Below are 68,171 nucleotides of genomic sequence, written 5' to 3' on the forward strand. Positions count from 1 at the left end.
TTCCCCCCACTCAGCATATTACTAAGGTTCATGCGTTCCATAGTTTATTCGCTTTTTATGGCTGTATTTTTGTGTAAATACACCACAGATTATTTATTCATCCCAAGGACGGCCATTTGAGTTTCTAGTTTTTTGCTTTTGTAAGCAGTGTGATGAATGTCTCCTGTTGTTACACATATACAGGAATTTTCTTGGGTATATACCTAAAAGTGATTTATTAGGGTATAGAATTTCCTTTTATGTGTTTTCAGAATAATGCCTTGGTTCTCTAGCATCCTCCAAAATTGATTTATATGCATTTAAAAAAATATATCTCAATGAATGCATGGGTTTCAACATATTTGATATGCTTTAATCTATTGAAGTTCAAATTGTTTCATCTTTGGCCAGTGGGAACCTTTTCAAGTTGGTTCTTTGGCCTTTTTTTTTTTTTTTAATATATCTTTATTGATTTCAGAGAGAGGAAGGGAGAGGGAGAGAGATAGAAACATCAATGATGAGAGAGTCATTGATCAGCTGCCTCCTGCCGGCCCCTGACTGGGGATCGAGCCCACAACCCCCACATGTGCCCTGACTGGGAATTGAACCGCAATCTCCTGGATCCCATGTCGGTGCTCAACCGCTGAGCCACGCCCGGCCAGGCAAGTTCTTTGGTCCTTTTGACATAATTCCAGTAGTGTCCAAGATCTGCAATCGGACTTTTCAACTGGTTCCTGTCAGTGGAAAATGATATTTAGAGACCACAGTATGAGTGCTCAAGATACTTATTGCAACTAGGTTAGTCACTGTAGACCTTTTCATGGAACAGTTAGGTAATATATACATATTTTTATGTGAAATGCCCTAGGAATTCATACTGACATCTCTCAAATTTAGGACTACAGGGTTTGTGGGGTTTTTGTTTTTTTAAAAGATTTTTAATTGATTTTTAGGGAGAAAGGAAGGGAGAGAAAGAGAGAAACATCTGATCAGCTGCCTCCTGCACGCCCCTTACTGGGGATTGAACCAGCAACCTTTTGTTACTCAGGACCACACTCAACCAACTGAGCCACACTAGCCAGAGCTAGGACTACAGGGTTTTAAATTAACCTCAATCATCTTACATATTACTCCCATGTCAAAAAAATCTCAATTCTCTTTTTACAGAAACAGAAAAAATCGATTCTTAAATTCATATGAAATCTGAGTAACCAAAACAATCTTGAAAAATAAGAACAAAGTTGGAGAAGTCACACTTCCTGATTTCAAAACTTACTACAAAGCTATCGTAATCAAAACAATACGGTAGTGGCATAAAGACACACATGTAGACCAATGAAACAGAATAGAATAGAAAGTACAGGCCAGCCAGGCTCAGCAGTTGAGCGTCGACCCAGGATCCAGGCGATCGGGGTTTGACTCCCGGTCAGGGCACATGCCTGGGTTGCGGGCTCGATCCCAGTCAGGGGCATGCAGGAGGCAGCCGATCAATGGATCATCATTGATGTTTCTCTCTCTCTCTCTCCCTTCCTCTCCCTGAAATCAATAAAGATATATATAAAAAAAATAGAAAGTCCAGAAAAATAAACTCTCACATATATGGTTGAATAATTTTCAGCAAGAGTGTGCCAAGACTGTTCAATGAAGAAAGGACAATCTTTTTTTAATCCTCACTCATGGATATGTTTTTATTGATTTTAGAGAGAGAGGGAGAGAGAGAGAAACACTGATGTGACAGGAAAACATCAATCTGTTGCTTCTCATATGTGCCCCAACTGGGGATTGAACCTGCGACCTGGGTATGTGCCCTGACCAGAAATTGAACCCAAGACTCTTCAGCACACAGCACGATGCTCCAACCAACTGAGCCACACTGGGCAGGGCTTTTTTTTTTTTTTTTTCCTGAGAGAGAGAGAGAGAAACATTGATTTGTTGTTCCACTTACGCATTTTTGCATTCATTGGTTGTTTCTTGTACGTGCCCTGGCTTGCATATCAGGACAATGCTCTAACCAACTGAGTTACCTGGCCAGGGCCGAAAGAACAATCTTTTCAACAAATGGTGCTAGGAAAGCTGGATATCCACATTCAAAAGAATGAAGTTGGACCCTTACCTAACAGGAATCGAATCATGATCTCCTGGATCATAGGTTGATGCTCAATCACTGAGCCACACTGGCTGGGCTGGGTGTTGCTTTTAAATTTTTTAATTTTTTTTTAACCTTCACCCAAGGATATTTTTTTCCATTGATTTTTCAGAGAGAGTGGAAGGGAGCGGGAGAAAGAGGCAGGGAGAGAGAGAGAGGGAGGAAGAGAGAAACATGGATGTGAGAGAGAGACACATTAATTGGTCATCTCCCGCACGCGCCCCAATAGGGCCGGGGCTCCAGCCTGCCATGGAGGTAACCCAGAGACCCTTCAATCCAAGGGCCGGCGCTCTAACCACTGAGCCAAAACAGTCAGGGCTGGGTGTTGATTTTTATCAAATGCTTTTCCTGCATCTGTAGAGGAGATCATAAGATTTTTCTTCTTTATCTGTTAATGCAGAGTATGACATAGATTTCCTAATAGTAAACCATCCTGTATTCCTGGGATAAACCTAACTTACTCATGGTGTGTTATCATATCGTTGAATTTGATTCACTGATATTTAGGAGAGGATTTTGCAACTATATTTGTAAATGAGATGGCTGTAGTTTTCCTTTATTTTTCCTGGCCTTGTCTAATTTTGGTATCACAGTTGTACCAGCCTCAGAGAATGATTTGAGGGAAAATACCCCCTTTCTGTTCTCTGGAAAAGTCCATGTAAGTTTGGAATGATTTGTTTGTTAAAGATTTGTAAAACTCGCCGGTAAAACTGCCTGCAGCTGTTTTTCTCGGCAGGAAGGTTTCGACTTTTTCATTATGAACGTTTTCAAACACGCTCAATGTTAAAGAAAGTGTTAACCTCACACACGCCTCCTTCAGCTTACAGAAATGGCCGGCTGTGCCGCGTTTGCCTCTTCCCTCACCTCCACTTCAGGTGCAAGCTGCCCTTGCTCACGGGCCCTGGGAAGCAGCCCCTCTGGTCCGTCTCCAGCACTGTGGTGACAGCCAATGCTTGCTGAGCACTGGCTGAGTGCCAGATGTTGAGCTAAATGCTGTACCTGGGTGGCCATCTGAATCTAAAGCTTACAGCCAGTCTTTGAGGTAGGTGTTATGCCATTATTATCTCCACATTACAGATGAGGTAACAGGTTCAGAGACACTGAGTAACATGCCCAAGGTCACACAGCTTAATGGAGGAGTCAGGATTTGATCCCAGTTATGTCTGATTTGAGAGCTGACATTTTGATGCAGTTACCTACCACAATGTGACCCAGGAGCCAAGTCCCAGATGCAGTGGCTGAAAGGGCCCTCAGGGGCCCTTCGGGTCCACCTGGAAGCAAGTCAGCTTCCTCAGTGTCCCTCCAGATCCATCTTTGGCCCCAACATGGTCAGTTCCGGCAGCAGGATACTCACAGCAGCTCTGGGGTTTCCAGGTCCTTTCTGATGTAGGGTCAAAATCTGTCTCCCTTTGGCTTCCATGAATGGTCAGCCTTCTGCCCTATGGGGCCTTAGAGAAGACATAAGGCTGCTCCCCATGCTCGGGAATCCCTTCAGATCCTGCCCCACTCATTCACCCGATATTGACCGTGTGCCCTCAGTGTGCGTGGCACAGAGCAGTAACCAAGACAAAGTCCTAGCCCTGGTGGAGCTGATGTTCTAAAAGCAGACAGACAATAAGTTTCATATTGACAGTGACACACTCATACCCTGTCGCATTCAAGCCTCTCAGGATCATTCCAGATTTCCAGATTTGATACCCTTTGGAAATGTGGCCCCAGATGAGGCAGTCACACAAAGAACAGGGCCATGGGGCTACCTGCAATGACCCCCCAAGATATACCCTGGCTTGTTCCCGGGGGGTTGGAGTAGCCACAGGTCCTGGACAATCCCAGAGCTTCACTCTGTCCAAAACCTGGGGGGCAAAAGAAAAGAAAATCCTGTTTCGCAACTGCCATACACCAAACCAGCAGGCAGTAAGACACGCCCATTCCATTGGCCTCCCTTTCCTGTCCCCAACTCCAGCCCCGCCCCGCCCCCCAGCTCTCCCCCGCACCGGCTCCGCGCTCCCCGAGCCAGGGCCCACGCACTGCTACCCAAGCTCGCCTTCCGCCTTCGCCAGCCCAGAGCTTGCTGGCCTGTTCTCACTGTGCTCCCCAGACACCCACGTCTCAGTCCCTCCTCTATCCTCTGCCTCTTCCACCTCCAAAATCTTTCTTCGGCCCTAGGTCAGGAGTCAGTGCTGTTTCCTCAGACTCGAACCCTTCCTCCTCAGCTCCCCAGCCTGACAGATCTTTGGAACAGAAGAACATTTGGAGACAGTGTCACAGGTCATGCACACACACTCTTCCTTTTACCCTGTGATACTCCCTCTCTAGTCACTGACTCAGGATATAGTGGAACAGAAGAAGTCACTGGTTTCAGGGTCATTAATAGATTTGGATGAATGAAAGCTCAGACATTGAAATGATCAACTTACCACCCCCCACCAAGGGGGATCATGAAAAGATGAGGAGAGAAAAAGAGAGAAATAGCAGAAGTTTCAGAAAGAAGTGGAGAGGTTGAGGTGTCCCCAGAGGAACCTGTGCCTCAGTCCCCACCAGCCCCCACCCTGGCTGAAGTGTAGAAAGGAAGAGAGAACCCAGAGAGATTGGGTTGCTGACAGCCCCGATGCCTGTGCCGTTTCTGGGCTGGAGCCAGGTCAAGGGTGCACTCAGGTACTCAAGTGGGAGCCTGGGATTCTGTCTGAGGGGCTTCACAGAGTCCCTGGGCATTGGGAGGGATCAGGACACAAAATAATGGCTTCCCTAGCCCAAAGAGTTGTGTGATTTAATATCAAGAGCTGATAGAAGAAAGCAAAAACACTAATTTGGAAAGATATATGCATCCCTGTGTTCATTGAAACATTACTTATAATAGCCAAGACATGGAAGCAAACTAGGTGTCGATCGATAGATGACTGGATAAAGAAGATATGGTGTGTGTGTGATGGAATATTACGGAGCAATAAAAAAGAACGAAATCTCGCCATTTGTGGCATGGATGGACCTAGAGGGTACTGTGCTAAGTGAGGTAAAAAAGACAAGTACCATGTGATTTCACTTAGAAGTGGAATCTAAAGAAACAAAAGAAGTGAATGAACAAAACAAAATTGAAACAGACCCACAGATACAGAGAACAAGCTGCCAAAGGAGGGTTAAGGGGATTGGGGGAAGAAATCCACAAGCACAAAGGCCTTGAAGAAGCATTTAAAACAAGAGCTGGTAGACCTGGAGTGGCCCTGCCCTCAGGGCAGGGAGGCATGGGACGTGATTGAAGGGACCAAGCCCACTTTGCACACGTGGCAGCAAGGACCAGATGCCCCTCCCCCAATAGTAATATCTAGCTTTTGTGGAGTGCTCACAACAGGAACCCTTATTGTGAATAAATCTCATTTCATTCTCAAAACAACCTTGTGAGACGCTATTCTTCCAATTTTTTGGAGGAGTGAATTGAAACGAAGACACTCACTCTAGGACTCAGCACAGAAGTGGCAGGGCAGGTATTTTCACTTGTTTTTAGAAATCAATTTTATTAAGATATATTTGCATACAACAGATGCATATGTTTTGAGTGTACAGTTCAGTGAGTTTAACAATATACACATCCATGTATCTATCACCACAATCAAGATGTACAACATTTCTTCCAGTCTGTGGTTCACCTTTTCATTCAACTGTTGATGTCTAAGAGTAGATTTTTATTTATTTCATAAATTTTTTCCCTGTATGGCTCATGCTTATGTCCTATCAAAGAAATCTTTGCTTACCCTAAGGTCACAAAAATTTTCTCCTGCATTTCCTTCCAGAATTTGTGTGTGTGTGCCTTGAGGGATCTGGAAAAAAGGGGATTACTCTGATACTTCAAAAGTATGTTATGTTAGATGCAAAAAGACAATAGACAAGCTCAGTTAATGTAAAGATTGACCTTTTTCAAGGAAGATACTGGCCTAGGTTATGACTACCCACGATGACTCACTTTTAGTTATAAAGTTTTCATTTCAGACCATCCTGTGTGGTTACTTTCGGTCTCTGAGTTTGTAAGGTCTTCACCATGCAGGCCTTCCGTGAGCTTGTCAGGTTTAGTATGTGGCCCTTTTATTTTTTGTCCAGTTTCCCCTTTTGGTCATAAATCAATCCAAAGTGTTACCCATGAGACGATGAAACCTCACTTCTTGTCTTCTTGAAGGAAAGATTTCAATCAAGAGATAAAGTGTACAAAAGCAAGCAAGAATTTATTGACTGCACCAAAAACACACTTAGCACAGTGAATCGAGGAAGGGCCTAGAACAGGAGAGCCCAGGCAGGGCTGCTCTAGCTCACTGGGAAGTCAGAGAAAAGGAGGCCTTGGAGACAGGTTCAGGGGGTTAGCCCGGGAGGAGCTGCCACTGCCTACTGCTCCCCTGGTGCAAGCCTCTTGGGGTCCCTTGGGGTTTAGGAGATACGTGCCTGTGGGGCAAGAACAGGGGGAAGAGAATGGCACTGGTGTGTTCCCAGGAGGGAGAGTGCCCTCTTCTACAAGTTTTATAGTTTTGTTGTTATGGTTTAATAGTTCTAGTTTTACATTTAGGTTTATAATCAAATTTTAATTATTTTTGTATAGGGTATGAAGAATCAAGGCTCATTTTTTTCCAAATGGATGTCCAGTTATCCCAGCTTTATTTGTTAAAAAGCCAAAGTGAATTCTCTTCACTTTGTCACAAATCAATTGACTGTATACGTGCGGATCTGTTTCTGGGCTCTCTTCTGTGCCGTAGATCTCTGTTTTCACTTGTTTCTATTATGCTAACGTTACACTACCTCTGGTCTTGTTCCTCTTTTTCCAAACTGCGGTGGCTATTCTAGGTCCTCTGAATTTCTCTATATACTCTAGCATCAGCTTGTCAATTTCTACCCATAAAGTCTGATGAGATTTTGATCAAGATTCTTTTTTGAACCCATAAAATTCAGTCTCATTCTTTTTTTTTTTTTTAATCCTCACCTCAGGATATTTTTTCCATTGCTTTTCGGAGAGAGTGGAAGGGAGAGAGAAACACTGATGTGAGAGACACCTCGATTAGTTGCCTTCCACACGCACCTGATAGGGGCAGGGATTGGGCCTGCAAGCGAGGTACGTGCCCTTGGCCGGAATCGAACCTGGGACCCTTCAGTCCGCGGGCTGACGCTCTAACCACTAAGCCAAACTGGCCAGGGCAAATCTCATTCTTAAAATAAGACTGCTTAGAAACAGTACATATTTTTAGTGATTGATTTTTTAGAGAGAGGAGGGAGAGAGAAAAAAATCGTTGATTTTTTCCACTTATTTATGCATCACTGGTTGATTCTTGCATGTGCCCTGACTGGGGATCGAACTCACAACCTTGGTGTATCAGGATGGTGCTCTAACCAACTGAGCTACCTGGCCAGGGCCAGAAACAGTACATATTTTAAGAAAGAGGAAAACAAACAAAGAAGGAAACTACATATTTAAATCAAGTTTCTAGAATATGTAGTTAATTAACTGTAGCCATGGAGCAACTAAACTTGATGTAATCTGAATAATTATTAAAATTAAATTCTTAATTAAAACATATGTGGGTGAGGATGTGGAGAAACTGGAACTCTTGTGCATTGCTGGTAGAATGTAAAATGGCACAGCCACTGTGGAAAGCAGTTTGGTGATTCCTCAAAAAGTTAGACATTGCACTACCAAGCTATTCCACTCCTAGGTATATATCCAGAAGAACTGAAAGCAGGGACTCCAACGGATGCGTACACAAATGTGCACAGTGGCATTGTTCCCGACACCCAAAAGGTGGAAACAAATCAAAGGCCCATCAACAGGTGAGTGAACAAACAAAATGTGCTCTATCCATATAATGGAATTTTATTCAATCATAAAAATGAATGAATTTTTGAAAGTTGGTACACTGCAGATGAACCTTGAAGACACTGCGAAAATAAAGAGAAACCTCATTAAAAAGGAGCCAGAAGGCCAGTAGGGGGAGCTCTCAAACAGTACCACTGATGCCAACTATAACACTTGTCAATTACAGACCCCAAGAGAACCGTCTCCAGGAAAGAATGATCAATTACAGGCACCACCAAGAAAAGATTTACATTGCCTTTCCTACAAGAAATTGACCACCCCAGCAACTCAGCTAATGAGAAACCTTCATCTCCCTGAGCTCTTGCCTTTCTCCAAAGGACTCCTGTTTAAAACAACTCCTCCCAACTTCCTTTTTTCCCCACAAAATAATGTTCTTCTCTTTTGTCAGTTTGCCTATGGCTTTTGCTATATAGCTTGCTTGCCCTGAATTACAATTCTTTGCACTTCCTGAGTAAACCCTTTTTTGCTGGTCTAATAACTGGCTGTTTAAGGTCAACATTATGCTAAGTGACATAAGCCAGACACAACAGGACAAATATTGTTTGATTCCACTTATATGAGGTACCTAGAATAGGCAAATTCAGAAGGACAGAAAGCAGAGTAGAGATTACAGGAATTAGGGAGGGGGGTGGGAAATAAGTGTTTAATGTGTAGAGTTTATGTTCAGAACGATGAAAAAATTCTGGAGCTGGGTTGTGGTTATAGTTACATAATGTTGTGAATGTCCTTAATGTCGCCGAGCTGTACATTCATAAATGGTTAAAAGGATAAATATTATGTTATGTATGTTTTAACAAAACAGAAGTTAAAGCATTATTAATACATCTACCTGCATTTAAAAATAGAACATATGAGAGTGGGTGAGGACTGCAATCTTCATTTTGATGTTTTTAAAATGTACCCCATTACCTTTGTCTATAGTTGGGCTCACAAGGGCAACAACGTGTCTCCTGAAATCAACAGGAGGTCCATCTCTCACTTAGTAATTCAACAAATATTTGTTGAACATCTAATATTGGTCAAGCACTGTTCTAGATGCTGGATGGTGGTGTGGAGAGGATACTTACACTCAGGAAACATATTCTACTTGGAAGATACAGGTAATAAACAAGCATGTGAATACTGAGCAGAGATAAGTGCAGTGAAGAAGAGGAGTTATTTCATAATCTTTTATTGAAGAATTTTGAATCTATGTTCACCTGGATATTGGCCTGTGAAGTCTTTCCTTGTGATAGCTGATTTTGGTATCAGGGTCATGCTGCCTTATAAAGTGAGTTGGGAAGTGTCCCCTCTTCTGTTTTCTAAAAGAAATTTGTGTAGTATCAGTATTATTTCTTCCCTAACTTTGATAGAATTCACCAGTGAACCATCTGGACCTGGAAGTTCCTTTGTGGGTAGGTTTTAACTTATGAATTCAATAGACATAGGACTATTCTATTTCTTCTTGAATTATTTTTGCAACAGCAGGCACAAGTGAGACATTGAAAACACTTAACCACACTGCTGTGGTAAGGAAGACCTATTGATATTTGGGTGCTCGCCATGTGCTGAGCATCGTGCCCAACCTGCACACGCATCACCTGTAGGTGTTCCTGTTTTTGTCCCCGTGATACAGCAACCAGAATCTCTCTTTTGCTTTGGCACAGAAGCTCTTCTGAAGGTGGTAGGATGGAGCTGAGGTCCCCTGTGCTGATGACGTAGAATGGAAGGCAGGTGACACCTTGAGGTAGATTGCTCAACCTGACAGAGGCCTATTTCCCTGAGCGAACACTTAACACCCTTCAAGCCAAAACCCTGCACTTTCTCTAAAAATCAACAGAAAAAATATCCTTGGATGAGGATTAACAATAAATAAGTAAATAAAGATATATTTAAAAATACACACACACACACACACACACACACACACACACACACACACACACACACACACACACACCCCCCCCCCCCATTCTTAGCTCACTGGCTGTAGGAAAACCAGCCAAAGGTTGGATATGGCCAGCTGGCCATAGATTATCCACAGGACTCTATAGGACACTCAAACCAAAATGTTCACTGGGGACATTTCCCCCCAAGATGATCTTAAGTTCGATTTTTCTCCCCCTCCCCCAAGTATTTGCAGGGCTCTTCCCTTCCCCCTCTAAACCTTTGCTCAAGTAATACTTCCAGCCAGGTGTGCCGTGAGTGCCCTACCGAAAATTGCAACCTACCTGCCCATCATCCCTACCTTGTGCATTTTTAGGTTTCCCCAAACACATATCTGTCTTTAATATACTAAATAATTTCGTTTTTAGTGTATTTACTGTTCGTTACATAAACCCTTCTTTTCCTCCCAACTCTCAGATGTAAGCTCTATGAGGGCACAGTTCTTCACTCACTGATGCGTTCCAGGCTCCTAGAATAGTCCCTCGCACATGATAGGAGACTATTAAGCATTTGTTGAATGTCTGAGTGAATAATGTTGCACTACTTTTATAACTATAAACCTAATATACAAAAAACCCTAGAAATATTCCGTGAGTCCCCATAAGGAATGAAGTGCACAAACTTGACCAGGCATTGCACTCCCTTCAGTCCCACCCAGTTCTCCAGCCTCCCAACCCTCCAGACCACCCCGCCCTCGCCCTCGCCCTCGCCCCACCCCGCCGAGCACGCGCAGTTCATTCCCTTAGACGCCTCTCACCGCCACTAGGAGACGCCGGAACCCGCCACCGCCTTAGCACAACTCAGGTACCAAGTGACCCGCGCTGCACCCACGTGACTGGCGTCGCACCCGGTGAGCGTCACGTGACGGACTCAGCTTTCCTCCAATCGTTGTGCACGTTGTGGGGATTTCACCCAGGACCTGGCCCGAGACTTAAAACACCTCATTCTCCTGCCAGCCAAACGGGCCGGCCTCCCCCTTCCAGCTGGGCGCTGGTGTCTTTCAAAGGTCCTTGTCCAGAGCGGCTTCGGGAAGCCCGGGCCTACAACGCGCTCAGTCCCGGAAGTGACGTCTCCCAGAGGGGCCGGAAGTGGCAGTGGAGGGAGGGAAGATGGCGGAGGTGGTGAGTCCGGTGCCCGGGGCGGGGCGGAGGGAGCCAGGGGAGGTGGGTAGAGCCCGAGGACCCCCAGTAGCCGACCCTGGCGCCGCGCTGTCTCCCCAGGGGGAGATAATCGAAGGCTGCCGCCTGCCGGTGCTGCGGCGGAACCAGGACAACGAAGATGAGTGGCGTGAGTGACGTCGGGGGGCGGGGCTAAGGAATAGAAGGGCGAGGGGCGGGAGGGAGTCAACTGAACCCAAGGGAGGGGGAGGGGCCTGGAGAATTCTGGGGCGGGCGGGGCGCAGATACACTGGAGGGGCGTGGCTTGTAGCGGCTCGGAGATGGATAGGGCGGGGCTTGGGCGAGAGCTTCCAAGTGCTGGGGTGTAGGGATCAGGCTTGGCGGTGGAGTTCATCAGGTAGCAGAAGGGTGGGGCCTCATGGCCCGACCCTTCTAATGTCCCTATGCTGTTCCCACAGCCCTGGCCGAGATCCTGAGCGTGAAGGACATCAGTGGCCGGAAGCTTTTCTATGTTCACTACATTGACTGTGAGTGCTGGGCGGGGGTGAGGAGGGGCTGCAAGGTGGGGTTGGAGGGTAGTCTCTGGCATTCCTTCCTGAGCCATCCCCACTGCTGCAGTCAACAAACGCCTGGATGAATGGGTGACCCACGAACGGCTGGACCTGAAGAAGATCCAGTTCCCCAAGAAAGAGGCCAAGACCCCCACCAAGAACGGACTTCCTGGGTCACGCCCTGGCTCTCCAGAGAGAGAGGTGGTGAGTAGGTCCCCAACTTCAACTCTTCTCTCCTGACTCCTACTTCTCTCCTCTTGGCCTCAGTGGTTCCTGGATGGGCTGGAGGCAGCACCCTCCCACCCTGGCTTCAGCTTGCAAAGGATGGGGACCATATTGCAGATGTAGCTTCCAGAGTCCAGCGGCTATTCCTGTGTCCTTGAGAGGGTGGGGTTTGGTCACTCCATGCTGAAGGGCCCCTACTCCCCTTCCCCATCCCACCACCATCCCCACCCCAGAGGAAGACCCTGGACCTATCTCTACAGCCGGCCTCCGCACAGGCCAGCGGGAAGACCTTGCCAATCCCGGTCCAGATCACACTCCGCTTCAACCTGCCTAAGGAGCGGGAGGCCATTCCCGGTGGTGAGCCCGACCAGCCGCTCTCCTCCAGCTCCTGCCTGCAGCCCAACCACCGCTCAACGGTACCCTCAGCAATTCCAGGGACCTTGCTTTCCTCTCAGGTCCCCCCTTCTCTACCTTCTGACCCACCTTTCTTGGTTTCTCTCTGCAGAAACGGAAGGTGGAGGTGGTTTCACCAGCAACTCCAGTGCCCTGTGAGACAGCTCCAGCTTCAGTTTTTCCTCAGGTGAGTCCTTCAAACCATCTCTTCTTCCTTTCCTTTCTTGTACCTTCTTGTAGCTCCTTTCAGACTCATCTTACAACCACTTCTATTCCTATCACTTCACCTACAGAATGGATCAGCCCGCAGGGCAGTGGCGGCTCAGCCAGGACGGAAGCGAAAATCAAATTGCTTGGGCACTGATGAGGTAGGTCTCTGGAAGAGGGAAGCTGAGTGAAAAGGAGGGGACATAGAAGAGGAGTGGAGAGTTGAGTGACTAGAAATAAACCATTGGTTGGTAGCCATGGTGGTCATGAGATTAGGAGCTAGGCAGAGCTGGTTGAGGTCAGTCACTGGGTGATCTTACCCAAGTTTTGAATTAAGACTTTCCAAGTCTTGGTTTATCTGGAGAGTGGGGAATTACATGGTATCTCCCCCCTAGGATTGCTGTTAGGCTTCAACAAGAGAACCTGGGGGTGGAGGGGGGTATGTGAGCTGTAGTCTCCTGTAACCTGGTGTCTTCCACTGGCCCTGGGCAGGACTCCCAGGACAGCTCAGATGGAATACCGTCAGCTCCGCGCATGACTGGGAGCCTGGTGTCTGACCGGAGCCACGACGACATCGTCACCCGGATGAAGAACATCGAGTGCATCGAGCTGGGCCGGCACCGCCTCAAGCCGTGGTACTTCTCCCCGTACCCACAGGAGCTCACCACATTGCCAGTCCTCTATCTCTGCGAGTTCTGCCTCAAGTATGGCCGTAGCCTCAAGTGTCTGCAGCGTCACTTGGTATGAGGGGTTCCAGGTGCTGCCCTACTAGCACCCCAACCCTTCTTCCCCCTCCCCTGATCCACCTCTCTCCCTCAGACCAAGTGTGACCTGCGACATCCTCCAGGCAACGAGATTTACCGCAAGGGCACTATCTCCTTCTTCGAGATTGATGGACGTAAGAATAAGGTCAGTGGCTGGGGGACAACGGGGAGTCTTTGGAACTTAAGAGTCTGGGGGAAGTCAAATGAGCAGCTTCTTCCTGCTAGGAAAACTGACCAGTCTGGCCACATGTCGGTTCACCTCAATTTTATTGAGTTCCTGCTGAAGGACAGATGCTGAGAGATGTAAATATGACCAGAAATTAGACATAATCTCTGTTCTCTGAGAGCTCAGTCCATGGGGAAAACAGACACATCAATGGCCACTTTAGATCCCAGAGTGTTAAGTGTCATGAAGCAGAAAATGAGTTATTAGGACCCAGAGGAGATAGTCAGCAAAGCTTCACAGAGGTGAATTTTGAGCCTTGACATGAAGGACAAGGTGGGCAAGGGACTCCCAAGCAGGGGGGTTCTGAAGGGCAGGCATGGATGTAGAGAGAAAGTGTGGTGAAAGTCAAAGACCCTTTTGGTTGAAGGGCAGAGAGGAGGGAAGACTGTTACAAGGGACAGCTCAAGAGGTGGGAATGAGGTCAGTTGGGGAGGAGTTGGGGACACCATAAGTTTGGGGCTTCATACTTGCTTTAGTCTGGCTGTAGGGAGGAGTAACCTGGAGGGACCGTTGAGAGATTCCCCCGTTCCGGGGGCTGAGAGGGTGGTGAGGGAAAGGCAGGTACCTTGACTGGCAGGGGAGAGCTCTGGCTTGGGTGCAGGGGGAGCTTGAGGGGAAGATACTTTTCTAACCACTGTTACGTATTATTCAGTGTGGACTTGGGCATCCAGATTGTGGTGCCTGGCATGTAGTTAAAAAGTCATGTCTGGCCCGGCCGGGCATGGCTCAGCGGTTGAGAGTCGACCTAGAATCCAGGCAATCAGGGTTTGTGCGATTCCCAGTCAGGGCACATGCCCGGTTGCGGGCTTGATCAATGACTCTCTCATCATTGATGTTTCTCTCTCTCTCTCTCTCCTTTCCTCTCTCTGAAATCAATAAAGATATATTTTTTAAAAAAGTTATGTCTGAAATGCAGGATAAATTATGTGCAGAGGTAAAATAGCAAGATTAATAAATTTTTTAGTGGGTGGGGCTCCTAAGGCTTTTATTTTGTTAAATTTCAGAATTCCTTACCTGAGTTGTAGACTACCAGGTCATTTCCTAAGAGATGTGACTGTAGGCAGAAGAATTGTGACAGCCAGACTCCTAGGACTGTCACATGGGCAGAGCTTCTCATAAGCCTTGGTCAGTCTTGGGTACATGTCAGTTTGTTGACTGTTGTTAACTACAGCAGAGGGCAGTGGAGGCCCCCAGGACCCACTTAGGTGGAGGCATGGGGAGCAGGGGTAAACCTGCCCAACTCACCAGGAGGCAGGTTATCCAATGGGCTGGTCCATGGACTCCTTTTCATTGCGAAGTGGCCCTGCCTGAGTGGCAGGAACAGCCTGACTGATGGAATGGGTCAGGCCTCAGGGAGGAATGCTCATCACCAATCAACCTGGGCTATAAACAAGCTCCTGGTTGACCCTGGCCCAATGGCCATGCTTGAAGCAGGGTACCCAGAGCGGTAACAGGCCTTTTCCTTTTCAGAGTTATTCCCAGAACCTGTGTCTTCTGGCCAAGTGTTTCCTTGACCACAAGACATTGTACTATGATACAGACCCTTTCCTCTTCTATGTCATGACGGAGTATGACTGCAAGGGCTTCCACATTGTGGGCTACTTCTCCAAGGTGAGTGCTTATCCAGCCTGTCGCTCAGCCCTACCCTGAGCAGGGTCCCCCTTCCCTCACACTCACCTGCACCTTTACAGGAAAAGGAATCAACGGAAGACTACAATGTGGCCTGCATCCTGACCCTGCCTCCCTACCAGCGTCGGGGCTATGGCAAGCTGCTGATTGAATTCAGTGAGTACTTATGCTCACGGCCAGGGGCTAGAGGTGGGTACTGGCAGGCCCAGGCCCAGCACCAGGACTCCCATCGGGGCCTCACATATAGATACGCCGGGTTGTTGTGATTCTCAGCTCTGGCCTTGCAGCCCACTCACTTTGGCCAAAAATCAAGGTGGGACTCTTCCAAGATTCTTTCATTCTCTTGTCTAGATTAGGTTCTCAGCCCCTCACTGTTCCTTGGCCAAGGATCCAAGCATCCCCCAAATTTGACTCGTCTGCTCCTGCCCAGGGTCATGAGCAGAAGCCAAGTGAGCCACTGTTGCTCATCCCTCTGGTACTGTTGTGTGAGTTCCTCGGTGAGGACCAGTTGTCTCCTGAGCTTGGTAGACAGGAGATGTTCAAAATGCTGTTAACTCAGCAGGGAGATGGAAGCACTGACTTGCATGGATATGGCATTTATTCCTTGTATCATGTCACGTCAGTCTCTTAAAGCCCAGAAGGGCCTCTGCCCCTCATCCTTCATGAGCTCTTCAGTGTCCCCCCAACCCCTTCTCCCTTCTGCTTCCCAGCCTCCCACTCCCATTCTATTCAACTCACCATTCAATTGGGATAACCAAGTTCTGCGCTAGAAGACGGGGAGAGAGCCTTAGCTGTTTGGGAAAGACACAAAGGCTTGACTTGATCAAGTCATGGTCCATTTGAGAAACTTTATTGGTAGAATGATGCTAAGATGGGAGTCATGTTTTTAGGAAGCCCTCAGCCTGGTAAAGCAGGCAGTTGCTTAATGCGGCTGTGGAGCTCAGACCTCAATGGAAAGGGGATGTAGGCAGGGCCACCAAGGAGGTGTGCTCAGTTTGGCACACAGGGTGGGTGGATGTTAGGAGGACACTGAGGAGGGGCTAGGCCTTCCCTACAGCTGAGGTGGCCGTTGATGTCCAGTTGATCTGTCAGGACTCTACATGCACCACAGACCCAGCAAGGTTAAGCAGGAACCCAGCGTGTGCCCATTCTTTTCTGTGCCTCCTCTCCCCAAAGCACCAGCCTCTCTGTCCCTCTCACCATTGGGTTTCTTGGTGGAAGTCATAAGATTGGGCAAGAGGGCCAGACTGGCTGATAAATAAAGATGCACCAAGGGGAAGAAAGCAGAACAGACTATGGTGCAACACGGAATGGTTATGACTGAGGGTGAGGAAGGGCTTCTACAAACTGTAGACATCCCAGGGCCCTGACTGGGCGAATGAAGACTGCCAAGAAATGTGAAGCATGTAGGGTTTTGCAGGGCCTGAGGTCTCACCAGGAACTGCCTGCCAGTGCCCAGGGGTCAGCAGGAGGGAGGGCGGTGCAGTCAGAGTGGGAGGGAAAGCTTCAAGAGGGAGAAATGTCTTCCCTCTGAGTTGGGAAGCGCTCTGGCACTCCGCAGCCTCACAACCATCTGGTCAGGCCAGCCTGGTCTTAGAGCTGTTGATGCTCCTGGGGTCACAGCTAGGGGGAGCATCTCAGGCCTGGAACAGGTTGGGCCTGCCCCCTTCCCTCCTCACATACCCAAGTTCAGAGAGAATGTGGGAAGACACAGGAAAATTGGAGGCACTTTCTTTCTAGAAGCCATTTTCTCTGCCTCTCCTGCCCCACTTCTAACCTCTCACTGACTCAACACCCCTCCCAGTTGATTGTAGCCACTTCTCTCAGTGCCCTCAGTACCTTCCACTGTGCTTGGCACACAGGTGAAGAGTGAGTGCTCCCTAGTCCTTTATGCGGAAACTGAGGCACAGAGCAGACAAGCCACACACCCCAGCTCACAGAACCGCGACACAACAAGGCCAGGATGGGGAGCAGGCAGTCTGCCTCTGCCACCTGTGCTCTTCAGCACTGATCATGTGAAGCTGCGACCCTTTACCCATTCCCTCCCTCTCCATTGCTTTAGGCTATGAACTCTCCAAAGTGGAAGGGAAAACGGGGACCCCTGAGAAGCCCCTCTCGGACCTTGGCCTCCTGTCCTACCGAAGCTACTGGTCCCAGACCATCCTGGAGATCCTGATGGGGCTGAAGTCTGAGAGTGGGGAGAGGCCACAGATCACCATAAAGTGAGCCTGGCCCCACCTACCTGGGGGTGCATGGCCTGGCCTGTGTTTCCAGGCTTCTTACCCTGGGGCTCCTGGAGGCCTGGGACAAAGATGAAGGGCCCTAGGGGACCTGATCTTTGTGCTCCCACAGTGAGATCAGTGAAATCACCAGCATCAAGAAAGAGGACGTCATCTCCACTCTACAGTACCTTAACCTCATCAACTACTACAAGGTAGGGAGGTGGACGGGGGAAACAGGTGTGTGGAGGTGCGGAGTGCAGGCCCCGTGGGTGACCTGCCTTGTCCCCCCTGCCCAGGGCCAGTATATTCTCACGTTGTCAGAGGACATCGTGGATGGGCACGAACGGGCTATGCTCAAGCGACTCCTCCGCATCGACTCCAAGTGTCTGCACTTCACTCCCAAGGACTGGAGCAAGAGGGGGAAGTGGTGACCAGGCACAGCCCATGGTAGCACTGACAAAGCCCGCAGAACTGGAGCTGACAGCCATTCCGCCCCCATCAGGACCCCCAAGGGGGCACTAAGGGAGACGGACCAGGCTGAGGACAGTTCCACAAGGAGAGGACCGGCCTGGTAGGGGCCAGTTGGTGCACAGCACCAAAGTGAGCTCAGGGCTCAGGTCAACTTTAAGGTCAGCTGGCTGCAGGCCCAGGCTTGCTGTGATCCAGGGACCAGAGGGAGCCAGGCAGATGTGTACAGTGAGATGGGGGTGGGGGCACTCTGTACAGAGGGCTGGTAGCTGTAAAAAATTTCTTTTGTAAAGTAGGAATTGGGGGTGAGGTGGGTACTGGCTGCAAAATCCTGGCCTCTTTTGCCCCCACTGCTCCCTGACAATAAAATTGTTTTTATAGACCAGAGCCGTGAAAGGTTCTTGTGGGGGAAGTAGCTGCTCCAAGGTGCGGGCAAACTCACAGGTGCTATGAAGAGCTCGTTTATCGGGGTGATGGAATCAGTAGGTCCAAAGTGAAGAGCTCGTTTATTGGTGTGAAGGGATTGGTGGCTTTCAATTTCAAGCTGTGGTTGGTCGTCAGTCCTCCCGCACCTGTGCATGGATCTGCAACAGGAGTCACCTTTACTACTGTTTCTGAGATGGAGTGGCTGCGTGGTCCACATACTTGGGGAGGGACTCAGCTGCTCAGAATAACAGCCTCTCTAGGCAGGCCCGAGAATGGTGGGGGAGCCACGCGGCTCTAACCCCATCTAACCTTCCAGTCAGAGCCAGGCTCCAGCAGCCCCATTGTGCTCCACAACCCCAATGCCCCAAATCCACTTAGGGCAAGATTCTGGACAACCCAGTAAATAACTTTGAAGCCAGAGAGGGGGGATGGATGAGCCTGGGAAGAAGAGGGCCCATCTATCTACTCACCGCTGCGGCGAGGCTGGGCCAGGTTAGGGCGGCACGTACTTTGGCATCCGGGCCAGGGATGGCCTCCAGGCCCCACAGGGTGAAGCGGCTGAAACTGGCGGAGGCGCGGATGAAGCGGTCCTGCGGAAGGCGCCCGGCTCAGCATCGGGGCCGCCGCTCCCGCCCGCACCCCCTGCCACCCCCGTGCCCCTATGCTCACGAAGTCCCGCTCCAGCTCGGCACTGCCCGAACCCTCTGAATAGTCCTGCTTCCCCACCGACGCGTCTCCCTTCTCTTCCATCACCATCACGTATCCCACGAGGCCGGGCGGCACGTCCACCTCCTCGCCCCGCAGGCTGCGGCCCCGAAACGACACTTCGAGTCCTGAAGGAGGCAGGCGCAGGGCCACAGTGAGGGCCTGACCCAGGCCCAGCGGGGCGAGCACGGGGCGGCCCTCCCGCCGCCTCCGGGGGACTGCGATTCCCAGGAGCCCTCGCGCGGGTCCTCGCCCACGACAGCGCGGCGCCGGCGCGGAGGCTGCCGGGAGCCGCAGTCCGGCCGCGAGCGCTCACCGTCGGGGCCCTGGCGGATGGCCGGGGTGAAGAAGCGCCCCACAGGGGCGGGCCGGCTCACCCGGACCTCACACGGCAGAAGGTGCAGCGTGACAGGGGCGGCGTTGCGCAGAGTAAGGGGGCGCAGGTGGATGCGGTGCTTCTTCCCGTCGTCGCCGTCGCCGCTCTCCATCCTCTGCCCAGCTGCGGTGTCTCGCTGACTGAGACCCGAGTAGCGCGAAAAGCGCGCGAAGCCTCCCGGGGCGCCCTGAACCGCCGGCGCAGAGCCTCCTGGGAAGCGTAGTCCGTCTCTGAGGCTCCTTTGCAAGCCCCACCTCCCTGTGTTTAAGTCCCAGTTTTTTATTTTCTTGAAATTTTAAAGTTTGATTTATTTACTTTAGGGGGGGAGAGAAAAAGCATCGACTTGTTGGCCCACCCATTTATGCATCCATTGGTTGGTTCTTGTATGTGCCCTGACCAGGGATCAAACACAACCGTGGCAACTTTAGTGCAGCAGGGCGACTTTCTAACCATCTGGCCTTGAAGCGTTTTTCAATGGCGTATTTTTTATTTTAACTAAAATCTTTTTCTACTGATACACAATATTATATTAGTTCCAGGTGTAGAATGGTACATTTTTACTTTAAAAAATTAAAACGATTCCAAAAAGTAAATCTTTTATGTTGATTGGTAGGGAGGTTCTTTTAAATTTTATGAGGGACATCAGCTCGTCCTCAAATGAGTTGAAGGTATTTCATACGAATTTGTGGTTTGTTTTCCAAATCTGTGTATATTCGATTTTTTATTACACAGGCGAATTTTATTTTGTGTAGTCAAATTTATCAACCTTTTTTAATGTCTTTTAGTTTTCACAATACTTTTTTGGTTTCTTAACTCTTCTCTAATGTTTATTTGTAAAGATACCCAACTTACGTATCAAGTTTTCTCATAAAACAAACACATATGAACTGGTGATTAAGATTAAAGTTGCATTTAATTCATAGATTTGAGAAAGAGAAAAACGTCCCCAGACATCTGGAGCTGGCCTTGGTGTTCTGTTGAACATGAACAATTCCAAAGATTATCAGACAAGGTCACTCTGTGACATGAGGGATCGAGAGAAAAACAAGGTCACTCTGTAATCATGTGAAAATGGACAAAGGCACAAGCATTGTCCAAGCCACAAAAATGATTAAACATCCCTCTATCTTGGATTATACATGACTTGTTTCTTTACCAATTACAGCTTTAGCCTCAGTCTAATTGAGATTTGTTAACATTTTTCCATCACAGAACTACTTCCACTTCCCGACAGCATACAATCCAGAGAGAAGCCCCACTTCCTTAAGCCCTCCCCCAAGTCACCTAACAAGCAGGGATCCCATAAATCCTTCCTAACACCCACTTATTGAGCTGTCCCAGGGGGCAAGAGTAATAAACCCATTCGTTCAACTACAAATGTGTTCCTGGTGGTCTTTGGCTGGAGGGTATTGACAAATGAGAGAGTCCTGCTTTAGTTTTCTATCAAGAATAAGATACCAATTTCATCTTCTTTTATGTCTATCTGTACAGTTGAGAGATTTTCTTCATATACAATAGATGTCATATTTTCAAATTTATTCCTAGATGTTTGTAACAGAAACAGCATGTTTTGAGAAAGAGAAACTGTGTTTCTGTTACAAATTAGATCTTTTTTTCCATTTTACTTTCTGGTTATTACATAGCGGAGGTTGGCAAACCTCACATAGGCTCTGTCACAATAGCTCAATTTTGTCGTAGCATAAAAACAGTCATAGACAACATGTAAATGAATGAGCATGGCTGTGTTCCAATAAAACTTTTTTTGTAAAAGCCGGTAGTGAGAAACCAAAACATTTGTGTGACTCACTTTATTATAATACTCGTTTTATTGTGGTGGTCTGGAACCAAACCCTAAATATGTTCGAGCTATGCCTTACTTTGTGTCATTCAAAGAATTTGTCCATTTCATTTATCAGACTATGGTCATAGAGTTCATAATATTTCATTATCCTTTTTAAAAAAGATTTTTAAAAATATATATGTTTCTATTGATTTCAGAGAGAGGAAGGGAGAGGGAGACAGAGATAGAAACATCAATGAGAGTCATCCATCGGCTGCCTCCTGCACAGCCCCTACTGGGAATTGAGCCCAGTGTGCTCAATGTGCCCTGCCTGGGAATTGAACCGTGACCTCCTGGTTCATAGGTTGACGTTCAACCACTGAGCGATGGCAGCCCGGCCACTATCCTTTAAATGTCCGTGGGATCAGTAGTGATGACCCCTCTTTCATTTCTGGTATTAGTAGGCTTCTAGGAATGGGTCCAGAGTGTAATATTAACTGTTCTGTGAACGTTCACCAAAGAGCACTTTCTGCAGGTAGAAGGCAGCACCTTCCTTTACAAATCATGTCTATCATTGTCCAACAGGCTCACAAAAAATGTCATCATGGGAGGCCCTGGCCGGGTAGCTCAGTTGGTTAGAGTGTTGTTCCAATGCTCGGAGGTTGCAGTTTGATCCCCAGTCAGGGCACACACAAGCAGCAACCAATGATGCATAAATAAGTGGAACAACAAATCCATGTTTCTCTCTCTCTCTAAAGTCAGTAAATTTTTTTTAAAAAGTCATCATGGGTGAGGGATGCAAGTGATGCCTGGTGAGCTCAACATGCTGAATTTCTCCTTAGCAAAGCTGACCTGACTACTGTCTAATGTCCAGGAGAGACCAGAACTGAGCTCCCAAAATAGAATATAACTCAGGAGACCAGCCAGACACCCAGTTTGAGGGTGACTACACAGGATCCCTTCCATTATGAAAGGGGCAGAATTTGCTGCTTCTGGGCATGGCTTTGTCCTCTCTGACCATAGTGCCTCAGCCAACATCTTCAGGGCAGTATCCCAGCTCCTCCATGCTGCCCCGGAGTTCTGCTTCCTAGTGTGATAGCTCTTTGGGTTACAAAAGAAGTAATGGGACCAGAGCCATGGGCATCACTGGCCCTACCCTGAGCCGGTCTCCCAGAACAGCAGGCTTGAAGAACCCGGGGCGTGCTACCGACTCGGTTATGCCACCCGCTGCCAGACGAGAGCTTGCTGGTTAGTCTCAGGACCACGTGGGGAAGACTGGGGCGGGCTGGAAGGCAGAAGGAAGACAGGGGACAGCATAGGCCCCAGTGTTTACTGGGCTTCTGAGGGAAAGGCAAGGCGGGGTCAGGGCGAACAGCGTGGGCGTGGCTAGCTGAAGTCATCCCAGCGGAGTTCGGGGCGCCCGCTGCACTGCTGGTTGCCACGCACTGCAGGAGCCTAGCGCTGGGGAGGCCAAGAGCACTGACTGGAGCGGCTGCTGGCGACGCTCGGGTACGGGACACGCTGCAGGGGCCCGTCCTGTCCAGTCGCGCCCACGAGGTAGGAAAACGCCCTTCTGCGTGGCTCCTCTGCGCCCTCTACCGACGAAGCTCCGCCACGCGCCAGCTGGCGGGGAGCCGGGTGCGGATCTGCTTCCGCCCAGCAGGCCCCGAGGAGGGAATTTGCAGCCGAGAGGCGCCTGCACAGCCACCAGCCAGCTTATCTCATTCTCTCTCCCTCGCCCTTCTTCCCTCATGCTTTCAGCGATATTATTTCTACTTTGTGACGGTATATAACATTTTTATTTATTTACCCTCATGCCCACCTTCGTTTTAGTCTTAGGTCACATATCAGATTAGCTTATGGGTGCATAAATACTTGCTGAAAACCAGAAAACTTTCCTATAGCCTTGACACTTGAACAGTTTGTGAGAATAGAAAAGGAATATATTTTTAAAAATATATTTAAAAGATGCTGCTCCGTGGGAGGAGGGAGAGGGGTCAATGGGGGGGAAGGGGGACATCTGTAATACTTTCAACAATAAAGGTAAATTTAAAAAAAGATGGTGCTCCATGGGAGGAGGGGGAGGGGTCAGTGGCGGGGAAGGGGGACATCTGTAATACTTTCAACAATAAATTTAAAAAAAGATGGTGCTCCAAGTGTTGTCTTGCTTTGTTTGTTGCCATTCTAACTCTTTTGCCTTTGTAAGTTATTTGATCTTTCTGCCTGGAGATCTTGGGGATTTTTGTTGGGGGGAAAAAAAATCTTTGAAATCTAATAGTTTTAGGAGGATACGTCTCCAAGTTGATTGTTCTGGGTTAATTTTCCAAGGTTCCCAGTGGCCCTTTGAGTGTGCAGACTGTCCTTCCCTGGGAAGTTTTCTTAGAATGCAGTAATAAATATTGGTGCTGGTTTATCGTTCAGTGCTTCTTCAGGGACCCTGTAATACAAACGTGGTTCCTTCTTTGACTATCTGCTGTTTCCATTACTTCCTTGTGACCCCTTGAGATGCACTGTCTCGCTTTCTTTCTCTCAATCGTTTTTGGGTCTTCCTTCAGTGCCCCTTATTACATTTTAAGGCTATTCTCCCTTGGGGGTCCTGTGATGTAATCTTTATTTCTAGATACTTTCTTCTTAAGTCTATGTGCTGCTGAAGTGAGCACCTTTTGTGTTTCTTTTATCTTGTTCACTTCTTCCTGGGTTTTGTCTATTTCTGTTCTTTTAAAATTTCTCATTTAATACCTGGGTTGCAGGTTCGATCCCCAGCCCCACTCAGGGCACGTGCAGGAGGCAACTAATCGATGCGTCTCACATCGATGTTTCTCTCCCTCCCTCCTTCCCACTCTCTCTAAATAAATAAATTTCTCATCCAAGGCAGTTTTGCTACCTTTACATACTTGTTTGGAGTCTATTTCATTGTGTTATATTACAGCTTTCTTCTGCTTCCAGGCTGCTTTTCCAGGGGGATGTGTGTGAATCACCCGTTGATATGTGGTGAGATTCATTTTCTGACATCTTGTAATAATTCTGTACGAACCTGTTGCTGTTTATCTTGTTCATTTCTATGGTGTTGGATGTTTTATAAAATCCATTTAGTGTGCCCACTTCTGTCAACACTGCAGAGTCCAGATCCTTCAACAGATTTGCTTGCAGAGTGGGGGAGGAGTTGTAGGTCCTCCGATTTTGCTTTGTCTTGCAGAACCATGAGATTTCTCCACTTACTTCCCCTTTCACACCCAGACTTCTTCTTTGTGTTTTTCACTCCCCCAGAAATTACGTGTTTCAAAGGCTGCCCCTTCAAGTGGTACATATACTTAAAACACCCCTTCCCTGTAGTCCCAGCCCTAGGCCCCCAGGCACTTTCAACATTTTCAGACTTACGGTGGACTTAGTCTTTCTGGGGCTAGTTTAGGTCAAGACGAGGCCCTCTTGCCTTGTTTGCAGATTGTTTTCATGTTACCTGCAGCGTGTCCAGCAGCTGCCCTGGGGCTTAGGTTTCTGTCCCTCGCCTGATTTTAGGTGTCGGAGGACACCCAGCTCCTGTAGTAGGAGGGGCTGGTCGGGGGAGAGGGTCAATTTTTGCACAGTAAGGCCCAAAGGAGCAGGTGGTTTGTGTGGTGTCTTACCTGCCCTGAACCTAGTCCTGGGGCCTTTGAAAAGTTGAATGCTTCTGTGACTTTGTTCAGTGGCTCCACTCTGAGGCTGGCAGAGCTGTCTACACTCGACAGGGCCTCCTTGACTTCCTGGAAGAGTTGCTTGGGAGCTGTGTGAATATTGTGTTGGAAGTTCTTTGATATTCAAGCATTTCCACCTTGGCAAATTTTCCAGGTACCATAGCTGTAAACTGAATTATTTAAATCCTCACATGAGGATATGGTGTTTTTTTAAAATCCTCATCAAAGGATATTTTCCCATTGATCTTTAGAGAGAATTGGAGGGAGGAATGGGGGGGAGAGAGAAACATTGATGTGAGAGAGACACATTGACTGGTCGCCTCCTGCACATGCCTGGACTGGGGCTAGGGATTGAATTTGCAACTGAGGTATGTGCCCTTTACTCGGAATCGAACTCAAGACCCTTAGGTCTGCCGGCCAATGCTCCAACCACTGAGCCAAACTGGCCAGGGCCATGTTTTTGTTTTTGATTTTAGAGGAAGAGAGAAATGTTGCTGTGAAAAACACCAATTGGTTGCCTCTTGTTTGTGCCCTGACCAGGGCTTGAACCCCCAACCTTTTGGTGTACAGGATGATGCTCTAACCAACTGAGCCACGTGGCCGGGGCTGAATTACTCTTGAAGACAGAGGACAGCTGTGACTCTTGGGCTCATGGATACACAGCTGGCTGCAGGCTTCCTTCCTCCCCACTCAGGTTTTGTCTCTTCCGTCATCTCTTGCAAGAGGAGGGACTGTGAGTGGAGTGGGAGAACAGGTGGAAGTCTGGCCAGTGAAGCCAGAATTGGATGGTGGGGAGCTCAATGACCTAGGAGAGTGCCTGCTGTGGGACATGGGCTGGAGTGTGAGTACTGTGTTGGCACATGGGTGACCCTGGAGTCTTACCTTCCCATCTTCTGTGTCACCACCATGGCCCAAGACCTAAACTGCAGCTGTACACATTGTCACACCCTGGGCACTTTCTGGACTGCATGGCTGTTGTGTAATGCACTTGCATCCAGCTGTGGCCCCAGCCACTGGCACTGCAGGAGGTTCAGTGCCCAGACAGCCTGACCATGGACGCATGGATGGGTAGGGATGGGTGAAAGGATGGCTGGTGAGTCCTCACATGGACCAATTGTCTTAATCTGGGGCAAAGGATTAATACCATCTTTGAAGTAAAAAAGAAAACACAAGTACATTTTCCAGACTCCTCTGCTACTAGAGGTCTGAGAAATGGATTCCATTCATTAGCTCTCTGAACTGGATGACAGAGGGCATGAGGTCACAGCCACCTGCCAGCTGTGGAAGCTCCAGTCTTTCTGCAGCACTGTCAGCTCTCTGGCTTTGCGGGGGGTCAAGAGGTTGTGACAGCAGCCCCACCCCATGTTCCAGGGTCTGGGCCCAGCTTCCTGGGTGCTGAGAGCTGAACTGCAGGCGGGAAAGTATTCCGGAACTGAACAGTCCCAGCGGAGGCCTCCTGCAGGATCATCCTCTAGCCTCCCTGGAGATTCTGTAAGTAGCTGATTCTTAGACACCCTTCTGCTGGAAGCAGCTGGAGAAGTGTTTCCTGATTTGCAATGGTGTGATCAGATCGCACAGCATGTTGTTGCTGGAGCTTGAGCTTGGGACAGACTACCTGACCTGACCTGTGACAGCCCCACTTGTCCCAGGCCCTTTCCTTCCCTAGCCTGCCCACCAGGAGAGGTAAGGCTGGTCCACAGGAACCTGTGACCTGGGAGCCCAGGAAGCATGGGTGACAGGAGAGGCCCTGCACCCAGGACAGTGAGGCCCAAGCCTCTGTGTCCCTGTGTCCTGTGCAGAGCTTTCCTCTGACGGTGTGGTAACAGAAACCTGCTGCGGGATGACAAAACTCAATTACCATCAACAATCAAAATAACTACAAAACTCACCAAAACATGATTACCAACCAGCTGGGCGACCATTGGAAAATCACTTGACTCCTCTGGCCCACAGGTTTCCTTGTCTGTGGGGGCCTGACAAGCTGTGGCAAGGATAAAGTGAGGCAATGTACGTGGAAAACACTAGCTTGGCGCCCAGCAGCAGAGCTGGCCTCAATACGTGGAAATCCTGAGCATCTTACATATTTGGAATTAGAACTAGGGGGGCATGCCCGGCCGGCATGGCTCAGCAGTTGAGCATCCACCTATGATCCAGATCCAGGTTGTTTCTGGTGAGGGCACGTGCCCAGGGTGTGGGCTCGATCTCCAGCAGGGGGCGTGCAGGAGGCAGCCGATCAATGACTCTCATCACTGATGTTTCTCTCTCCCTCTTTCTGAAATCAATAAAGATATATTTAAAAAAACAAAAAACTAGGGGGGCTGGTTCTTACCTGGGAAGATTCCTAGGTCTATTGAGGAGTTTCCTAGATGGGGTGAGGAAAAGCCAGCTTCATTTTAGCCCAGACCACGGGGCCCCCTCTCAGCACCAAAACTGGACTAGTAGGCCCTTCCTAGAGCTCCAACCCCCAGCCTGGGGGACTCTCGCTCCCCAGGGAAGAGGCCACTGAAGCCTCCTCAGTTTCTAGCCTAAGCTCCTGGGGTCAGGGACCCTGCAAACCTCAGGAGTTGGAAAATGCTGGCTCACAGGTCAGGAGGCCCAGGCCTGGCTCCAGGCTCATTGCTGCATTGCTGGGTGGCTTTGGGCAAGACCAGACCCTCCAGGAAGCAGAGATGAGGATGGTGATTCTCTTGGCTCCTGGGCAGGGATCTGGAGAATCCCAGCCTATTTGGGCAGGAAATTTGGAACACCACAGTCTGGGGGTCCTACTCTGGAAGCTTTCTGGGAGCCTCTGACCCTCATCCCAGGGGCTCTGCTCCTGATTAGGGCCCAGAAGAAAACAAACCATGAGGGTCATTGGTGAACGTGTTTTTAAATAAAGGAGCCACAAGACTGAGTCCTGTTCTTTAGCCGCCTCTCTTAGACAAGACCCTACAAGGGCCACAATCCTGTTCCCAGCTGGCCCTGGGCTCAGACAGCAGTTGACAGCCCGCGGAGGTAGTCCCCCACCAGGGGCAGCACAGTCCAGTCATCGGTCCGCAGGACCACAGGCACTCCATCCGCCTGGGCTGCCTCCAGCCGCAGCAGCAGCTTTGAGTCTGGGGGCAGGCGGATGGCTATGTGATAGCTAGTGGGGGGCTGGGCCACCATCACAAAGGGCTCTAGATGGCGGGACACCAAGGCCTTCAGACCTCGTGGCCCAAGAGGGCACCACAGGCGACTCTCAGTGCCCTTTGGAAGGCAGGAGTCCCAGAGCTCCTCAAAGAAGCCCAGCCGGGCCCCTTCAGGGGGCTTCGGGAAAGGCAGGAAGAGGTCAGCAAATTTCACAGGCAGGGGTGGCAGGTGGGCATAGCATGTGAGACCAGTGGGTTTGGTGTAAAGAGCCTGGATATCCAGCTGTGTCGGGGCTGGGCGCCGGGGCTGCAGGGGCAAGAGCAGAGGGTGGGCGGGGCGGCCGGGGCATAGGCAGGGCACATGGACAGCCCCTAGAGGTGCACAGAGTTGTCCTTCCGCTCGGAAGCGCAGCTCCAGAGAGTACACTGGCTCCAGCACCTCCACCTGGAGCTGCAGCACTGGGACCGGGCCCTCGCCCCTTTCGGGCCCCACGCTCAGCCGAACCGGGGCCGGGGCCTCCTGCACCATCAGTGCTGTGGCAAAGCCCTGGTTCTCCGCCACCAGTGAAGAGGCCAATGCAGGCACAGCAAGCGAGGGGCCCAGGGCCACCCCCAGCTTAGGCTCCGACAGATGGCCCAAGAGGATGTAGTAGAGGCGGGCACGGTCCCGTCCATCAGGGTCCTCCAGCTGCCTGGCCAATGTCTGCAGCAAGTCTGCCAGGCCTCCCCCAACGCCTGTCCGCAGCAGGGCCCGGCAGACCTGAAGCAAGGCCTGCTGGAGGCCCCAGTCTGTGCAGTGGGCAGCTGCAGCCTGCAGGAAGCTGAGGGTAGCACTCTGGGCATCCCTGTCTGCCACCTTTGCCAGCATCTGCAGGTGCCAACGAAGGGCCTCATCCCTACCTGGCCTGGACACCACCTCTTGTTGCAACGCCACCCTCAGGGGCTCCCCAAGCTCAGGGCCCACCTGATCCAGAAGGTCAACAAAATGGGGGGCCAGAGCAGGCCGGGCTCTGTAGAGCTGGGCCAATCCGTGGGTCAAGGGTGTCAGCACTGTAGGTTGCCCGGCCAGGCAGTGAGCAACCAGGTATGAGGCCTGGAAGCAGAGAGTAGTCAAGGCCCGGGGGCCCCCACTAAGGGCCGCCCTCTGCCGCAGTCCGGCCAGAAGCTCCCCCAAGTAGCACCGGGGGCTCTGGCCCTGGCCCTTCTCCTCTTCTTTGTCGTCGGCACAGAGCAGGCACAGCAGATGCAGGCGGGCCAGCAGGGCCATGGGGTCGTGAAGGAGACTGGGCAGGAGGCCACGGCACAGCTGGGGCTCTAGCAGCAGCGGGGCGGCCTCCTCGCCTGCGGGCCCCAGTGGGCAGTTCTCCGGGAAGCTCAGGAGGCAGTGCAGGTAGAAGAGATGGGCGGGCAGGGGCAGGGCTGGGTGCTGCGCGGCCACGGTGAGCCGGCGGAGCAGCAAGGCCTCATCCTGGGCTGTGAACAGCGCCTCGCCGAAGGCTGCCTTCAGAGCCAGGACAGCGTGCAGCAATGTCAGCTGTGCTGTGCCCAGCAGCCGGACCAACTGTGGTTTGAAGAGCACTGGTGGCTGTCCCCGCAGACCTCGCAGGGCCCAGCCCAGCAGCCACAGAACCTGAGCCTGGGCCACAGGCGTGAGCAGGTACGAAGTGTCCAGAAGCTGGGCCACTGCAGCCCGCAGCTCCCGGGCCTCCTCAGGACTAGGCTCTAGAGCTGAAAGGCCACATTCCTCCTCTGCTGCTGGCCAACTAGGCGCTTGGGGCTGAAGGTGGGCATCGCCCTCTTGGGCTAGTGTCCAGTTCCAGGGGCCACCCCCAGTGGGAGAGGTCCTGACTGTGAGCAGGCCCTGCAGGCTGGCCTTGGCCCTAGCTTGTATCACCAAGGTGTTGCGCAGGACAAGTGTCAGCAGCAGGCTGACTGGCTGGACAGGGGCCACCAGGCCCTCCTGCCCCAGCAGGCCCCGCAGTAGCCCCAGGCAGCCCGCCAGCAGCCCAGGCTTGCAGCTCTCCAGCTCCCGCAGGCACTCGAATGCGGTGGCCTGCAGGGGTCGCTGCTCTGAGGAAGGGACAAAGCCTCGCCCCAGATCGCCACCAGAAGCCAAGCCAAGCAGCAGGGGCAGGAGCCGGAGGGAGGCTCCGGAGGTGGGGCCGAGCACACCTCCTGCCACCAAGGCTGTGGTTGCTGCCAGCAACAGGGGCTGCCGCAGAGCTGACGGCCGAGGGGGTAGAAGGACCAGGGTGTCCAAAAAGGAGGTGGCAGCTGCCTCAGCTCCAGGGGCATCCGGCCACAGCTGGGCTGGGTACTCCAAGCTCAGGGCCAGCAAGGAAACCTGGAGATGGGGGATTTGGAGAAGACGGAGTTCAGGGAGCAGTGGGTTGAGGTGACATGAGCCGGGGCGGGGGCGTTCAAGGCCTACCTTGGTCTGTTCGTTCAGCTTCTCACTCCTCAGGTCGCTCAGCAGTTCCCGACCCAGCTCCTCACCCTCGGGAGCTGCCATGAAGGCGGCCGGGCTGGCCCGGAAGGCGCCCAGGCGCTGGGCCCAGGTTTCCCGGCTCTGCAGCCCCATGGTCGGGCACGCGGGTCACTGAAGGGAGGAGCGAGGGAGAATCAGGCCAACCCCGAGGGAGCCATCGTCACCCCGGGCCTGTGCGGCTTTCAGCCACCCTCGGCTACGCGCAAACGCCAGCGAGGACCCGTGCCTGGGTCCCGCGATGAAACCGAGAAGTTTCGGGGGTGACGCCGGGGCGGGCCGCCCGGAGCCCCGCGGGGCAGAAACGCGGGAGAGCAGGGGCGGGGGCGCCGGGCGAGCCGCCCGCGCGGGGTGCGTGCCGAGAGCTCATTAGACCGCCCGCCCGCCCGCAGCCGGCACCGAAACCACAGCGCCGCCCCGGCCCCCAGCGCCTGCGGTAACGGGCCGGCCTCGCTCACCTCGCCTGACTCAGCCGCCGCGGGCGCTCGGGCCAGCCGGCTCCTTCCGGGCGGGCGGCGCGGGGCGGGGCGGGGCGCGCGGCGCGGGGCGGGGCGGGGCGCGTGGGAGGCCGGGCCCAGGCCGGGCGGGGCGGTAACGGGGCCACCGCCTTCCTCTCCCACCCGCCGGCAGGTGCCGACTCGCCGGTTTCGCTGGGCTGAGTAACTGTCCCGCTGCGCGCAGGCCCCCCTTCCCCGAAACCGCCGCAGGCCGGGGCAGGGGCGGTGGAGTTGGGTGGACCCGGCTCCCCGATGCCGGGGTCTCCCCGCGCGCGAGCTGCGATCCCAGGGCCCTCGTGGGGACAGCGACCGCCGGGCTGGCGACGATAGCAGCCAGCGCGCCCCCGGCCGGCGCCCAGGCGCACCGCAGCCCGCGCCACCCGCGCGCGGTCCCTGGGGGCGGAGTAGGGTGCGGGTCCCCCTGCCCCCAGGACGGCCGCTGGGGGGTGCGAGGTGCGGTCCCAGGGCGCCCGCAGGAAGCGCGCGCCACGGCCCTGGCTGGACCGGTCGGGCGGGCGCCTCGGGGCTTGGCTTCGCTTCTCCGACGCCGGCCCGGGGGGGCCCCCCACCCGCTCGGCTTGGGGGCGCGGAGCCGGCGCCCAGGTCACCGCGAGAAGAAGCTGATGACTTTTGCCAAAGGCGGCACCGACGGTCGGCCACGGCCGCGGCCGCCAGGCCAGGGTAAAGCTGAAGGGACAAGACCATAAACCGTGAAGCCGGAAAACAACGGGATGCAGACATGCGGACTGGCAGAGCCTGGGCGCCACGGGTCATGACACGGCCTGCCTAGCGCCGCCGGGAAACCGAGGCCTCGCCGGGAGACCTGGGGCCGGAACCCGACACTCTTGACTTCTAGAGGGCTGGATCACGGCTTTTGGAGCCACCAGGGAGCTGGGCCAGGGGGTCCCTAGTAACCTCTTCTGGGCCGGGGACCCAGGCTGCTGCCCCAGTGACTGCAGGTTTCCTGAGCACTGAACTGCAAGCGTTCAGACCCCACAGCCCAGCTGGCCTGACTAACGCCTCTGGCTCTAATTAGCCGGCTTTGAAGATGAAACAGACCTGAGCCCCTATGCTAGCAGCTGCCAACTAGCTTCTCTCTTTTCTCCAGGCTTTACTGGTCCCTCCCTCCCTACCCCATCCTGCTGCCCTCCAGATGGGAGGAGGTAGGAGGTGGTGGGGTAGCTGGCAAAGAGGCTCTCTGGATGCCAGGGGGATGGAGACAAGGATCCAACCCCAGGGACAGGTCCAGCTGGAAAGCCCGGTCCCAGCTCCTCTGGGCCCTGGCTCCACAGTTGACTCACAGGCGGCAGCCCTGAACCACTTCCCTCTAGGTGCCTCAGTTTCTCCATCTATAAAATGGGAGAGATGAGTCCCACCCAAGAGGCTGTGGGGTGGGGCAGCCTGGCCAATTAAGCCTAAGATGAAAGAGGCCAGGATGAGAACAGCCTTGGGAGGGAGCCTGTCTGGTTTCCCTGTCTGAGGCCCAGAGGGTGCTGATAACTGCACATCCCCAGCCCTCACCACGCACAGGGAGGGAGGAATGATTATTAAACAGTTGAGGAGACAGGCTTCAAAGGGTCAGGAAATCCGACACTGGCTCTGGCCCCCACTCAGCCTCTGACAGCCTTTCTGAGCCTTGGCTCCTTGGATGCTGTGGTGGGCTGTGGTGGGCTGATCCACATGGACTCATTGGCTCACAGCAACCCTGAGGTACCCAAGCATGGGTCCCACTGAGATGGGGAAAGGAAGGCCCAGAGAGGTACAGTCACTTGCCCAAAGTCACAGAGCTCCTAAGAGGTAGAGCCCGGACTTAAGCAAACAGCCCCTCGCGGCCCCTGACTTGGCCCTCTTCCCACACCAGCTGCCCTCAACCCTCTTGAGTGTCCAGATCCTGGGATGGGCCCTGCCCTCACCTGCCTGCCCTGCTCCCTGGTGGGAGGGTGGTGCTGGTCTGTCCCTGACACAGGCTGGACACAGAGTTGAACTCGGCCCACCAGCACTGAGGGCATGAATGTTCCCTCAATCTGTAGCCAGCAGACCTGCCTCTGAAGGTGACCTCCCAGAGGCGCCCAGGTGTGGGCCATAGTAGCTGAGAAGGGAGCTTCCCACTGGAGGCCCCAGCTCGCTGCTTCTCTCCTGCTGAGTTTCCGTGCTCCCCAGTGCAGCCTTGTTCTGGGGAGGTGCTAACACAAGGCTTGGAAAAGGGGACTTCAGTTTCCTGAGCCTCAGTTTTCTCACCTGTAAAATGGGGGATGTGACCAATCCATCCTCACAGCACTGGGAACTGGGGGGCACAGGGATGTTTTATTTTATTTTTAAAAATTAAATGTATTGGGGTGGCATAGGTTAATAGGAGATGTTTTAAAAAGAACATGCCAAGAGGCAAATCTATAGTGAGAAAGCCGAGTAGTGGGCGCCAGAGGCTGGGAGGAATAGGAATGACTGCTCGTGGGTACGGGGTTTCATTTGGGATGATGGCTGCTCAACTCAAGATACTAAAAACCACTGTATTGTATACTTTAAAAAGGTTGGGTTTTATGATATATGAATTATATCTAAATAAAGCTACCATTGTGGTGTTAAAAGAGGTTCCTTTTGACAGAACTTACATGGGGGGGAAGGGGGACAGACAGCAAAGACGCTGCAGAGAACAGAATAGGGTAATGGGACAGAGGTGACTAGGGGACAAAGATATAGTTGGGGAGGTCAGTGAGGCCTCTTGGAAAAAGGGACATCTGGCTGGAATCTGAGTGACGAGAGGCAGGCAGCCGTCCAGTAGGGAAAGGTGTTCCAGGCACAAGGCATAGCAGGGGACAGGCCTGAGCTGGGAACAGCTTTGGCCTGTTCAGTGGACAAGGGGCAAGTGGTGTGGCTGGAACTCACAGAACCAGCGGGAAGGAGAGGCGAAGGGTCAGGAGGCCAGCAGGGGCCAGTGTGCGCCGGCCTTGAGGACTGGATTCCACTGGAGGGAGCGGAGGGGAGACATCTGGCTGGGTCAGGAGACTGGTGTGTGGTCCAGGGGAGACGTGACAGGGGCTTGGACCAGGGTGGTAAGTGGAGATGGCGGTGTGGGTGGATGCCCGTGATCTGGGAGCTGATGGGCCTTGTTGGTGGGTGGAGGAAGCAGGATGACCAGCTTTCGCCCTGAGAATCTGAGATGGTTCCAGTATCTGAGGTGGAGAAGGCTGTGAGGACTGCGAGGATGAAATAAAGTCTGGCAGGTCACCTGGCCACAGCAGTGAGCCTCACCAGGCTTTTGGGCCCCTCCAGCAGGAACCTGCGCCATCCCCCTGCACCGTTCCGAGGCTCCAGCTGGCCCAGGGAGCCTGCTCCTCTGCCCGTGGCCCCTACCTCCACCTCAGGAGCTTTCTACCCACATGAAGCCCCCCAACCCCATTCCCTGCCAGGCCCTAAGGGGCCATGACCCACCCTGGCGGTGAACTGAAAGGCTCATGGGCAGGGACTCAGCAAGAGGTGAAGGAATCAGCCACGCACAGCACCTCACACTTTGTTAGGGGCTCTGTAGCCTCCGCAGTGCTGCTGTCAGGGCTGGAAAGACCACTGTTTGAGCAGAGCAGAGGCCTTGGTGGCTGGGGACACCACTGGCCTGCTTTAAAGCTGTGCCCATTTTCCAGGGATGCTAGCCTTCTGGACAGAAACAAATCGGCAGCACCACTCAGCTCTGAGGAGCAGAGCGGGAGCTAGGAGCTCCACTTCACAGATGTATAAACTGAGGCAATGCCAGGTGAGGTGGCTTGGCCCAGGTCCCCAAGATGAAGTCTGGGGCACCCGGCTGGCCCAGTGCTCTTTCCTGCTTGCCCTCTCAGCACATCTCAGCTTCCAGAAGCTCTCCTGCCTTCAGCCTCCACACCATCCCGGCTCCCCGAAGCCTTCTCTGAGAACAGGCAGGGCTGGTTCCGAACCTTCTCCTCCCGCCATCCAACTTGTGCCCTCGCTTTCCCTGGGCTGCTCCAGATGGCAGCCAAGCACTCTTTGGGGATCATGGTCCTCACTTGCCTGCTGGGGTTCCACCTTCCTTCACACCCCTGTCCCCTATGCCTCCGAGAAGTGTCCAGTCAGAACAGCTAGAGTCAGCGCTCATGGCTCTGTTGGCAGCTGACCCAGGCCACCACCACCTCCTGCTCCAACTATTACAGCAGCCTCCCTTACTGGTCTCCCTGCTGCGCGCCCCCCCCCCCCCATTCTCCCGTCACCAGACCCTGAGCCTTCCCACCACACAGCCTCTCGTGATATGGCTGACCCGCCTCTGCAACCTCAGTTCCCGCAGCCTCCCATCCCCTCACAATCCCGCCACCTTGCCCTTTGCACGCACACGCACACACATGGGCGCACACACACACACACACACGCTCACCCCCACTCTGGAGCCTTCGCACCAGCTGCTCCCTCTGCGGGTCAGGCTCTTCCCTGCTCTACACAGCTGGCTCCTACCGCTCAATTCAGAGCTCAGCACCCACACCTGTCACTACCCATCACTAGTTAAGGTCCTGTGTCACACTAATAGTTTCCTTAGTTTTTTCTTTAACAGGTTAGGTGCCTAGTATATAGTTGGCGTTCAATAAATCCCAGCTCTCTAAATTAAGGAATGAATGAACGAGATCTAACCGGCATTGTGGGAACACAGCAGACGGTGCCCTCGCGGAGCTCATAGTTTAGTTTTGGCATTTACCCAAGTTCACACACATTGGGTCCAAAGCTGCCCATGAACCACAGGCCACACACCAGCATCCTGAGTCAAATCAGACCCACATAGGTATTCCGTTTGACTCATTCTGTTTTCTGAGTGAACTTTTAAAAACTGATAGCTTTCAGCCCACCAGTGTGGCTCAGTTGGGTGAGCATCGTCCCAGGCACCAAGAGGTTGCAGTTCAATTCCTGGTCAGGGCACATGCCCAGCCTGCAGTCTTGACCCCCAGTAGGGGGCGTGCAGAAGCAGTCGCTGTTTCTATCTCTCCATCTCCCTTCCTCTCTCTGAAATCAATAAAAGTGTATTTTTTAAAAAAACCCCAAAAACCTGATAGCATTCACATACAAGCTTGAATTTTCTGCTTCTCTTGGAAAATGGACAGATGTGGCCACATTGGGTTTCTGTGCTCACATGACACAATTGTCATGGCCCCTTTAGATAGGCACATTCTCCACAGTCCCCACCACTCTCTAGTCTCTCCCTGACATTCAGCGCCAGTTGCCTTTTACAACTGAATTTGCACTATTGCTCTCCTTATAATAAAGAACTTTGCCCTGTATCCGTGCCTGTACCAAAAGTTAGAACATGAAAGGCTAAATGGGTCATACAAGTCAAGAAAAATAGGGTACTCATTCATTCAATAAATATCATTACTGACCAACTATGCCAGGCGACCCACAATAGCAGGTATAGAGAGAGCTGTGGACAGCATGGACGGTACATCCCTCCGTCCCGTGGCCTCATTCCAAACACTGTGTAACTTTCTTTCCATAAGTAGAGACATTTGATTTGCTTCCCAGGCCCGACCCATGAAAAAACTGCCTCTTGTTTCCAGGGTCATCCCTGAAGACTGCAACACAGTACTCACTAAGCACTTACTGTGTACCAGCCCTTCAGGGTCTCGCACAACCAAAGTGCTCAATAAATATTTATTGAGTGAATGCACTAAATTCACCTCACTCCTAGACAGACTGTGTTAGTCAGTGTTGATTCTCCAGGATTTATTCAAAAGCTAAGCACATAGTAGGTGCTCACTTAATGTCAGTTGAATGAAACAGCCTGGGGTAAGAGTGGAAGGTTGACAGGCAGGCATGGGCTGCCTGAAGGCAGAGCCCTGGGAAAGGAAAGGTAAGGGTGAGGTGAATATTACCCCCCTTGCCGAGCCCACATCTCCCTCACAGGAACCCTAGGAGGTAGGTGATAGCATTCTCAGGTGGCAGACAAAGAAACAGGATGGAAAGGAAAGCCCCTCGGCTAAACTTAGAGATTCAAGGAAGGAGTGAAGAGGTTTGTTTGCCCCCCCCCCTCCCCACCAAACTCCACAGAAGTCCTGTGGGGGGATATAAGGGGCCCCTGGAGGCTGCCCCTTTCAAAACTATCCTCTTCAATTAGATGTCTGAAAGTCCATCACTTGTGACTTTTGAACTGCGTGCATTTATTTTTCAGACTCACTTCCTCCTAATTCGTTCCAGCAAGCACTTAATGTGTGAGCAAGGTGTGTGTGTGGAAGGGACTCTGAGGTGTTTATTTTGTATGGGGCAGGGAGAGCGCTGAAAAAACGAACGGATCGCATCCCTGCCCTGACCATGTCAGATGGTAGGAGAAGCTCAGCTGAGGCCAAACTGTCACAGTGACAAGCCTCATGAAGGCCACCAGCACTCCACGGGTTCTGAGGACTGGGCAGGGCAGAGGAATGGTTGGGGAAGGTCTCGGGCAGAAACTCAGCCAAGGGTGGGCTATGGGGGAAAGTCAACATGGGCCTCCTGTCCTGGCTAGGGCCAGGCTGGGCTTGACTTCATAAGGAATCCGCGGCTCCCCGGCCTTGCAGCATCTGAAATCCGTCCATTTGGGACAAAGATGAGGGGGTTTGCGCATGTGTAAGCCCCCGTGACTAAGGTCATGGCGTCTTTCGGATTCTTGGTGGGCTCAGAGCCGTTTAAACGGCCCCTTCCTCCACGAAGCCTTCCACACTTTCCCCAGACTGTGCTCAATGTGTTCAGCACTCTCCGCTTTCTATTGCGGCCCCGAGTTGTAACCAAGCCGTCCATCCGGCCACCGGCCCGCGCGCTCCAGCGGCCCCGCGCGCCCTCCCGCACGGAGCCCGCTCCCAGCAAATACCTCGGGGCTGAACCGCGAATTGCTCAGCCGGGCCTTTGGGATCCTGATCTACCTGGGCCCAGGCCGGGTTCAACAAGTGTGGGCCGGGCCGCCCGGTCCCGCCCGACGGTTTCGCGCCTCCCCAGGCGCCCAGGGCGCGCCGGACCCAGTTGGGCAAGTTTCATTTCATCACCCGCAGAGCGTGCGAGCGCCGGTGCAAATAACGTTGCCTCCTCCCCTGCCCTGCTCCCTCCGAAACTCCCGTTGGCGAACGCGGCGCCCCGGCGGGGAGGTCTCGGCGGGCGGGCTGCAGCCGGGCAGGTTGGGCGGCCCCGCGCTGGGTGCCCTGCGCCCGCCCCCGCCCGGCCACCCCGCCCAGGCCTCGAGGCCACCTCACCAGCAGCGGAATGAAAACCGGTTCGACAGGTAACAAATAGGTGGGTTGTCACCGTTATTTCCCAACGCATGCGCTGTCGCTCCCCGGGCCACTCCAAGCTAATTAGCTCAGATCACCCCCGCTCCCCGCCCCAGCCACCAACACACACCGCCGCGAGCCAATAAAGCGTGAACCCGTCCGTCCGGCTCGCACTTTAGGACTTCCCGAGCGGCCGCGGGGGACGCCAGTCGAGGCCGGAGACGCTTACCTGCCGCTTCCCCTCGGCCGCTGCACCTGGCTGCAGGGGACCCCGTTCCGAGGGGCTGAAGCGGCGCGCGGCGTCCCGGGCACGGTCTCTCGGCGGGACGCGAGGGCGCTTTGGCGACTCCTTCCCCGACCTGCCTCCTTCCCCCTGCCTGCGGCCCGACCCGGCAAAGGTGGGACGGCGCCGGCTCTGGTTACGGAAGCGGACGGTGCCGCGCGAGCAGGGTTCGAAAATGCCCCGCGCGTTCCTAGTGAAGAAGCCGTGCGTCTCCACGTGCAAGAGAAACTGGAGTGAGCTCCCGGACGAGGAGCGCGGCGAGATCTACGTGCCAGGTGAGGCGTCGGCCCGCGGGCCCCGCGTCCCCCCGGCCTGGGGCCCCGTCGAGGCGGCGGTCGCGCGGGGCGCGGCGGCGCGAGCCCGGCGGCCGGCGTAGTTGGGGCGCTCGACTTAACGTTTAAGCGGCCGAAGCCCCGTTAGCCCGCGGCGGGGGGGAGGGGAGCGCTGGAGCGGCGGAAGGAGATGCCGCGCGGGGGCGGGGGCGGGGGCGGGGGCGGGGGCCGCCGGGTGGGGGCGACCGCGGTTCCCAGGCCCCTCGGCCCGGCCGCGAGCGCGCACGTCGGAGGCGCTCGGGTACGAGCGGTGCCTCCCTCCCTCCACCCGCCCGAGCCGCGGCGCGGGGGAGGCAGCGGGGTGTGTCACCGCTCAGGCGACCCTCCACTCTGGAGTCGTAAATCCAGAAAGTCGGGACTTTTATGAAGCGGGAAGAGGGCACTGGAGCGATGCCACCTTGGGGGGCAGGGAGTTTCGGCTGAGATTTGTGCAAAGTGTAAGATCGGCCCCAGAGTGTAAGCCGCCTTCATTGATCTCGCCCTCTCCCCAGCAACACTGGTGGCCAGAGGGATGCCGCGGTGAGGGTGAGGGTGAGGGTGAGGCTGCCCGGTGCTCGGAGGCCGTGGGGAAGGCGCTGGGCTGCGCCCCACTTTCCTGGAGACAAAGGTGGGATCAAGTCTCAACCTCTGCTAGAAACGCGCCTCCTCCAACCTTGCAGAGAACACAACTGAGCTGAAAGTGGTGTTAAGGCGGCCACCCCACGGCGAGGGGACCAGGCCGCGGGGAAGCTGATGCACCCAGTTTATTTTTGGAAGACGCCTTGACCGCGGCGTCGGAGTCCACTTTGAATGAGTAACCTGAGTTGTTCCTTCCTCCGGCGGCATCTCCTCTGCTGGCCCTGAGAGCGCACCCCCACCCCACCCCCACCCCCACCCCACCCCCACCCCCACCCCCACCAGAACCTCGAGTCTGGAAAAAGCCGGCTTCCTTCGGAACGCCCCCTCCCCAGGCCCCGGGGGGTGGAGCGGGGCTGTGCCGAGCGCCGGGTCCAGCGCCTCCAAGGGGGGAGAGGTTGTAGTTAACCAACCGACTTTGACCCTTGATCCTCTGGCTCCCTGGCACCGCCCCAGGCCTTGCAGGAAAGTGGAGAAATGAGGGCGGTGGGGGCCCTGTGAGGGCTCTTGCCTCAGTTTCTCTCCTGAGTACATTTTTGGAATCGGTGTAACGGTGAGATCTCTGTGGCCTGATCGGCCAGGACCCAGAGGCCGGAGGCGCTGGCCGGGTGTTGCATAGCTCAGCCTGTCTGGGGCCTGAGACCCCTTTTCCATGGCCTCCTTAAAACAAGGGACTGCGCCACAAGTCTCTGATGACTCCGGTGGGGAAACCGGGACAAAAAGGAAAGGGAGCTGCCTCCTCTCTTGAGGTGGACTGGAGCATGGGCCCAGGCTTGTTTATAGTGTCGCTTGCCCAAGTTCCCTGGCAAGCTGGCTGCTGCTCCAGGTCCAGAAGGGCTGGTGACGGCCGAGAACCGCTTCCTCCCTCCTGCCTCCTCCCTCACCTGTGTTTGACTTGCTGCTTAGCTGCTCCTGGGGATCAGATAAACTGAACTTGGACTGTGGTAAAGGTGAGCCGAGAGCCTTGCGGGAGACTCGGTGTGCTGTTATTTTTAGTTTTATTTCACATCCCAATCAGGAACAGATCATGTGTTGACTTTTACAAAGGACAAACAAATTCCGTTTGTTGAAATCGTTGACTTCCTTTCGCCTGGTGATTTTCCCCACCACAGTTCTGGTGGCCGGAGGGGGAGTAGGTGAGGAGACCTGCATCCCAGGGGTTGTCCCACCGGGTGCAGAGGAGGGCTTCTGGGTGTGTGTGTCACCAGCTGCTGCTATCCAGGCGAAGGAGACCTGCGGGCTCCTCATGCTGCAGGATGGTCCCAGGACGCTGGGTGAGGGTCTAACGGGAGGGTGCTTGTGAGAATCTGTCCTCATTGCTCTGGCGAGGGAGGATCCTGTGGGGTCAGGTAAAGGGTAGAAGTTAAAGAACTTAATTTTGCCTCAAAAGCCATGTGGCCCACAGGAGAGTTTTCCCACAGTTTTTGGAAATGAGAAATGGAATGTTCCCGGGCCACGCTCGGGTGCCTCAGGTGGCTGGAGAGAGTGTACGGGGCAGGGGGTGGGGGGGCCCTGTCCCCTGGCTGGGCCATCTATCACCAGTCGACTGTGACCCCAGGAGCCAGCTGGGCACGTTTCCTTCACCCCACCCCACAGACTGGGCACGTTGTGACCAGCTGAGCACTGACCCCCATCCACTTCCCTGGGGGAGGCGCTGCAAGCGTGAGGAGCAGAGTGTTTGAGGTCCGGCCTTCCCGCCAGGGCCTCCGAGACCCTTAAAGCCCCCTCAGAGATAACCTGGAAGTTGTTTTTACTGACTGAAGGCCCAGGCCCCAGCCTGGCTGCTTGAACTCCAGGGCCCCGTCTGACCACTCCAGCCTCTTTCCCTGAGGCACAGTTCAAGAGGTCCCCGACCATCACCCCCCCAGGGCAGAACCTTTTCCCTGGGCTTCACTTTTCTCCCAAAGGAGGGAAAAGCCCAGGAGTGGCTGGAGGGCCACAGGGGGTAGGAGATGGCCCCGCTGCGTGAGCAGTGAAAGGGTTTGCAGTTAAGGTTAAGATGGTACCTGCTAGTGCCGGCGCTCCTCTCTCCCCATGGTCTGCCCTGGCGTTTCTCCTTTGTTATGTCAGTATTGACTGTGGAGTGCTGGGAGTAATGCTGGTTTCTTGGGGATGAACCAAGAAACTGGCACTCGGCGGCTGAATTCCGTTTCATAGACTAAAGGGGAAGCTCCAAGCAGCTCCTCCAAGCCCGCTGAGTGCAATCTCACAAGGCCAGAAAGGCTCTTGAAAGTAGACGGAGCCTGGAAGCTGGAATAACATGAGCACCCCAGGGCCTCTTCCAGGCCCCCAGCCCCCTCCTCTGCCTCGAGCCTCTGTCTGCTCTGCCAGTTCAGCAGCACATGCCCACCCCAGGGAGGCAGCCAGGTTACCTTGTAGGAGACTGGTGTTTCTTCAGCCTGGCCCTGACTGGGCAGTGTGGGAACCTTAGAAAGGCTGAGAAAGTCAGCTTTGGGTCCCAGAATGCATGTGTGGGGGTGGGGAGAGATCAGGCCTCTGGTGGTGGTGATGATGATGATGATTTTTTTAATGTATTGATTTGAGAGAGAGAGAAGGAGGGAGAGAGAGAAAAAAAACCACATCAATTTGTTATTCCACTTATTTATGCATTCATTGGTTGTTTCTTGTATGTGCCCTGACCTGGGACTGAACCCGAAACCTTGGCGTATCGGGACGACACTCAACCAGCTGAGCCACCCGGCCAGGGCTGGTGAGGATTATTCTTGTAATTCCTGGGAAGTGTTGGCCGTGAAGGACATGTTGGCCATGCTCTCCAGGGAGCAAGGCTAGGAGAGTGGACAGCCAGACTGGCTGGGGACAGAAAAGCAACTTGGGCCTGGTCAGTGGGTTAGATGGGACACCTACCTGTCCCATGGGGTGCTGTCACCCAAGCTGCCAAGCTGTTTGTCCCTAGCTTGGGTGACCCAGGGCAGAATCCTGCCAGACCATTTGTCCCAGAAAGAGAGCTGGTGGGGGCAGGCCCTCCCAGGAGCAAAGTGTGGGCTTTGTTGATATCAGGGTTCTTTTTAATGCTGATCACTTCCAACAAGTCTGGTGTGGAGTCCCACAGGATGCCCAGCCCTGCGCTGGACTGGAGGGTGGGAAGTGCTACGAGGCTAGTGTGAGGCTGAGTGCACAGTTTCAACTTCACTATGGACACGGTATGAAAAGTGGTTGGGGAACAGGGAAAAGATACTGCCTGAGAGAAAGACTTGGCGTCCACAGAATGAAAACACCAGGCCAAGAGACAGACCCATTGTTTCCAGGGCTTTGGCCTCTGCCAGTTGGCTGGCACTGGCTTCCTTTCAGGCACTGCTAGCTGACCTGGAGGTTGGGGCTGGAGGAGACGGGCACAGGACCCCCTGCCCTTGCTGATAAGGGTGTCATGCTGCCTAACATCAACCTGGGCTGTATTGACACACCGGGCTCCCCCCACCCCATTCAGAGCCGAGTGAGCCCCTGGCCTGAGGCCTTAGAGCAGGACCTGGCACTCTGTCCAATAATTGGCCCTGTAGCTTTAAAAAAAAAATTTTTTATCCCCACCTGAGGATATGCCTGTTGATTTTATTATTTTTTTAATTTTTATTGATTTCAGAGAGAGGGAGGGAGAGAGAGAGAAACATCAATGATGAGAGAGTCATTGATTGGCTGCCTCCTGCACACCCTCACTGGGGATCGAGCCCGCAACCCTGGCATGTGCCAACCGGGAATTGAATCATGATCTGGTTCAATTTGATGCTCAACCACTGAGCCACGCCCGGCCGGGCTGCTTATTGATTTTAGAGAGAGGACATGGGGTACCGAGAGAGAGAAAAAGAAAGAGAAACATTAACGTGAGAGAGAACATCCATTGGTTGCCTTTCATATGTTCCCCAACTGGGGATCAAGCCCGCGACCTAGTAGTTTTTAATGCAAGAGAGACAGGAGTTGCTAAAGGTGAGGGAGGGGAAGGCCCTTGGGTGGGAGGCTGCTCTAGGCCTGTGCCCTCAATGTCATGCAGGTGGAGACAAGTTGGGCCAACAGAAGGGGAACCCGCAAACCCCCTGCGGGAGTGAGGAGAGGGCCAGGCTGGTTTGGCCTTGCCACACTCCACAGCTGTGGGCGGGCAATGAATAGCCACAGTGGCCACCGCCTTGCCGGAAACATCTAATTAGGGGACAGAGGTGCACAAGCAGGGCCCAACCAGTTCTGCTTCCTGTCTCCTGCCACTCAGTGACACCCAGTGACAGGAGCGGCACACCGATCAGCACTCCCTGTGCGTGCGGCAGCATCAGGGACACGCTTGTGGGGGTGGTGGGAAGACAGGTTTGGTGGGGTGGTTGGCATGAGGCAAACATCCCCACCCTGGCAGCCAGGAGGCTGCCCCTCACTGGGGGTAGAGGAGGCACAAGGGCCAGGCCAGGGAGGCTCCCACTGTCCCCAGTTCCTTAGCACCATCATTTCAAGGTTTCTGGAACGGGAGAGGCAGGCACAGGGTCTCCGCCCAAACTGACCTGGATCCTTAGAACCGGAACCATAAACCCCTCACCTGCTGGAGCAGGGCAACCGGGAGTCACGGCCAGTTAACCCTCACCTGCTGTCCCTCCTCCCTCTGCCGCTCCATGCGCAGGTGTGGCCTGGCTGGCTCCCACTCGGGAGCCTCATCACGCTCTCATACCGAAAGACAGGAGAGGGTAGAGGTTCCTGTTTGTCTCTACCTGGATTGAGAAATGGAAATTGTCATTCAGCTTTGAGTCCTTGGCCAAGTTCTCCAATAGCTGCTAAGCTGCCAACACTCGGGCACGCCCGTGCTCCCCCCATTCCACGCACACAGACAACTGCCACTGCAGCAAGACAGGGACCCCAAGAGCTCCGGCCTGCTGTCCGGCCTGCCAGGGCTTGGGGAGGCGCCACGCCATCTCAGAGGCCAGGTCAGGGCCAGGCGCTGGTGAATCAACTCCCAGAATGAGGTGGCTTATTAAAGTCCCCCGGACAGACGGACGCCAGTGCCAGCAGAACGGGTTTTGGGCGGCGGGCCGGCGCATTCTTCCCCTGTCAGACCTTTGTTGTGTTTTGAGGGGGCGAGAGCTGGGGCCTCTCCCGAAACTTCGGTGCTCTCATATTCGCCCTCCATTAGTGCGTTCTTCTGCCTTCCCCCTTGTCCATCTGTCCCCGGGCCTCTTCGCACTGTCCTGGCAGAGGAGGTGCGGGCGGCTGCCCTCCCGCCCCGGGGCCTGGTCCACTGTGTCTCACCAGCTGTGGGCCACAGGGCACAGAGGGCCTTGCCGTGGGTCTGACACCCCAACTCAGCCCTCTAAGTCCCTCTCCCTGAAGCTCACTCTTCCTTTCATTCTTGGCCCCTTTTGATTTTCCTTCTGAGGCTCGGAAAATGTTCCTGGCTTATGGGCTTTAAATACAGAGCTTTGCCTTTTTGGAAGAAGATTCTTGACTAAGCTGAAACATTAGGTGGTTTGCCCCCGTCAGTTCTGAGGCTTGTTCCCTCCGGGCCACAGTCCGGGCTCTTCCTCCTTGGCCAAGCCTCCCTGGCCCCGTTTAGTGTGAGGTGTCTGCCGTGGGGAGCGGTCACGTCGAGGCTGCCAGGTATCGGTGCCGAGGAGGGCGGGGGCCCAGCCCTCACTGTGCCCCAGCGAGCGGTCCCTGCTGTGGGGGAGGGTTGCGTAACAGCTGGGCAGGCGGCCCAGGAGACTGTTACGCAGCATCCACCTGCTGCCTGCTGACCTCCTCCCTGCCCCACCCCACCTGCCTGTTTGCCTGCCAAGCGGGGCCAGCGGGAGTGGGGAGCTGGAGCCCAGTGGGCTGCGACAGCAGGGACTGGCCAGTCTGGAGGAGGAAGGGGCTAGGAGCGCCCAGTCCCCCAAGGCCAGCAGCTAAATCCGCCTGGAGGAGAGGCCCCGAGTGGCCCGGGCCACCAGGTACCCTTCTCGCGCAGGGATGAGTCCTTCGGCGCAGGGCCTCCAGTGGTGCCCTTTGTCCCTGCGGGAGCATGGATGAGGCCTGGAATCCAGAGGGACTGGCCCAGGTGGGGCAGGCAGACAACTCTGGAGGGATAATTGGCAAGGCAGGTTTGGCCCTCCCAGTTCCGCTAAGACACAGATTACTCAGCGGGCAGGCCTGCGGGTCGAGGCGCTTGGCTGGCGTCACCTGTAATTACCTTAATGGGGCAGGAGGGAGGTGCAGTGTGTAGTGGGCTGGGGTAGCCCTGCTCTGCCACATGCCTGCAAGGGGCGGGCTGGAGGCTCCAGGTTCCAACCAGCTCATTGCCAGGGAACCTTCCTGAAATCCCACTGAATCCTCTTTTCCCCACCAAGCCCCTCACCTGGCCGTTCTTCTCTCTGCAGTGAGCCTGGGCTTCTGTCCACCACAGCCCTGCCCGGAGCCGGAGCCATCAGTGGCTGAACCCCCTTCTTGCCCCCTGGCTTTGGACATGAGTCTTCGGGACTCCAGCTACAGTGTGGCCTCTGGACCTTGTGTGGTGGCCCAGCTGCCCTCTGAAGACATGGGCCATTTGGCAGACCCCCAGAGCAGAGACCATGGCTTCTTGCGCACCAAGATGAAGGTACTGACCCTCACACTGCCTCCGAGGAACAGCCCAATGTGGCACCAATGAGACCTAAGTAGAGACTGGCCTGGGACCTGGGTCCAGGTTTCTGCAGAGGTGAACCTCACTGGGGCATAGACAGGGCTGGAAAAGAAGAAAAGTGGGTCTAAAGTGAGAATGTCATGCATTGGGAAGCAGTGGGGTGCAAAAGACATTTAACTCTGGAGTCCATTCTGGGGGTTTAGTTTCATTTCTGGCCTTAGGGGGAGCCACCTCTTTACACTAAAGTCCTAGGAAAATCAGGGAGACATGAGGCTCGCTCAGCACCTTCTCCTAGGCCCCCCGTCTGGGCAAGTGAGATCTGGAGCCTGCTCGGTGGTTGACTGTCCACTGAGGCATGTGCCCAAGTGTGCCACTTCTGGCAGCACTCAGAGCCTTGCACCTAGGGCAGGCCTGGTGGGCGTCTCGCTGTGCTCAGCAGTGGAAGCAGTAAGTTGTGCACCAGGCAACGGAAATGCCCCTGCTTTCGAGGAGCATGCCACCAGCAGGGCTGTCCCTGGTTGGGCCTGTCTTCCTAAAGGCTCCAGGACTGGGAGGCACCTGCCAGCGCTGATCTAGTGGAAGGGTTCTAGAAGCGCTATCCTATGTGCCAAGAGACTGGAGAAAACTGGCAGGGGAATACTGTTCCTTCCTCTGTTTCCTGCAGAGGCCAAGTGTGTGTTGTAATGAAAGGGGAACCACCAAGACGTGTGCTGGGCTGGCCAGAGAGCTGGCACAGTCAGTGCCCCTGGTCCCCCGCACACCTGTCCTCCCTGCCTTGGGCCCTGTGGGTAGGGAGCGCGTGCAGAGAGAGCAGAGGGCACAGGAGGGCGGGTGTGCTGGACTGAGTCCTGGTCTTGACTAGCTAGCAACGGGGCATTTACCCGGTGCCAGAGCGGTGCAGGAGGAGGAGGTGCCTGGGGAGCTCAGGAGTTGCCAGTGACGACCACCCACAAAGTACAAGCAACCTCAGAGCACTGAGACCACTTCAGAATATATTTGAGAGTTTTCATAATTTAAGGAAACCACAGAACCACGAAAAATATTGATAAGCAAGAGAGTCATCAGGGTAGCAAGGGATTCAAACCATATCATGTCAGGCCTGGCTCAAGTAAAACCAGGGGGTGGGCTGGCCTGGAGGGGACCCCAGGCTCACAGTGGTGGCTTCAGCCTGGAGAGGCTGCTCGGAAGACAATGTCGTGGACATTTTCCCCATTCTAAGGCAGAGAATGAGAACAAGAGCAGAAACTACAAGGAAAGATTTGGGCTCAGTGAAGGGGAGACCTTTCTAGCAGGTAGAGTTGCTGAGGATGAACTGGGCTGTTTATCTGGGAGTTGGCTGCTATCTCCAGAAAAGAAGGGGCTGGGTGGCAACCTTTACAGGGCACTTGGGACGCCCACAAAAGGCTGACAGTTGACCCAAAGGTTCCTTCCAGCCAGTTACCGCTGACCTCTATGAACTGATAGCACAGAGGTATGGCCTCTGGGGTGGGCAGCGCTTTCCTCAGGGGGTCTGGGGACTGGCATTTGTGTCCTGCCAATCTGCTAACCTGCAGTCTCAACTCCTGGGTATCTGTCACACAGTCTGTCCTTGCCCACAGGTGACCCTTGGGGACAGTCCCAGTGGAGACCTCTTCACCTGCCACATCTGCCAGAAGGCCTTCACCTACCAGCGCATGCTGAACCGCCACATGAAGTGCCACAACGACGTCAAGAGGCACCTCTGCACCTACTGTGGGAAGGGTTTCAATGACACCTTCGACCTCAAGAGACACGTCCGCACCCACACTGGTGAGAGGAGCCCTGTGGCTGGGCGCCTGCCTGAGGCCGCGTGGGACGCCGAGGCGAGGCCTGCTGCCTGGGGGCGGGGGGCTGGGAGGGGCGTCACGTCACTCAGGGCAGCAGTCGTCCTCAGCTCATCAGTTAGGTCACTCAGGGAGTTGGAAATGGACAGGCTCCGCCCCTTCCTCTTCCCCAGAGTCAGGTGGCCTGGCCTTTCTGTGTCTGGGAAGCTGCCGTCAGGTCCCTGACACCCAGCCCTGTCCTCCTCGCAGGCGTGAGGCCCTACAAATGCAGCCTGTGTGACAAGGCCTTCACGCAGCGCTGCTCTCTGGAGTCTCATCTCAAGAAGATCCATGGCGTGCAGCAGAAGTACGCGTACAAGGAGCGGCGCGCCAAGCTGTACGTGTGCGAGGAGTGTGGCTGCACGTCCGAGAGCCAGGAGGGCCACGTCCTGCACCTGAAGGAGCACCACCCCGACAGCCCACTGCTGCGCAAGACCTCCAAGAAGGTGGCCGTGGCCCTGCAGAACACCGTCACCTCCCTGCTGCAGAACAACCACCACCTCTGAGCTGCCCGGCCCGCGCCCCCTCCTGCAGCCTCTTGCTGGAACACTGATCGGGACCGGAGCCCCAGACCCCTGTGCCCACTCGGGCCCGCACTGCCCTCTGCCCATGTTTGCGTCTCTGTATTATGGGCGGGGGCCAATCCAAGCCCGCATTATGGGCAGACGCGTGCAGGTCTGGGGCAGGGGCAGCCAGGACTGCCTTCGATTGGAAGCAACCCGCTGCAGAGACAGGACTTCCTTCCCAGAGGAGGTGTGTGAGGGTGACCCTGTGGCCGCCTCTCTGCCCCTGGAGCGCAGGGGCGGGGGCTGCTGGTCCCCCGTGGATGGCAGAGTCAGGAGCACTGGCAAAAAGCATGCTGGGAACAATGGAGGCAGCAGAGCTGCTAATGCTCAGGGCTGCCGGGGGCTCTGCCCTCCGACGGGGTGGGTGAGTGTGCACAACAGTTGATGTGTATGCCTGCATATCACCTCATTTTTTAAAATCAGTGACAAGGTACCAAGGAGGTTTTATTTCCTTTTTTTTTAAAAGATGACAAATGTATAGATATTAATATATTTTTGGTGCTGATGGCGACTATTTTTAAGAGAGGACCGAGCTAGAGCTTATGTCCCTCCCCATGCAGTTCTATTTATCCTGGACATTTCACGCATCCTCTGTGCCATGGCTCTGGGGTGGCTGCCCCGACCCACCCGTGCTTCCTGCTGCCTGAGATATTTAACCTGAGTGCTTCCTCGCACCTGCCTGGAGGATGCACTGCCCTTTCTGTTCAGCCCCTGCTACCAGGACAGCACATCACATCTGCTCTTCCCTCCCGAGGCTCTGCGTCCCTCCCACATCCTTTCTAGGCAAGCCTGGGGTGACCGAGGGCCTTCTTATCTCCTGATACCAGACCTTGCAACAGCTCACGTTGTGGAGGTGAGGCTTGTCACGCTGGGGCTTTAGGGGCACGCCTGGTGGGGTGAATCTTTGAGAGGCCCAGAGCCCGTGGCCTGAAGCACTGAGAAGAGTCCAGGGCCAGGCTGCAAGATCTGCTCTTTTCCTGGTTGAGTCAAAAACCCTAGGACAGCAGCAAAAAATTGGGACAGAATAATAACCAGACATATCAGAAACCTGTAGAGGGAGGACAGTATTAGATGGTTAATAAGTTATATTTGTAGCTTTTTTTTCTGACTGTTTTTCAAATAGTACAGCTGGGTCTTGAGCCCCTGAGGAGAGAGCCGCCACCTCTTAGGGACTCCCTTAGCTTGGCAGGTTTCCTGCTGATAACAGGGAAGGGGTGTGGGGCAAGGGGAGAGCTGGGCCAGGGCTGGGGCCAGCCTGCGGAAGACTGAGAAGGCTGAACGAGGTCCCCAGGACACCGCTGGCTGGGCCTCCCGTTAAGCCGAACCCCAACCAGAGCGTGCTCAGGAAGAGCAGCGTCGGGCGGCCCAGCCCCTGGCTGAGGCAAGGAGCCTCGCTGGGTCCCTCCAAATGAAGACTCTTGTTTTCTTTAGAGTGTGTGGGAGCTGCTGTATTCTGGAAGTTCTATAGGACAAAATAACACTATCTGGAAGCTCTGTTTGTTTACATTTCTGTATCCCTGTGTTCGTTGCCATTCTGAGGGAGTCACAGGCTCTGTGTTGTCGATTTTATTTTATAACTTTCTCCCCAACTATTAAAATCAAAGAAACCCTTTTTTGTTTCTACTTTTTTGTCTTATAGGCCTCTTTTCCCACTTGCACAAAAATTAATCAAAACAATTGACACATTCTATTCAAAGCTTTACCCTTTTACCGCGACCAGTGGGCTTAGACAAATTCAGTGGCCAGGCTGCGGTCTCCGCAGTCAATCCTGTAGATCCCGGGCCGTGGCGGGGCCTCCCCTGGGGCTCTCTTCGCCTGCCTGATGCTCCCATCCTGACACACGGCTCTCCACTGGGCGGGTGCAGTCACTTGGGTCCAGTCTGGCTTCTCCTCCCAGCAACCTGCCAGGACCACAGGAGGAAGAGCTGCACTCCCAAATAACAGGGCACAAAGTTCATGTCACTTCGGGTCAGACACCTCCCTGTAGGGAGGGCCACATTTGCTCTGTGCCAGGTACACAGGTGTTTTCTGCACATTAGCTCACTCGCTCTCCCAGCCACCCTCTGAGGTAGGGGTTATCACTACCCGGCAGGGGAAGCTAGGTGGCTGGTCCAAAGTCTCCCGACTAGCAGTGGAGCTGGACACACACCAGACGGGCTCAGGGTCTATGCTTGGAAGCACTGCACGCACTGCGATGTAGAGACCAGGAGACCTCGGGGCACCTCGAGGAAATTCAACATAGAAGGAGATTTGGGGATGACTGGGTCTTTCCCATCACCTACCAAGGATCGCTCATGGAGGCCTACTGTCCTGGGGACCCTGGCCCCCCAGTTCCAGCTCAGTATTTCTTCCTCACGCTCTGCCAGATGGACGAGGGCGGGGGGGCGGGGGGGGGCTGCCAGGCCTGGGCCTTGGCGGGATGCTCCAGGAGGCGTGAGAAGGGTCTGCTCTGGTGCTGTGAGGAGAAAGGAAACTGATCTAACCTCGAAGGCTGCCTGTGAGAAGCCCAGGATTGGAAAGGACCGTGGACCCTCCTTGTGTCTCTCTAAATAGCTAGACACAAAGGATTTCTCTTTATCTCTACAGCTCCAATATGAAAGACCAACCAGATCTCTTTTCTACGTGTCCCAAGAGGAGCAGAGCTCATTGCTGGGAGCCCAGATGATTAGCTGCTATGTAAACTTTAGGAGGAGGGTGGCCAAGCTTCCAGGAAGCTGGGCTTGGGGTTGGGGGTGGAGCCCTGGGCTCCCTCTGAGCTCTTTCCCCCACTCCTCAGAGAAGCCCAAGGGCCGGACAGCACTCGGGTGAGCCCTTCCCTGGCAGACTCGGGCCAGTCATACTTTAAGGGCTAATCATGAGCTCCAGGCTGTAGGATGGGTGCCATGAGGGAAACAAGAACAGTATGGGGATCTCCACTGACTGGGAACTGGGCCCTGGCCAGGAGAGAGAGATTAGTGCAAGTCAATATATAACTGAGGACAAATGGTATGGCCAGGCTACAGGCGCCATGGGGCCCAAAAAAGAGTCTTTTGTATCTGAAAGAATAAAGACTTCTTGGGCCCGGCCAGGCGTGGCTCAGCAGTTGAGCATTGACCTAGGATCCAGGAGATCGAGGTGCAGTTCCCTGTCAGGGCACAAGCCTGGGTTTTGGGCTGGATCCCCAGCAAGGGGTGTGCAGGAGGCAGTGGATCAATGACTCTTTCTCATCATTGATGTTTCTCTCTCTCTCCCTCTCCCTTCCTCTCTGAAATCAATAAAGATATATTTTTTAAAAAATGACTTCTTGGAAGAGGTGGGATCCAGCTGGGCTGGAGAAATGGGATCTGAACAGAGCGAAAGAAAAGGGAAGGGGTTTCTCAGGGAGGACAAGAGGGGATTGGTGGGCAGTGGGTAGGCAGAGGCTCTCACCATAGACGTGCCTCAGAGAAATGGTGGGCTCGGCGCCAGACCACCTCAATAAATATCACAATAAAGTAAGTCGTAATCTTTTTGCTGGTGGAGGGCCTTGCTTTCAATTTGTAAAAAACAAAAAACACAACATCTATGAAGTGCAATAGAGCAGGGTGCAATGAAACAAGGTATGCCTGTATTTCCATCAATAATCTGGAGGCCTGGCCATTTGGTCAGCCACACCGCAGGTAACTGTTGAGCCCTGCCCAGGTGCCAGGAAGAGGAACTGGTAACAAAACAAGATTCGGAGACAGAAGAGCCGGCTGGGACGGAGCAAGGGGGTCTTATTCAGGATAAGGGTAAGGGTGCAGCCCTATTTTTATACTGAAAAGCAAGGGAACCAAGTGCAGGGTGGGAAAACTTTACAACAGGAAGTGCTGTAAAGGTTTGCACTTTATATTGTTACGTATTTTCTAATTTTTTTTACAATGAGTATATATTACTTTTACAATCAGAAGAAAATAAAGTTATAAAACAATTTAGGGGTTTTAGTTGACCTGAAATTCAATGCGTCAACAAGGAGATGGGGCTGCCCCTGAGAAAAGCTAATGTGATCTTGGACAGTAACAGAAGTGTAGCAACCAAGACCACCTCCCTCGGCCTTGGGCTAGTTACCAGTCAGTGGGTGGCAGAGGAAGATCAGAGACAGGGGCTGAGGCCCAGCCCTGCCTCATGCTGTCTGTGTGGCCTTGGGCGAGTGACCTAACCTCTCAGTTTCCTCATCTATAAAATAAGGTGGGTTCCTAAGTTCAAAAGTCCGTTTCTGTTATAAAGACTTTATGTCTCCAGGCCCCCACCTCCATAAAACCCTTGAAGAAACTGACACACTGCAGCGGAGGTGCGGAGGCTCTGAAGCCTGAGAAGCTGCTCTGAGTGGAAAGCACAGGGCTGAGGAGTCTCTACAGGGACTCCTTCACAGGGCTGACGGCTGGACAAGTAATCTTCCAGGCTCTTTCCACCCACAAAATCCTAAAAGGTCCAGCCCTGGCCGGCATGGTTCAGTGATTAGAGCACCGGCCCCACACTCTCACATTGATGTCTCTCCCCCCCTCGCTCCCCCCCCTCCCGCTTCCTCCCTTTCTTCCCTCCCTCTCTCTGAAAAGCAATGGAAAAATCCTTGGGTGAGAATTTTTTTAAAAATCCGAAAGGCCGGGCCACAGTGCAGTGGTCATGACCGCCAGGCCTAATCACCATTCCCAAGATCACAGCCGGTGTGAAAATGCTGGTGAGCAGAGTGAAATGGAAAGGGAGGCACCAGAAAGAGCCGCACTGGGGTGATGAAGGGGCGGACTCGCGGTGGCCAGGGGCTCCCCTCTCCCTGCCGCTGGCTCTGGCTCGTCCTCTGGGGCCACTCAACACCAGTCCACGCTCTCAGGCGATGGCAGCCACCTGACCCAGGATGTCCCAGACTGACCCTCCTCCTTTCCTCATGCCAGCCCCCCCCCAAGTTTCTAGAGTCTGTTTTGAAACTCCAGCCCCAACCCCCAAGCCAACGTCTCCCAGCTCTTCTAGTTCCTTCCTGTAACCAATCAGCCCACTCCTCTCAATCCCCTGGGATTGCCCTCCCTGCCTGGCAGCTCTCCCGGGCAGCAGGCCTGCTGACACCTGGGGGCTCAGGTCCCTCGCCACTGCGGGGCCTGTCCTGGGCAGGGGTGGTGCACTGAGTCAGGTCCACCAGGCCTGTTTCCTGAATGTAAGAGCTGGGTACGGCGTGAATGATTTCCTCTCTTCCTCGCCTGTTCTCTACATAAAATGGGTAGGAGAACTATTTCTCCCCTGACCAACCTTTCAAAGCAGAATGAAACACAAATCAGGCATCTAAAAATGTGCTCAGAGATGCACAGGGTGGGGAGCCAGGGCCACTGCACATCCTGCCCAAGTTTCAAACGGGAACGCCCACCTGTCTTCAGACCCCACCTCTGCCTTCAGACCTGAGGGGCAGCTAACGCCCCCACCACCACCACCAAGAGGAAACCTGGGCGGAGCTGCCCGAGGCTGAGAGCCAGAGGGTGCCACAGGCTCAGCTGCTCTGCGTTCGAGCTCCTGGGCCACCCTGCCCATGAGCGCCACAGCGGCACATCTCAATCCCCAGAGCAGAGGGACTACAGCACGGCGGGGAGGAGGCCACATCAAGAGAGGCTCCTGGGTCGCTGAGAGATGCCAGGGACATGTGCTGCTAACCCCAGAGTTCTTGAGGCAAGCATTTGGCTTTAGACATGTTGGTAAACAGTCCTGTAACAGCAGCTAATCACCCCTTCCATTTATTAAGCTCCTACTATGCGCTGCATGCTGGGCTTCTCTCTGACATCATCGCTAATTTCCACAACAACCCTGGGAGGTAGTTATTACTGTTCCTATTTTTAGACAAAGAAGTTGAGGCTGGGGAGATTCAATGTCTTGCTCAAGGTCACGGGGATAGTAGGCGATGACACCAGGCTCTAGCCTGAGGGCTATTGGGCTTGAGCTGGGGCTCTTGACTTTATTATTATTTTTTTTTGTTAATCCTCACCTGAGGATATTTTTTCCATTGATTTTTTTAGAGAGACTGGGAGAGACAGAGAAACATCGATGTGAGAGAGACACAATGATTAGTTGCCTCCTGCATGTGCCCCAACTGGGGCCGGGGATCGAACCTGCAACCTAGGTACATGCCCTTGGCTGGAATTGAACCCACGACCCTTCAGTCTGCGGGCCGAGACTCTAACCACTGAGCAAAACCAGCTAAGGTTTAACTTTCTTTAAAAATATACTTTCATTGATTTTTTTTTTAGAGATAAAAAGGAAGAGAGAGGGAGAGGGAGGAACATTGATGAGAGACAATCATCAATCAGCTGCCTCCTGCATGCCCTCTACTGGGGATCTCGCCTGCAACCGGGCCATGTGCTCTCACCGGGACTCTAACCATGACCTCTTGGTGCACGGGACAGAGCTCAACCACTGAGCCACACCAAGCAGGGCTGGACTTTCAAATTAGCAATGATTGTGGAATGGGCGACCCTTTCCTTTCAGTTCTTCACTTATGACTGAGCACCTACTGTGTGCCAGGTGCTGTGCTGAGGATCCAGATACAAAGATGAATGAGGCACGAGCCCTGAGCTCCGGAGCTCACCTTCCAGTGGGAAACGGGCCCGCTGGGTGCAAGGGACAGGAGCAGCAGAGGGTGAGAACTGAGGACAGCAGGAACGGGGCCAGGCTGTCCCTGGCTCTGCCCTTGAGCAGAGATCTCTGAAGCCCCCAAATGCCACCCATGTTAACACAGTTGAGGGAGGGGAAAGAAGGGAGAAACCCTGACAGTTGAGTCCTGCGCCCCATCTGCTGGCCTGAGTGCACAGCCCCTATTACTTCTCTCTGGACAGGAAAGTGAAGCCTAAAGAGATCAACAACCCGCCAAAGTCGCCAAGGCCGCCGGGCAGCTGGGACTGGCTCTCTCCAGGGCATCACACTGTCTTCACAAAAAACACAAGAAAAGAGAGTTCTGGAAACACCTAAGCCCAACTGCAGCAAAAAAGCTGAAGTCCTCGGAGGGAAAGTAAAGAGCCCAGGAGCGTCGGGGGTCTAGCTCCTGCCACAGAAATGCCAGGTGTCCTTGTTCCTGTTAAAGCCGCAACCACCAGGTCTTAAATATTCCTGTTAAACCTGGAGAAAGGGCCAGAGGGGACCAGGAGTGGGTTAGGATGTCCCAAACCCACAGCTCTGACATGAACTCCCAATATCCGCCCCCATGTGTACCCTGACCTCCTCCCTAGTCCCAGTTTTCCAAGGTAGTGATCTTGCTAAGAAACTCATCCTGTCCTCGCCACCTAGGCTCATCCAGTCCAGCCAGCTCCTGCCCAGACCCCTCCCCGCCTCCCCCGCCTCCCCCGCCTCTGGGGGGGACTCCAGGTAACAGGCCCAGGCGCCTCCCTCTCCCCACACGCAGCGGGTGAGTTGCTGAAGGAACCCAGGAGAACTGGTAGAACTTGTGTCCCTTTTGCCAGAGGCACAAACGAACCTGCCAGCGGTAATAACAGGGCAAAGGAGCGGACCCACCTGGGAAGAGGAGGGCAGGCTGGCCGCCAACAGCCATGCCAGAGGCCCTGCCACTAGGGCCTTGCTTAGAAGCAAGAGGGGTCCTTGGAGAGTGGGGTTTTCTACATTGCTGCCGTACAGTCCTGACTGGCCTCTCCCCCCCAACGAGACAATCCCCTCTAACACTAACGCCCCCATACCATCTCTTCCACCATCTCCCAGGAGTCCTGAGACATTCATGTCCACAGCATTAAGCCGGAAACTCTAGGGGTCCACCACGCCCCCCAGGCAACAGCTGGTGTGAGGGGAGGAGATGAGGCTCTGGGCGCCAGGGCAGAAGGGAAGGGAGTCGTACTTACAGGCTTGGTGCCCAGGTGGGGGGCCGTGGGGGACCCTGGCTTCCCTAAGGAGGCCGCGAGCTCTGCAGGTGAGCGCTGGGGAAGAGCCCTCTACAGAGTCTGCTTTGTTTGGGGGGAATTTGTTAAAGAGAAAGCAGAGGGAAAAGAGCAAAACATCTGTGGTCTGGGTGGGAGAGTCAGGGAAAATCAAAATGCATCCAAATTCAACATGGTGCATTAAAATGTGATGTCAAAGTGAGCTTTTGGCAGGTAAAATTTTAGCCTTAATATAAAGAGTTCTTACATCTCAACAAGAAAAAGTGTACCATTAAAAACTGGCAAATAGTGTGGAGAAGCTATTCATGAAAGAGTTTCAAATGATCAAAATCATATGAAAAAATCAACTTCATTCTTAATCAAAGAAATGAAAATGAAAATTGGATATAGAAGTTATCATAAAACATTCTAATAATGGAAAATAGGAACAATTTAAGTGTCTAACTCTAGAAAACCATTAAAATGATAAGGAAATATGTATTCATTAAATATGTTGTTATAAAAATATTTACTAACAGGAAGATGTTTACAATACATCAAGTTTAAAAGCAGGTCCCAAGCAGTGCTATGGGTAGGCACATTTTCCATGTTTGTAAACACGAGTCCATGTGTACATCATAAAAGTCAAAGGAGACTGAATACCACATGTTCACAATACTGAGTTATTACTCAGTGGCGGAATCATGATTTTTAATTTCATCTGTTTGTCTATATTTCTATATTTTGTACTTTTTCTACACTAATTCCATATTGCTTTTGTACTGAAAAGAAACCCTGGTGACTTTGAAAGAGTCCTTGGCAGAGTCAGTGGGAGAATCGCTTGCGTGATGGGCACACTCCTCACCAAGAAGGGGCGAGTCTTGTCTCTTAATCATAGAAGTGGGGGTGGGGGTGGGGGGAGGAAGGTTGAGGTCTTAGGTCACCTGGGGCGCAGAGATGAGGTAAGGAAAGAGATCCAGGAACCCTAACTCTGAAGATACTCCAAAATCTACAGCGGCCCATGACCTTGCATAGAAGGTGCAGAGGACGGAGTCAGAGGACCTGAGTAAATCCTAGGTCTACCAGTTGACACTGAGGAAGGAAGATGCTTTATTTCTCTAAAACTCAGTGTCCATAAAGGGAAGTAACAGTAACGCAGAATTATTGTGAGGATTTTATACTACATTTATTTGCTTTGCACGGTATCAAGCCCCAAACAAATGTTAGATGTTGTAGTTAATAACAGTCATCTCTGATTCAACCTTAGCAAGAAAGGCGGCCAGTGGCTGCGGCCAAGTTTGCGCTGGCCCATGAGAAAGCTGGATATGCTGGAGGGAGGGACAATTTTCCCATGTGGTTCAGGCAAAGTCTTGGATTTCCTGGTTCATAGTAATAGAATATAAAAATAAAAATAAAGTACACTTACTCTGAGCTCAGAGGAAGGTGCTTGGGGACCTGACTACTCTTTGAGGAAACAATATATAGCCTGTGACGAGAAATCCCTGGTGAGTCGCATGCTGGGCTCTGGGAAGGAGAAAATGAAAAAAAGCGCAGAAGTCTCTGATCCCCTTCGCTTATACTTGTTTACTGATGTTCTGGAAAAATGTTTGGAGGCTGAGCTGGGTGGACCAAGGATGCCAGAGCTTGTCATCTAAGGAGACGGGGAGAGGCTGGCTGGTGGTTCCGGTCGGATGGGTCCCCACCCGCACGCGACGGGGGGAGGCATGGCTTCTGGGCGGAGGCGGCACTCGCATGAATCACGAGCCCCTCTTGCTCATAACTGGTTAGCTGCTCTTCCAGTGCCACTCAGCTTTCACGCAGGTGGCCCCAACCGTCCTCCAAGACTACTGCGTGCTGTCTTCAGCCCACCAGATGGGGGGCATTCATTGACAGGTGACACGTTGTCTACGTATTGACCATGGTGGAGACTCATCTCATTCTAGGCTTCCCCTCCACCTTTCCTTCCCTTTCCCGCCTCTTCCTCCATCGTTTTAATCGCTCTTCCTCTCCTTCTCGCGCCCCTCTCTGGTTCTAGACCCAGCCAGGCCTTCCTCGGTGCTCTTCACGCCGCCACCTCACGGAGCCAGCCGACGCCAGGGTGCCCTGAGCTGTGTGACGAGGGGCGCCGCCCCTTCCCGGCTGGCCGCCAGGGCTTCGGCTTCCCGCGCTTTAGGCCTCGTTTCCTCACGAGTCCCTTCCTCAGTTATCCAGCAAGTCTTTTAAAACCTTTCCGTAACTGATACCCCTGCCAACCCCACTCCCCGGCCCCCAGGCGGCTCCCTCCCGGCAGAGCCCTCTGATTCGGCTACATCTTGCTGGTGCTGACATGCCCCAGACCGAGCCCGCTCCGCTCCACTCCGGGTGTGGTTTCGCCTGGTGACAGAGACACAGCAGCCGCCTTGTCCCCTGTGACAGTGGGGAGAGGAGCTTGTGCTCACTCCGGGCTTCCCTCCCATTCTCGGCTCCCCCAGGCTCTTCGTTTATCCCCGCTATCCAGCCAAGTGCCAGGATGGGAGCTTTTTCTGTCTCCTTCAATCGTCAGAACCTCACCCCAGTATGTTTTTTCTAATCGGAATCTCATTTCGAAATCTCCTGCCCGAGGGGTTTCCCAACGCCTCTCAGCTTCGAATCAACCTGCTGTTTACAGCACACCCAGATCAGGGATACAGACGTCAGGGGGGACCAGTTCTGACACTCCGCCCTGAAGACACCCCTGACACCTGGGCAAACATTCCTTCCTTATCTCCCTGAAGGGAGAAACCAAGCAGGCTCCAAGCTGAGAACAGGAGCTGGCCGGAAGGCAGACGCCGGCTTGGCCATATCCTTCCCCTGGGGAGACGGTCGGGGGCTTGCTGTACATGGAGGTCCAGCCTGCACCAGGGGCGATCCTCTCCAAGCAGCCCATGGAATTCAACTGCCCCCCAAAGTGCCAATCCCCCTCAGGGGGCCATTCCCCAGAAATGTGAATTTAAGTTCCCTGCCCACGGCTTAACGGGGTGGATTTCTGGCCAGAGGGACCTTGGGCCAGGAGCAGCCTCTAGAACAAACATAGAGAAGTGGGTCAGTGTGTTTTTGAACAAAGGAAAACAGGTTGTTCTCTACATACAAAGGTGACCCACTCACTACCTGCCTCAGCAACAGGAAAGCTCTCCAGCAAGGAGGGTCGGGGCGGTCCCAGCGTGGGGACGGTTCCAGCGTGGGGACGGCCCCTCACCCAGAGGAAGCTGCAGGACCAGTGCAGGGAGAAGCTGCAACCTGGGTCTCTCCAGCATGCTCTAGCCAAGACGACAATTCACCTTGATTTTTATTTTATACATCTACTGAAAGCCCAGTTCTGCATCTAAGTTCCTGAGAGCCAATCCCTTTGTGCAAATGAGCAGAGTGGAACCTGGATGTCAAGTGGCCTCTGAGGCTCTGGTCTCTCATCAAGGTGAATGCTGTGGGCGGTGGGCTGTGGGCTGGAACAAAGCCTTTCTCGCTGCTCCTCTAATCTGAGGCGAGAAAACACCCGATGCCCCAGCAAACTCCTGCTCTTGGCACTTGGTGTCACTCTTGCTTCACCTTGACTCAGCTCTAAGCCTTCAGACTGGTGACCATCATCACAGAGGAGACAACTCTCTCCTCCCTCCCAGCCCCACTGCATGTGCAAGAAACACACACACACACACACACACACGCGCACACACGCACACTCGCGCGCTAGTGCCAGGGCGGGGAGCCCAGCTCTCCTGGAGGAAGGGGAAGTGTCCGGGTAGAGGGTAACAGGAGTGTCACACAGTGAATGAATGGCAGGAGGAAGGGCGTCATCCTCCGGAAGCGAGGCCTGGGTGGAAGCTGGGCTCCTGGAATGGTTGGTTGTTGACTTCGCCACCATTTTCTTAAAACTAAGAATTGCCCCCAAGGCAATCTCAAAACACAAACACACACGCACAGTCACCTGACATCAAATTGGCAAATTTTGGTGGTGGAAACACAGAAACTCTCCATTTATAGCTGCAAGGTTTGCTGTCTCCCTCCTTTTCAACATGTTGGTTACCAGCCGTTGTCAATCCCCAGTGCAGGAGGTCGCAAATTCTTCCTGTTGAGAACACCTTTGGCAACCAAATGAATGTTACATTCCCTTGTAGCTAGTCTAATAATTAGCATAATTAAGCTTCTCCTGTCATGCTCCTTGGCCACTGCTCCATCCTCACAATCCCTCCCGGCCTCTGCTGTTTCCCTTTCCTCCCTCAAACAACCACCAGGCTCCTCTCAACAAGATTTAATGAGCTCCCACCAGACTCTGGGCTCACCCCAGAGTTTCCTTCTTCAGCCCCCCCCACGCACACACATTGTCTCTAGAAGGTGCCTCTGTCCTAGAGGCTCTCCTGTGGGCGAATCATCCTCACGGGCACAGAAACCTAATATCCTTCCCATAAAAAATCCAGCTCCTTTACCACCCACAGGGACAGGGTGGGGAAGCTTGATGGGCCTCAAGCAGCACAGGCTTAGTGAGGAGCCATCACCCAGAAAGGGCTGGTGTGGAAAGGGCCGCCTGCCCAAGCTGCCTTCAAGCAGCTGCTGCCTGGGGCAGGTCACACCATCACCAGCCTACACAGCACAGCAATATCTAGCTTACAGGGCTTGTGGTCACCTGGATGTTCCCTGCTCCCTGGCCGTGTAACTGGCTGTCCTGAGCAAGATGTCTCAGGAAAGCTGGAGCTTGCCTCTGCCCTCCGGTCAGAATTCTGACGCTTCCACCGACGCACAAGGGAGCAGGGTTCACCGCTTCCCTGCCAACTCATCTTTGAAAACATCTTGTAAACATCCATCAGAGGAAGAAATCTTTTCCTTCTACCTCTTATTAGTTCCTGGACCACGCTGGAACTATGCAGCCCGACAAGTCACGCTGGAGATGACAGAGGGCTCGCATGAGGAGGAGACACAGAGGCCGAACCACCGCTTATCCCACTTCTGAGATGAGAGCGTGGATACCAAGGTTGGGGGGGGAGCAGCTCCCGCCAACAGTGCCATGAGGTGCTGCCCAGAGCATCTCCTTCCTTTGGGCAGCCTCCCCAGGGTAGCGGATGGAAGCGCTGGCCTGGGGCTTTGTGAGCTGCCCCAATGGAATGGCCAGTCAGGTTGCCCTCTTCTCGAAGGCACTCAAAGTACTGTAGGACCATGATCTGGATCTTCCCAACATCCAAGGAAGGAAAGAAAGGAAAAGAAAAGGGCAGAAGCCTGCAGACTTAACAAAACGAGAACCGGGAGGAGGGGCCTGTAGGTGAACTAGCCACTCTTCACCAGAAAGTCAACAAAGGAGCCCAAACGCAAAAACCCTGACCCTGGCTCGGTGGCCACAGCAAGTCAGACAGAGAGCTGATTGTGTGAGTGCGAGTGTGAGAGAGTGTGTGTGTGAGCACGCGCGCGTGTGTTCAGACTGAGTTCAAAAGCTAGGCTGACTCTGACCCCTCTTGAAAGGGTCAGGTACAAATCCCCCTGCCCTGCCTTACCCAAACTTTGTAAATAACAGAGACGCTCATTAGAGTAATTAGAAGAAAAAACAGTGAGCCAAGTGGTTTGAGAAGGCGTAGCTAGAAGCATTCTGTGTTTTCCCTAAAGCCAGATGTGTAGACAGTCCAAAATATGAGTTTAATGGGCTTATAAATTTGGAGTGACTATTCACATCTTACAGTGAGGTCTGGGGTTCAACTATTCCACCTTTAAAATCAAAGAGGCTGCTACTGGGCATTCGTCCCTGAACCCTTCCTCCAGAGGCTGCCCCGTGCATTTCCTCCTCACCGTTTACCCTTCTGCCCGGCCGCTGACCCAAGCGATGCAGCCCCCAGAGTTTCGCAGAGGGAGATGATGACTTCTGGTACTCAGGGATGTCTTCTGACATTTTACCCCTTTCCTTTCCTCCTCGGTCTGCTCCCTGAAATCCCCCTTACACAGTGCGGACACCCTTTAGGAGCCTACATGCTTCTTCTAAGAGATGGGTACCTGTCCCGGTTAATTCCTACAAATTCACAAGGTTCTCTGACGCTCAAGTTCAAAGCACTCTAATCTCAGTAATCACTGTTTGCTGTAGTGCTGTTCTAGCCCTTTCTATTACAGTATTTCTAAACATTAATTCCATTGAACTTAAAAGATATTGCACATTTAGCGCAATTTGGCAAACAAATGGTGTAAACAGTGTCTTGCTGACAGGGTAGGTACAATACAGGAAGCCGTGCTGTCAGCAGTATTGTCCCGCATGTGACTACAAATCCAAAACAGCCGCAGGGGCTCCTACGAGGCACACGTGGGTGACATCATTCATCTGGGGCTGGGCCACCCTGGCTGGATCTAAAGGCGTTCTCCCCTTCCACTCTGTTTGTCTTTTAGAACTAATATTTGGGATGCCACTTCAATATTTCACTCTCTTTCTGATCCAGGCCAGCATGCATCTGAACACTTTGTCACCACTTTTCCAGGGCCCCGGGCTAGCCTTGCTCACATTCAGGGCTATGCGTGACCTTGCTGTCCCACACCATGGAACTATCTATTAATTAAACAGACAGACAGACAACCTTCTAACTAGGGCACCTACATATACTCCAACTTAAGCCCTTGGTTCCATTCCTTTCTCTCCAAGAGGAGAGTATTTAGAGGGAATTTCTTACTGACAATAACACAGCAGTGTTCTCCTCACATCCCAAGGTGGGCTCCTTCATCCGCAGCCACCCCCAGATATCCCAATAGCCTGAGCCTCCTATTGGGCTTGAGCCTTCTATGTGAGTTTGATTTTCAGATCTGTCATTTTCATGGGGTTTTCTGGGCTTCTGATGATACAACCAGGACAAAAGAGAAATCCTAATCCTGTGTATGCTGGTTGATGGGTAAAAACTGTAAGATAAGGAAATCTTGGGAAAGCCATTATAACATCCAAAGAATTTGTGATGCAAGAGTTCCCAGTGCCACTCCCCCACTCCCAAACCAGCTGCAGACACAGACCCGCCCTCCCCAGGCCGACGGAGCTGGAGCAGATAGGCATCAACAACCTGCGCTCCCTCCCTCCCGGCTGGATCAGCGCCCACCGGTCACCTCCCAGGGCTCCTCAGAGACACCGCCAAGCAGAAGTCCTTCCTAGGGGGTGACAGTGCCCTTCAGGAAGCCCAGCATCACCCAGAGAGTGCCTCCCCAATCTCTCCGCCTTCGGCAGGAAACAGGGGTGTCCCGGGATGTAGCAGCCCAGGTCTGGGTGAGGAACAGTGCCCCGTGGCAGGAGAAGGCCTGAGAAAGGAAGGAGCCGCCTGCCTCGCTGCGGCACAGGCCTGAGCTGGAAGGCTGAGCAAGAAACTAAGTGATGAAACAGAAACATTCTTAGTGGCGATCAAACTCCCAGATTAGGTTGGCTTGCTTTCTTTTTAAAAAAACTCATCTCTGCAGCATCTGTTTTCCTCTGGGCATGTGAAACTTTTGATTTCTCTGCCTTTGCGGTCCTGTTCCAGAGGCAAGAGAAGGGAGAGAAGAAACGGGTTCTGATGCGATGCCCAAGGTTAGGTGGCGAGTGGACGCACTGCTCTCCTTACGCACATCAAACCTAAGGGATAAACACGGGGGTCTGACATTCAGTGAGCGTGCGGGACAGGCAGCCACGGCAGTGAGGAGCCATGAAAGGCACCGTCTCTGCCTTAGGGGCTGTTGTGGGGACTGATCAGGCAGCGCGACTACACCTGCCCTTCTACACCTGCCCTTGGAAGAGTCTGCACACGGTCAGATTTCCCTACATGGCAGCCTCAGCCCTTACTGACTCACCGGGTAATCAGACCCTTTATTTTCATTTGAGACTCATCTCACCCTGCTACCAGCTTTTGATAGCTTCCGGTTTTTCTGTCCTTCCTGCTATGTAACTGCTCCAGAGAGCTGCATATTTAAATAAGCCCAAGGATGAATCTCCAGCAAAGCAAAGACTATTTCTGTAAAACGAGGAAATCTTCCCAAATTTGTCTGCCTCAGCTAGAGCCTGCCTACATCTTTTTTTCCTAGAATTGGTTTCCATTGCCACCTAAACTGAAAAAAGGTAAAAACCCATTTCTATCTGGCTGCATCAAAAATTCTTTAAGGTAAAAAAAAAAAAAAAAAAATCTCTAAGGACCTACAAATACAAGTAATTATTACAGAAGTGCTTGCATTATAAGAAGAGGAAATGGGAAATGTTGACCAGCACAGGGAGCTTCGGGGATCCCCACGCTGCTTCCCTGTCTGGTAAGGACAGTCCTAAGGAGATGGTGCCTGTCATTGCTGACAGGCCTCTCGGGTGACCACATCTTCAGAACTGAGAACTGGTGCCAGATGTGGCCTAGTGAAGGCCAGCGTGTCTTCCGTCTCAGGAATTGAGATTGTCCCAGAAACTAATGCCACACGGCTGCCTCAGGGGACTCAGTCATTTCGTCCATCAATTCTCTCCCCAGCCCACTCTCCTCAGATGCCTGGGGTGTATTACAGTAACTAAAGCAGATCTACAAACAGTCCTCCAAATGGACTGACCCACAATTTTCATTTTCAGTTTTCCCACCAAATAGGTCTCCCCTTTTAAAAAGAATATTTCAGTGGTAAATGGACATAACTTCCCTTACTGATTCAGGCAGGAGGTGTTATTGCTCTGATCAAACTGGCTCTTTGCAGATTAAAAAGGAATTATTCCAAAAGAAGAATTTCTGGTTAAAATTAAACCACAGTCCAAAGCTATTAGAACCTGGACTTTGGACAAATGCCAAAGAGGCCAGTTGTGGGCATCTTTCCGAGAGGAAAGGAAAGAGACCTAGAAGGAAGAAATTTTCAACAAACGATCACATAAAAAAAAAAAATGAAGTAAAATGCTGGAACCTGTTCAACCACCCTGCTTCTGTTAGAAGGCACTTTTTAACAACATTAGGAAAGCGAAACTAGCTGTGGGTGGGGTGGAAATGCTGCCAGGTCATCCTGCCGAGAGAAACCCGACAGTCGCCTACATGACCTACGTGCCGCAGTCACAGCCGCACCGAGTGGCCGCGAGGGGCACGCCAGCAGCTTTCGCGGCTCCCGCCCGGCGCTGCACCGCCTTTGGGTCAGCAGCTCGTCCCCTGGGCCCACTTGGGTACCGGCCCTGAGGAGTTTGTTGCTCCGCAGCGCGGTTAAGAAACAAGCGCCCAGCGAAGCAGAGATGCGCATCAGTGTGCAGGAAGGCCCGAGGGCGGAGGCCTGCTGGGAGGGAGGGAGGAGGCAGGGGCAGGCCCGCAGGTCCCACCAGGTGACTGAGTGCCCTCTCCTGGAAAGCTGGGCGCTCGCTCCCCGCGTGGGCTGGGTGGCTGCAGACCAACCCCACAGGTGCCGGTGCGCGGCTCCTTCCAACCAGGTGCGCCACTGCCCCCTATCGGACACAGTGCTTAACCGGCTGAAGTGAAATGCTAGACCTACGTCCCGCCAGGTGGCCTCCAGCAAGGCGCGACCTTCTAAGTCTCAGTTTCCACATCCATAACATGGGAGCGATGGTAACATCTGTCCTTGCACACTTCAAAGGGCTGTTATCAGGAGGAAATGAGTGAAGGACCGTTTTAACCTTTGCCTGCCTTCCTATCTTCTGCCCTAACACAATCCAGGTCACTTTCCTGAGGCAACCTTTCTCTCTACTGTCTCTGAACTAAGAACAAATTATAAAAAATATATAATCATGTTATGCTGAGCTTTAAAAGCTAGTGGCTTCTTACTTCTAGTAGCTTTAATAACTTCACAAATGTTTTAAACACAATTTCCAAAGTCTTTTTTCTTATAAGCATTTATCACCATTTAAATCAATTTTCCGGTAATGATATGTTCAGTTTCTAAATCCCTCACTAGGTTATGTGGGGACCTGTGTGTCCTCTGTCAGCATTTCATCCTAGTACCTACCTAGCCTGGTACCTACTGCACAGTAAACGCTTGATAATTATCTGTTGAATAAACATGTGGATGAATCACAGGAACTGAGGAAGGCCAGCCAGGAACAGAAAGAGCAAAGTCAGAAATGGGGGGGGGGGGGATCCTTTTTCAAGAGCAGTGACACAAACTAATATTAAAAATAAAGGGAGGATGATGAAAAGATTGGAAACGAGAGAGGCAGTGGTTGCACAACAGTGTGGATGCACCAAATGCCACTGGATTGTACACTTTACAGGGTTAATTATATGTTTTGTGAATTTCACCTCGATCATAAAAAAAATGAAAGGACAGGATTGTAATATAATCATTATGATCCGTGATGATTTAGACACTCTCCAAACACCTGATGGAGTAAACAGAAAGAGGATAACTTTTTACCGTGCTTGATGGTTCACATAAATATTTCCACGTAAGTGATTCATTAGCTCCTCCCAACACGGACGTGCAGACGACGAGAGTGAGGAGCGCAGACGTTCAGCCGGTGGGCCAGGCACGCTCACGCTCACGCTCACGCTCACCACCCAGAGGCCCTGTCCCTGCTGCCCCCTTGCCTGGAAAGGACTTCCTCCAAACAGCTGCTGCTCTCACTTCCCTGTGCGCCCTGCTTTGAGAGCCACCTCATCAAAAAGGCCTTCCCAACCTCCCCTACCTTAAAGGGCAGGCACACACCTGTCATACTCTCTTCCTCACCCTGCTTGGCTTTCCTTTAAAATTCTTAGCTCAGGCCCAGAATTTGGAGACTGCCTCCTCTGGGACAGCGTTAATAAAGGTATCCTTTCGCCTCCAAAAAAATAAATAAATAAATTCTTAGCTCACATTACATATCTACATCACTTTTCTGTCTCCTTCCACAATAGCATAAACTCCAAGAAATCAGGGAAATTTCTGTTTGTTCTCTGTTATAATCCCAGCCTCTGAAACAGTGCCTGGCAAATAACAGGTGCTTACCAAATAGTTGTTAAATGAATAAGTAGAATTTTACCACGAACTTGGCTGAATCTTCTGAGGGAAACTAGGCTATTTAGGCCACACCACAAAAATGAAATTATAATGTGACTGAGATAAAATACCAGTTGTTGATATACTGTAACAAAGTGCTGCCTTGTTCACAAATCAGTCCCTGCCTGCTCCTCTAGTCCCCAGCACAGGGCACCTGCCTGTTGTATCCCTGGCTCTCAGCATGGTGCTAACCACGTAGTATTAGGCATTTGTCTATATGTCAGTAAGAAAGAGTGGATTCTGAGCAATACAGACACAAACAGAACCGGCCACAACACACATCCAGGTTCCACCCTAGGCATGTACATCGGGGGTGGGGAGTCTAAGGAGGAGAGGAAGGAGGAAGGAGAATGTGCTGGGCAAGGGTCAGAGTCCAAGGAGCAGCAGAGTGTGGCCTCGCAAGCCCTGTATTCTATGTAGAAATGGCTCCAGGACCAAACCGATCTGCAATGCAAACCTCGTACAACTATTTCTAACTCCCAGGGGAAAGCTGGCAGGGCTGGCCTCTTGAGAGTTGGGTCAGCGTGATCGGACAGGATGAACACCCTTGCAAGATGAACAACGAACCTCTGAGACCCAGTGGCCATTCCGTAATAGTGCCCAGTGGCCTGTAAGACATTTGTGCCCAGCAGCAGCAGCCACCTTCCTCTAGTTCCTAATTCAGGGGGGCAGGCATGAGGGAAAACTGGTGTCACACAAGAACCCAGGTCTGGAGTCAGCTCTGTTTCTTACACTTGTTTGAATCTGTGTCTCTAAGTGTGATTTACAAATTGCAGACAAAGTCACACAAGCATAATTCCCATCATTTGTCTAGCTTGACACTGCCACTTATGAGGGACTGCTACATGCTAAATATAGCAAAATATTTAATATGGACAAATACCTGTTTGCCATTCTGTGCCTCACATTTTAACTTAATGGCACAGAAACAGGTTTTCAACACTTAATAAATCATAAAACTTTTAAAAATGTTCTGAAAACTGAATTTCTGCAGAAAATTTCAAGCTATATAAGCTATGGTACACACAAACACACACGCGCGCGCGCACACACACACACACACACATACATATTTTCCCCAAAAGCTTCCTTATAATTTGCCCAAAGTATACAGCTCAAAATTCAAGCAAATTGCTTATTACAAAACAAATTAAACAGAAAAAAAATCACAGCATGGTTTGCACAGCTGACACTACTTTTGCCATTTTCCGTGAAAGGATTGATAATTCATAT

The 68,171-nt window shown here is 52.9% G+C and overlaps 4 protein-coding genes across 7 annotated transcripts; 2 read left to right on the forward strand and 2 right to left on the reverse strand.

The window, feature by feature from the left end:
* Positions 1-501: 501 nt before the first annotated feature.
* Positions 502-19,318, reverse strand: RNASEH2C (ribonuclease H2 subunit C). 2 transcript variants are annotated; one of them, XM_087821993.1, is made up of 4 exons: positions 19,147-19,318; positions 18,795-18,958; positions 18,596-18,715; positions 502-713 (listed from the first exon to the last, which is right to left on the reverse strand). In XM_087821993.1, exons 1-4 carry the CDS (start codon positions 19,316-19,318, stop codon positions 513-515), a joined length of 657 nt encoding a protein of 218 aa, XP_087678119.1. In that variant the 3' UTR covers positions 502-512. The 2 variants fall into 2 exon arrangements, with proteins under 2 accessions (XP_087678119.1, XP_016063886.2); XM_016208400.2 differs by lacking the exon at positions 502-713 and adding an exon at positions 18,187-18,283.
* On the forward strand, positions 11,006-18,560 carry KAT5 (lysine acetyltransferase 5). Of its 2 annotated transcripts, XM_016208396.2 has the most exons (13): positions 11,006-11,183; positions 11,473-11,541; positions 11,633-11,769; positions 12,051-12,206; positions 12,296-12,370; positions 12,477-12,551; positions 12,883-13,131; positions 13,210-13,299; positions 14,851-14,991; positions 15,072-15,165; positions 17,072-17,231; positions 17,362-17,443; positions 17,528-18,560. In XM_016208396.2, the coding sequence occupies exons 1-13, from the start codon at positions 11,006-11,008 to the stop codon at positions 17,660-17,662; spliced, it is 1,641 nt and encodes a 546-aa protein (XP_016063882.1). In that variant the 3' UTR covers positions 17,663-18,560. The 2 variants fall into 2 exon arrangements, with proteins under 2 accessions (XP_016063882.1, XP_016063884.1); XM_016208398.2 differs by lacking the exon at positions 12,051-12,206 and having other exon boundaries at positions 17,528-18,559.
* A 7,858-nt stretch (positions 19,319-27,176) lies between the features above and the next one.
* On the reverse strand, positions 27,177-30,741 carry AP5B1 (adaptor related protein complex 5 subunit beta 1). The gene is made up of 3 exons (XM_087821994.1): positions 30,711-30,741; positions 30,199-30,366; positions 27,177-30,111 (listed from the first exon to the last, which is right to left on the reverse strand). Exons 2-3 carry the CDS (start codon positions 30,346-30,348, stop codon positions 27,625-27,627), a joined length of 2,637 nt encoding a protein of 878 aa, XP_087678120.1. The 5' UTR covers positions 30,349-30,366; positions 30,711-30,741; the 3' UTR covers positions 27,177-27,624.
* Positions 30,742-38,233: 7,492 nt separating this feature from the next.
* Positions 38,234-49,005, forward strand: OVOL1 (ovo like transcriptional repressor 1). Of its 2 annotated transcripts, none has more exons than XM_087821996.1 (4): positions 38,234-38,527; positions 45,508-45,755; positions 47,378-47,567; positions 47,831-49,005. In XM_087821996.1, the coding sequence occupies exons 1-4, from the start codon at positions 38,428-38,430 to the stop codon at positions 48,124-48,126; spliced, it is 834 nt and encodes a 277-aa protein (XP_087678122.1). In that variant the 5' UTR covers positions 38,234-38,427; the 3' UTR covers positions 48,127-49,005. The 2 variants fall into 2 exon arrangements, with proteins under 2 accessions (XP_087678122.1, XP_087678121.1); XM_087821995.1 differs by having other exon boundaries at positions 38,315-38,527; positions 45,538-45,755.
* The last annotated feature ends 19,166 nt before the right edge of the window (positions 49,006-68,171 follow it).

Source organism: Miniopterus natalensis, chromosome 11 (assembly GCF_054644295.1).
Source record: "Miniopterus natalensis isolate mMinNat1 chromosome 11, mMinNat1.hap1, whole genome shotgun sequence".
NCBI lineage: Eukaryota > Metazoa > Chordata > Mammalia > Chiroptera > Miniopteridae > Miniopterus > Miniopterus natalensis.

What these genes read in the sequence shown, in the direction of transcription:
- KAT5 (XM_016208396.2), top strand. Translation starts at nt 11,006, where the DNA reads ATGGCGGAGGTGGTGAGTCCGGTGCCCGGGGCGGGGCGGAGGGAGCCA. An exon ending in GCTCTCCAGAGAGAGAGGTG is followed by an intron (nt 11,770 to 12,050) that starts GTGAGTAGGTCC and finishes CTATCTCTACAG; the next exon opens with CCGGCCTCCGCACAGGCCAG. An exon ending in CAGCTTCAGTTTTTCCTCAG is followed by an intron (nt 12,371 to 12,476) that starts GTGAGTCCTTCA and finishes CTTCACCTACAG; the next exon opens with AATGGATCAGCCCGCAGGGC.
- AP5B1 (XM_087821994.1), bottom strand. Translation starts at nt 30,348, where the DNA reads ATGGGGCTGCAGAGCCGGGAAACCTGGGCCCAGCGCCTGGGCGCCTTC. An exon ending in AGCTGAACGAACAGACCAAG is followed by an intron (nt 30,112 to 30,198) that starts GTAGGCCTTGAA and finishes CCCCATCTCCAG; the next exon opens with GTTTCCTTGCTGGCCCTGAG.
- RNASEH2C (XM_087821993.1), bottom strand. Translation starts at nt 19,318, where the DNA reads ATGGAGAGCGGCGACGGCGACGACGGGAAGAAGCACCGCATCCACCTG. An exon ending in CATCCGCCAGGGCCCCGACG is followed by an intron (nt 18,959 to 19,146) that starts GTGAGCGCTCGC and finishes TGCCTCCTTCAG; the next exon opens with GACTCGAAGTGTCGTTTCGG. An exon ending in CCGAGCTGGAGCGGGACTTC is followed by an intron (nt 18,716 to 18,794) that starts GTGAGCATAGGG and finishes CGCCTTCCGCAG; the next exon opens with GACCGCTTCATCCGCGCCTC.
- OVOL1 (XM_087821996.1), top strand. Translation starts at nt 38,428, where the DNA reads ATGCCCCGCGCGTTCCTAGTGAAGAAGCCGTGCGTCTCCACGTGCAAG. An exon ending in TCTTGCGCACCAAGATGAAG is followed by an intron (nt 45,756 to 47,377) that starts GTACTGACCCTC and finishes CCTTGCCCACAG; the next exon opens with GTGACCCTTGGGGACAGTCC. An exon ending in ACACGTCCGCACCCACACTG is followed by an intron (nt 47,568 to 47,830) that starts GTGAGAGGAGCC and finishes TCCTCCTCGCAG; the next exon opens with GCGTGAGGCCCTACAAATGC.